The 72089-nt window shown below is 44.0% G+C and overlaps 1 protein-coding gene, 1 long non-coding RNA gene, 1 other non-coding gene and 1 pseudogene across 3 annotated transcripts; 2 read left to right on the top strand and 2 right to left on the bottom strand.

Moving 5' to 3' along the window:
* Nucleotides 1–20580: 20580 nt before the first annotated feature.
* LOC121132827 lies at nucleotides 20581–21425 on the top strand. Its single transcript, XR_005869473.1, has 2 exons — nucleotides 20581–20677; nucleotides 20933–21425. It is a non-coding gene; the product is annotated as an uncharacterized LOC121132827 (long non-coding RNA).
* Nucleotides 21426–31334: 9909 nt separating this feature from the next.
* On the bottom strand, nucleotides 31335–31417 carry Trnal-uaa. Its single transcript has one exon. It is a non-coding gene; the product is annotated as a tRNA-Leu (tRNA).
* A 7632-nt stretch (nucleotides 31418–39049) lies between these two features.
* Nucleotides 39050–69410, bottom strand: Stx11 (syntaxin 11). Its single transcript, XM_005065868.4, has 2 exons — nucleotides 69244–69410; nucleotides 39050–41349 (listed from the first exon to the last, which is right to left on the bottom strand). The coding sequence occupies exon 2, from the start codon at nucleotides 41342–41344 to the stop codon at nucleotides 40481–40483; it is 864 nt and encodes a 287-aa protein (XP_005065925.1). The 5' UTR covers nucleotides 41345–41349; nucleotides 69244–69410; the 3' UTR covers nucleotides 39050–40480.
* Nucleotides 48190–48588, top strand: LOC106023168 (annotated as a pseudogene).
* Nucleotides 69411–72089: the final 2679 nt, after the last annotated feature.

Raw genomic sequence — 72089 nt, 5'->3', positions numbered from 1 at the left:
TAGGTCAGCCTGGCCTTTGTGAGACCGTGTCTAAATAAGTAAATTAACCCCAAAGATGACCTGATCACTCTGGCTCCATTGCCAGGGTGATTTCCACCTTGGTTTGCTTGTGCTTGTCAGTCAAAAAGATTGTAGACTCGATAGAAATGCTGAATTAATTCAGAGTCCCTCCTTAAACACCAGGGATACTAAGTAGCTAGAGATGGGGGTAGATTTGGGTGCCAAAATCCCTGTCCCCTCTTCTGTGAACTAGGGTGACAAGTGCAGGAAAAGCAAGTCACATAAATGAAAGTGGGCTCTGAGCACTAGGTTTCTTTCTGCGGTAATCTGTCTTCTGTTCGTCTCAGCCAACTGAAAGACAAACCTAGCCGATTCCTTTGGAAAGCCCTTATCTCTTTCTCTCTGGTATTTAAAGAAGGTATAATCTTCTTTTTCTGCTGGTTTGATGCTGTCGACACTATTGTTGAGGCTGGCTTTCAGAAGATTCCTAAATTGTTCATTTTCTCATTCTCTGACAAGCTGAGCCTTTCCTGGAGATCTCCCAAAATGGTTTTCCTAACAAAAATGTTTCTGTGCTGTTGATGTTAAACAAAGCTTTGAAGTCACTACTCTTTTCTCTGTCAGTTCCAAACTACTTGAAGAAATGGTAAGACCCACCCCCCCAAATCTTCAAAATATTCACAAAATGAAATTATAGTTCTAATACCTGTCTTGATGATTAAATAAATTGATGGGGGGATTCTTGAATTTTAGTTCTTGTGTTTTCATTACAATTTATTTTTATTTTTTAAGGATAGTTTCTAAGTATTCCTCAAGGCTAGGGTAGCTTAGAAAATACAGAGGACAACTATAGCCATTGAGAGATTGGTTATAAGTACCTGGCCTGACCCAGTCAGTGGCCATTGGAAGCATGCCTATTGCTAAGGAGGGTGTCTGCAAGCCAGCAAGATGGTTCGGCTGGTAAATATTCTTGATGACAAGCTCAGCTTGCCCACCACGCCCAAAGCATTGGATTCTATCCCTAACACCTCCTTGCTATGTTATGAAAGAGGTGTCTCTTTTACCAGATTATCTCCCCCTTCCTTTTTTTTTTTAATGTGTTGTATTTTGTCATTGTTGTTTTGTCTTGTTTTAGACCTGGAACTTGCTTCGTAGACTAGACTGGCTTTGAATTCATAGAGAATACCCTGTCTCTGCTTCCTGAGTCCTAGGATTAAAGACATGTCCTACCATGACTGGCATTTGTTACTATTTTTGCTCTTGTTTTTTTTTTGTTTGTTTGTTTGTTTTTGTTTTTGTTTTGGTTGCGGTTGGTTGTTGTTGTTTTATTTTTTTATTTTTTTTTTTTGGTTTTTCGAGACAGGGTTTCTCTGTATTGTTTTGGAGGCTATTGGTCCAGCCCAGCCTCGAACTCACAGAGATCCGCCTGCCTCTGCCTCCCGAGTGCTGGGATTAAAGGCGTGCGCCACCACCGCCCGGCTTATTTTTTAATTTTTTTGAGACAGTGTTTCTCTGTATATCTTTGCAGCCTGCCCTGCAGCCTGCCCTGTAACTTGCTCTGTAGCCCAGGCTGTCCTTGAACTAACAGAGATCCGCCTGCCTCTGTCTCCAAGTCTTGGGGATTAAAGGCGTGTGCTACCACCACCTGCCTGACTAACACAGGGTCTTGTTCACAGCCCAGAGTGGTAGTTTGAATAAACGTGGCCTCTCAGGGAGCTGAACTATTAGGAGGCGTGGCCTTGTTGGAGTGGGTGTAGCTTTGCTGGAAGAAGTGCATCACTAGGGAGTGGGCTTTGAGGTCTCAAGTGCTCAAGCCGGTTCTGGTGTGATATTCACTTTCTGCTGCCTGAGGATCCAGTTGTAGAACTCTCAGCAACTCTAGCACCGTGTCTGCCTGCATGGTACCAGGCTTCCCACTGTGGTGATAATGGACTAAACCTCAGAAACTGTAAGCCAGCCTCCGCAAAGTGTTTTCCTTTATAAGAGTTGCTGTGGGGGCTGGAGAGATAGCTCAGAGGTTAAGAACACTGACTGCTCTTCCAGAGGTCCTGAGTTCAGTTCCCAGCAACCACATGGTGGCTCACAGCCATCTATAATGAGATCTGGTGTCCTCTTCTGGCTTGCAGACAGACATGGAGGCAGGCCGTTGTATTCATAATAAATCTAAAAAAAAAAAAAAAAAGAGTTTCTTCACAGCAATAGAAATCTTAACCAAGACACCCAGTCAGGCCTGAAATCTATGTAGCCCAGGCTAGCCTCAACCTCATTGCAATCTTCTTGCTTCAATCTCCTGTATCCTGGGATTCCATGAGAGATCCACTATGCCTGAATCTCCTGATAATGTAATTTCATTTCCACTTTGCCATGAAAGTGAAACTTAGTACAATTCATGTTGAACTTTATTGCATTTTAAGTATTATCAAATGTGGCCCCCGTCTTTATAAACAGGGGAAATTTGGAGATGAGCACACAAGCAGCTGTGAAGACAGTATTTGCACTGCCACAAACACCTGGAACTTCCAAAAGCTGGAGAGGGATGCAGCCAGATACTTCTCCAGCACCTTCAGGGAGCCAGGGCAAGCATCTGCTCCTTGAATCAGCTTTGAGAACTGGGAGATGAGGCATTTCCATCACAAAGCCACGCTGAAGTTCATCATAGCAGCAGCAATGGCAATCTCATGCTGGGAGGTGTGGTGGGGGTGGAGAGTGCTTTGCTTTTGATGCTTCGTTACACCAAGGTAATTGAAGTGGTTTTTATTTTTTTAACTTCAGGATACAATGATAAAATAGTCATTTGCCTCACATTAATATCTGCTGTGAGCAATAAAATGGACTCCCTGGAGGTGATATTTTGAACCTCAGCACTACCCTGCTAGACGGGTAACTTTGGGCAGGTTACAGATCTCCCCTCTTAGTTTCTTTATCAATAATGCAGAGATAATAACATCATTTGCCAGTGTTGCCACCAAATTTGAGGTACTATTTACAAGTGAGTCATCTGTGCTCACAAATGTGATCATTACTATCGCACAGCAGGTCAATTTAGGGCAGCATGTTCTAGACAAAGGAAGAGGCATAGCAGGTATTTTGGAGGTGCATAGACAGACAGGAAGTCCCATAATATGGACAGACAGACAGACAGAAAGTCCCATAACATGGACAGACAGACAGACAGGAAGTCCCATAACATGGACAGACAGACAGACAGACAGGTGAAGGCGTGCTTGGTGCTCAGCTCTCTTTCTCCTCTGACACAGCCAGGCCCCGCCTTCGATCAAGATAGGTGTTCCCACATCAACTAACTAATAAGATCCCAACATGTCTCAAAGCTCATCACTCCGGTGATTCTGGATTCTCTCGAGCTCATGATTGAAGTTAACCACCCCCCCCCAAAAAAAACCTCCCTGATCATAGGCAATATTTTCCCCAACCCAGCGCACAATGAAGAATAGTATAGCCTGGGATGGAGGGGTGGGTGTGAATTTCAACCTAGCCTTTTTCCTTAGAAAGCAACCCTGATTACTTTGCCATAAATGATTTCTTATTTACTTCTTCTCCATTCATAACATTGTATCTGTGGGTTTTTTCCTCCTGCCCCCGTATATTGAAAACCTTAATTCTCCTCTCTATTTCCTAATTTTCTTATTTAGAATTGTATCACAGCATTGAACATTGGCTATGCTCACTGAATATTTGTTAGAAGAGAGGAAGATGAATAGATGGAGTAGAGGAATGAGGTTGGATCAGCGGAAGAAGTATCTAGGAACTGGAGCGTGAAGGGGCTCTGGGACTGACAGGCTGTGGTTCTGGGACAGACCTCCAAGTGTGGTTGTTAATGGAAAGACCCACTAGGTATGAATATAGCAAGGAGTCTTGCCTTCTAGGCAGATTTGGAAAATACTGTAGCCCCAGCCTGTCAGTCTCCCCAGTCCCAGAAGAGTGTCAATGATGTCATCAGGGACCTGCTGAGTCTGAAAAGCGTCCATGCCTCTGGCCATGTTTTCAGAGTCTCCCACGACCATGCTTCTAACAGGTTTGTGTAGAAAATTAAGCTTCCTTGTTTTGAAGATTTATTTTATTTTTGGTTTTTCAAGACAGAGTTTCTCTGTATAGCCCTAGCTGTCATGGAACCTGCTTTGTAGACCAGGCTTGCCTTGAACTCATTGAGATCTTCCCCCTGCCTCCCAACTGCTTGGATTAAAGGTGTTTACCACCACCACCACCCAGTGATTTATTTTCATTTCAAATTTTTTGCTTGTATCCTAGTTAACTTTCTATTGCTGTGACTAAACACCATGACCAAGGCATCTTATAAAAGCAAGTGGTTAATTTAGAGCTTGTAGTTCTAGAGGTCTGGAGTCTATAACCATCAACTCAGGGAGCTTGGCCTGAGTAGCTGAGGCTTACTTACATCTGATCCACAAACACAAGCAGAGAGCTAACTGGAGCTGATGTGGGTTTTGATACTTCAAAGCCTGCTCCAGTGACACGCCTTCTCCAACAAGGCTACACCTTCTAATCCTTCTATGGTGGTTTGAATGAAAATGGCCCCATACACTAATAGGGAGTGGCACTATAGAAGGTGTGGCCTTGTTGGAGGAATCATGTCACCGGGGGTGGGCTTTGAGGTTTCAGATGCTAAAGCCAGGCCCAGTGCCTTGCTTTCTCTTCCTGCTGCCTGAAGATCCAGATGTAGAACTCTTAGCTGCCTTTCCAGAACCATGTCTGCATGCTTCCCACCATGAAAATAATGGATAAAACCTCTGAACTATAAGCCAGCCACAATTAAATGTTTTCTTTATAAGAGTTGCTGTGGGTCATGGTTTCTCTTCACAGCAACAAAACCCTAACTTTCCCAAACAGCTCCACCAACTGGGGACTAAGCTTTCAAATATATGAGCCTAGGAGGGTCATTCTTATTCAAGCCACCAAAGTGTGTGTGTGTGTGTGTGTGTGTGTGTGTGTGTGTGTGTGTGCGTGTATGTGTGTGATAGGTTACTGAACTCAGGTCCTCTGGAAGAACAGCAAGCACTCTTACCTGCTAGGCTGTCTGGGCCCATTGCTACTGACTCTGTTCCATTTTGATTTAAGGTCAGAGAGTTCAAACCTATTCTTTTTTTAAAATATTTTTATTTATTTATTGTGTATACAGTCTTCTGCCTGCATGCCAGCAGAGGGCATCAGATCTCATTATGGATGGTTGTGAGCCACCATGTGGTTGCTGGGAATTGAACTCAGGACCTCTAGAAGAAAGAAGAACAGTCAGTGCTCTTAACTGCTGAGCCATCTCTCCAGCCCTCAAACCTATTTTTGTTCCTCAAGATTAAACTGCAGTGTGTTTGACTTAAGCTGTAGTTACCAGGTGTCTTGACCCTCAAGACCAAATTACAGGATGTTTGACTTAGGTCGTGATTACCAAATGTTTTAGGTATTGGGAAGGTAATTACGTTTGTTCCTTGTGTCTTGGTAAGGAAATCTTTTGCCTTCCCCTTTTGCTTGGGGTATAAAAAGGTGGTAAGTAATAAAGTTGGGACATCTGCAGTATTCACTGAGAGCCCTCCTGACTCTATATTTCTATCTCTTGTCTATTTGTTTCCTCAATCCTCACTCCCCTTCTCAGGAACATACAGACAAGTCACTGGACTCACTGGACCGACACTGGGCCATCTCTCCAGGCCAGGATTAACAGTAATTTGCAGTAACTGGAATTCTTGAACAGAACCTGGTCATGCACCCCACTTTTCTGCTTGGTCTCTGTCGTGGGAACACAGCCTCAGTCAAGTGAGACCCTGAAAACGTCAACACAGGGAGGCTTTCTAACGGTGGTTATTCTGGGACATTCTAATATGAAGCCAAAACTTATCTCCCACCAGAGAAAGGAACTCAAAATTCCCACTGCAGGGGTTTAAATTTCTATAATTAGAAAAAAAAAGTTGGTGTTGGAAAAACATACACAAGCTCTGAGGAATAATCTATCCATTCAGAAAAAAACTAAAGTGTGCTTGTGGGAAATTTTTTAGGAAAAAGACAGCAGAAGAAAGAGGAAGTGGGAATAAGCCTAAAGATTTCTAATGTGTCAGGGGCCCATTGGTGTCAGACATTCATTAGCCCTGGAGAGACCCAGCAACATCCAATGTCTTCCAGCTAAGGAGCCCGGCTGTTGCTCTTCAAGACAATTTTGGTTTAGAATGAACCACTTGTTTTCAGAATGAAAGAGTATTCACACCAGTTAGCTTAGAAGGATTATGCCTATGGCTTCAGTATGTGACATGCACACAGGCATACTCAGCACACTTTTTCTGAGTCAGACTTTCCCGTGTATGGATTGAGAAGGGAGTGAGGGACATCTTGGGTTTCACTTGGCAGTCAGGCAGTCCCCTGTCACACAGCAACACCATCTCGGGGCTGTTTGTTTGTTGTATGTCCCAATGCTAAGTACCCCCAAAGAAGATTTTCCAGAAGGTACAGATAGTGAATGTCAGTCTATGAACTCTCAGGACTATTTTTGAAGAGTAACTACCTCAAGATGAATGCTCGGTTTCCAGAAACTTGAAGTAGTTGTAGTTGACTCACAGAGAGGCCTTTAATGGATGTTCACTGTGAGTCTCTAATATTCTGATACATTTACCCCCTTTGCCTCCTTTGCCTGGGCTGGAAACAGCTCCTCTAAGCTAATAGGGCCACTTGGTGAACAAGTACCTTAATTTACCTACCCCCTTGTGAGCCATTCTCCACGGGGGTGATTAATGAAGGGGTTACAAGGCACTGCTGGTGGGCCTCCCCTGTGTGTGAGCAGATGGTTGTAGCTGTGCATAGGCATGGTGTAAAGCTTTAAAAAATTGACTGGGAGGATCAGTGAAATGGATCATCTGGTAAAGGTGCTTGCCACCAAGCACGATGACCAGAGTTCGATCCCCGTGATCCACACAATGAAAAAGAACCCTGCCCTTCAGCAAGTTTTCTTCTGATGTGTACACTTGTGCCATGGCACACTTACCTCCTAAACAAATAAGTAAATGTACCTTTTAAATTAAAGACAGCATCAACTAGGCATGGTGGGGGAGGCCTTTAATTCCAGTGGTCAGGAGGCAGAAGCAGACAGACCTCTGTGAGTTCAAGGTCAGCCTGGTTTACAGAGCAAGTTCCACGACAGCCAGAGCTCATACAGAGACCTTGTCTCCATCAGCAATGTCAGCAACAAAAACAGCAATAATAAAAAAGATACTTTTCCTTTTGATTCAGTTGCAATCCTTCTGAGACTTTTTTATAAAGTCCATTTGATGCTGTTATATCTTTAACTTCTTTTTTCCCTCTGGTGACAGAGTTTCATCTAGCTCAGGCTAGTTTCAAATTTCCCATGTAGCCAAGGACAGCCTTAAACACTCATTCTTCCTGAAGTGCTGGACTGTTGTGGAATATTTAACTATGCAAAGATGTGTTACATTTGTTTATGCTGTGGAATATTACTGTGTAAGGGTGGTGTTATATTTGTTTCTGTTGCATTTGTTTCATTATGTAAAGATGGGTTGCATTTGTTTCACCTTGCATGCCTAAGGCTCCTGATTAGTCTAATGAAGAGCTGAATATCCAATAGCTAGACAGGAGAGAAATGGGTGGGGTTGACAGGCATAGAGAATAAATAGAAGGAGGAATCTAGGCTCATGAGAAAAATAAGGAAAAGAAAGAGAAGAGAACACGGAGAAAGAAGGGACACACCTGGGGTGAAGCCAGGCAGCTACCAGCTAGCCATAGAGAAGCAGTGAAGGTAAGATATATAGAAGTAAAGAGATATTACAGAAGGAAAGAAAAGTAAAAAGTCCTGAGGCAGAAGGTAGATAGAGAGAAACAGGTTAATTTAAGTTAAAAGAGCTAGACAGAAATGAGCCTAGGCGGAGCATTCAAAACTAATAAAGTTCTGTGTCATGACTTGGGAGCTGGTTGGAGGCCCAAAAGAAAAAGCCTGCTACACTGGACTTTCTATGTGCACCATCATATTTAGCTGATGTCAGTTGGGTACCAAACGCAGAGCTTCATACACACTCAGTCAAGCACCCTAGCTACTAAGCTCATCATCAGCTCCCAGGAGGAGTTGGGGAAACTATAAGTTTTGTTTTCTTCAGGCTTAAAAAATACATTTATTAATTTCTGCCTTGCACATGCTAAGCAAGTGTTCTACCACTGAACTTACAGTTTTGTTTTCTGAGAAAGGGTTTGTCTGTGTAGTCCTGGCTGTCCTAGACCTCACTCTGAAGTGCAGGTTGGCTTCGGACTCAGAGATCCCCCTGCCTCTGCCTTCCAATTGCTGGGATTAAAGGCGTGGCACATACTACCACTCCCACCCCAACTATCTTTCTCTCTCTCTCTCTCTCTGTGTGTGTGTGTGTCTAGGTTGTCAAGATGACTTTGAACTCATTCTGTAGCTAATGCAAGTCTTGAATTAACAATTCTTCTGTGTCAGCTCCATCAATGCCTGAGATTACAGATGTATGCCACCAAACCCACTAATTGCTAATTTTAAAGTGTAGGGGATGGGCTGGAAAGATGGCTCAGAGGTTAAGAGCACTGGCTGCTTTTCCAAGGTCCTGAGTTCAATTTCCTACAACCACACAGTGGCTCACAACCATCTGTAATGAGATCTAGTGCCTTCTTCAGGTGGGTGTAGGATACACGCAGGCAGAACACTGTATACACGATAAATAAATAAATAAATCTTTTTTAAAAATGCAGGGGGGAAAGTATAAAAATAGTTGATAATTGTACCATGTATTTTCTTTATTTACAAAGTAAGCCTCTAAGTGTGTCCTTCAGCTCAGGTGGTAGAACCAAGATCTATAAACCAGGCAATGTTTGTCTTGGGAGGGCTGTGGGTGGAATATTCCTTAAGAAGGGGGTGGGAGAATTTACAGACTGTAAGATCCATCCATTTTAAGTAGCTGTTGCTAAATATTCAGAGCTGTGTAAACATGTCCACAATCCAGTACTAGGACATTTCCATCAATACAAATTGATCCTTCATGCTTTCTCTTGCCTGTAGCTCCAGGCAAACACTGATCCACTTTCCACCTACATGGACTAGCCTCTTCCAGGCATCACATTTAAACTTAATCAAATACTATTTGGCTTTTAGTGACTGGCTTCTTTCTCCCAGCGTGTCTCATGGATGAGGCTCACATATTAGGAATTTGTCACTCCCCCCTTTTTGGTAGGATACTCTTCTATTATATGAATGTATCCCATGTTGCCCATACATTTGACATGTACTATAAGACTAGACAGTTACAGCTTCTTGAAGATTGTGGACCACGATGCAAACAGACATTTTTGTGTGAGTCTTTGTTTGTAAGCAAAGGCTGTAATTTCCTCTCTGTAGATATCTGGAAGTGAAGTTGCTTTACTGTAAGGTGGATTTTTGTTTAACTTCTTAAGAAACTATCAGACTCTTTATAGTCAGCTGAATCATTTTACATTCTCACCAGCAATGTCTAAAGATGGCATTATCGTCATACCATGGCTAGTGTTTAGACTTTTAAAAAATTGTTTTCCAAGCCAGGCAGTGGTGGCTTTAATCCCAGCACGAGGGAGGCAGAGGCAGGCGGATCTCTCTGAGTTCGAGGCTAACCTGGTCTTCATAGCGAGTTCCAGAACAGGCTCCAAAGCTACACAGAGAAACCATGTTTCGAAAAAACAAAATTGTTTTTCAAAACAAAAAGTTTTGTTTTATGTGGGGTGTTTTGCCTGCATGTGTTTTTATGCACTACATACATGCAGCGCTCAAAGAGACCAGAGGAGAGCACTGGGTCCTCTGGAACCAGAGTTACAAACTGTTGTGAGCTGCTATGTAGAGTTGGGAACCAAACCCTGGTCCTTAGGAAAAGCAGCCATTGCTTTTAACCATTGAGTCTCCTCTCTCTGGCACCTTTGTCTGACATCATCATCAGTTGTAGTAGCATTATAGTCATTTTAGTAGTTACATAGAAATGTCACGTTATGGTTTTCATTTTCATTTTCCTAATAAGAGGTGGTGTTGCTCATCTTCATAGCCTTTTGTCCGCTTCTAAAATTGACTTGTCTCCTCCTTTGTTTGTAATTCTCTATTCTCCACAAGCTCTAGTTGTTTGTTAGGTACATGCTTCTCAAATATTCTTCCTCCATCCTGTGACTTTAAAAAAAATTATTATATGGTTGTCTTTTTGAAGTTCTAAAGGTAATTTTTTGTCACTGCTGTTGTTTTTTTTTTTTTTAGACAAATCAAATATGTAGCTGATAACCTTGAACTTCTGATCCTCCTGCCTCCACCCCTCCAGTACTGAGATTACAGGCATGTATTACATGCTAACCTGGGGATCAAACCCAGAGATTTTTTTATTTTTATTTTTAGTTTGCATTTGAGGCAAGGACTCTACCCATTGAGCTACATACCCAGCCCATGACAAGTAATTTTGCTGCTGTCTAAATTACCATTTGTTGGGTCATGTTTTATGTCGTTCTTCATTCGTTGTCTTCATTTCTGTATATGGGATGAGGGGAGGATGTAAAGTCATATTTCTCCATGTGGGTATCTAATTGCACCAGCACACCATTTACTACAAAGGCAATTCACATTTAATTACCTTGGCCCCTTTTTCAAAAATCAATTGGCCGTAAATATGCTGTTTATTTCTGGGCTCTCAATGTTTTTCCATTGATTTATATGTCTTCTCATGTCAATTCCACACTGTCTTGATTGCTGTAGTTCTATGTTAGGTCTGAAATTGGGAACTTTGTTCATCTTTTCTGACACCTCTGCGTTGAATTTTGAATTCCAGTTACCATTTTTCTTCTGTCTTGCTGCCTGCCTCCATCCCCTGCCATGTTTTCTGTGACAGTACCTAATATTAGGACAATGACTTCTCCTCCTCTTCCTCCTCTTCCTTCTCCTCACTGTATGCTATAGTCCAGAAGTTGAAGAAAAACGTTTTATGTTGGTGTAAGTCTCTCTACCTTCTACCTTTGCATCAGATACTAGCAGAGGGACGTCTAGGAAGTGACAGCTTCCAGTGCGGTTTCAGAATGGAGAGCCCTCCCTCCCTTTTTCTCTCCCTCCATTCCATATTTGGTTATGAGGATCATAGCAAAGAGGGTGACTGTACAGCTGGCCACAGTTCACCTGAGGTACTAAGATCACGTCTGGACATCACCACATGACATTTTCCAAACCACTTTCCTTCTGAACACCACCTCTTCCCACCCAAGTCTGTGTCCTTCTGGGACTTTCTTTACTCTTGGATCTTAACCAGTGGGCATGTCGCCCTTCTTTGGTGACAGAGACTTTTTCCAGGATTTTGGAAGGATTCTCTCTGTTTTTTACTAGATTAGAGTGTGTGGTGTAAGGCTAGAATTCCCCCATTATCTTGGTGTCCTGTGGAAAAAGCCTGTCTGGAATGCAAACCCGTCTTGCAAGAAAATGGAACTGGGAATGACAGAGACAGGGAACCTTGAAGCCTGGGATCTCTGTGAACCCCCAATGTCAAGCCATGTCTTTACTGGGTCTCCTGCTGAAGTTTTTAACTTGGCAGGCTAAGCTTAGCCTGGATTTCAGCTAATTCACATAGTTTGTGAGGGGCTCTAAGTAAACAGAAAAGTCTGGAGTGACAAGATTGGGCAGGACTGTACTGAAGAGGAGCCTTAAAGGGGCTCAGATTGAGGAAGGGTTCTGGAGAACACTTGTACCTGGAGAGGCTGGGTATAAAAGAGGCAGGGTCCTTACTGAAGGAGAAGTATCTTCAAGAAGCAGAGGAACTTTGTGTTGAGAAAATGATTACATGTGTTTCTTTTGGGTTCCATGGAAATAAACTACAATCCATGGTAGGAAGGTCCTGGAAACAGATTTAAGACAAGATGTTGACATTTTAACAGTTTAGTCTGTCTAAATATGTGATGACCTGCATTGATCCTGCATTTTCTGTGTCTCAGAAGGGTTTTGGGTGACTCATCAGAGGTAGAATGGATCCAAATGACTCAATTAACTCTCTGTGTGTGTGTGTGTGTGTTATTGACTCGTGAAGTTATTTGAATATAACCTTCATTATTTTTGCTATAACATAAAGATACAAGTTGTAATTTTTTTCAATATTTTCTTTGCATCAGCCTTCCTTCCCTTCCTTCCTTCCTTCCTTCCTTTCCTTTCTCTCTTTCTGAGGGGGGTTTCCTCTATATAGTCATGTTTCCATGGTTGTCCTGGAACTCACTTTGTAAACCAGGCTGGACTCAAGAACTCACAGGGATCCATCTGCCTCTACCTCCTGACTGCTGGGATTAAAGTCATACACCACCACAGCCCCACTAATTTTCCTTATTTCTAAGTAAGTTTACTTTCAAGTGAAACCTTAAGTCACTATTATAAGTAAAAACCACAGATTAATAACCAAATAAAAACATAAACAAAACAATAGTATTAGATGGTAACCAGGTGTTATGCAACAACATTTCTGCCCATGATTTGAATCGTCTTCATTAAAACAGATCAATAATTAAAGATACAAGGACTGAGTACAAACTAGAAGTGGTGGTGCACACCAGCACTTAGGATTTAGAGACAGGAACATCAGAAGTTCAATGTCACCCTCAATATGTAGCAAGTTCAAAGGCAGCCCAAGCTACATGAGGCAGTGTCTTCAAGAAAAATATACCTCTGAATGTAAAGCATAGACATATGTAGATGTCTGTATGAGTGTGTGTACATGTGTGTGTGCCTTATAGGTGCATGTATAGGCCAGAAGAAGACACTGGGTGACCTCCATCATTCTCCCCTATTCCTTTGAGGCAGGGTCCCTCCCTCAATCTTGGGCTTATGTTTTCTAGATCCTCCTGACTCTTCCCATCTCAGAGTTGCAGTTAAAGGCCTGTGAAGAATGCCTGGCTTGCTTTGTGGATGCTTGGACCCGAACTCTGGTCCTCATGGTTGAGCAGCAAGCAATTTTAACCAATGAATCATCTCTTCAGCCAACTAGACTGCAATAATTTTGTTTTGTGTTTGCAATTGTTTTTGCCTGCCTGTATGTATATATGACTGGTGTCCACAGAGGTTAGAAGAAGGCACTGGAACCCCAGGAAGTAGAGTTACAGATGATTGTGAGCCACCATGTGAGTGTTGGACATTGAACAAGTGCTATCAATCACTGAGAAATCTCTTCACTCCCAGAATACTACATTTAAATTTACTTAGCCGAATTCTAAAACAGTAGCAAATTCGCCTTTATGTACCTGGAAACTAGGAAAGCCAGTGGACTGAGGGAGTTGTGCTGCATTGACTTGGGAGCCAGCCTGTTGGCTTACTCTTTTGTGGACAACCCAGTGTTGAAAAGCATTTCTCATTCATATTTCACTATCAAGAAATCCAAAGTACCAAAACATATTGCAAATATTGTGAGTCTAGCATATTTTATATAAGAAGTGACCTACGGGGAGAATTTAAGTTCTTTACCTTCTGTACAAATTTTCTAGCCTTAGATCTATCCAGACATAGCAATGATGATTGGAATACCGATTGGCTCCATTCCACTGTGGCTAGTCACCAGAAGACTTCCTTCTAGTGATTTGGTGATGATGTTAGCAGAAGCTGGTGGCTCTGTACTCGAGCCTTGTTTCTGGGTACCGTGGAGCATATTTATTTGATATATATCTACTGCCCCATGATATATATCTACTGATCTTTCGTCTTGTTCTCAGAGAGGATTTGAGCACTAAGCCACAGGCTTCATTTCTTTCTGCTCCTTATCTCCTCTCTTAGTTCCCTTGTTCCAGGTGGATACTGAAAAATCCCTGCCCTGACTTTGATGGAACTATTGTTTCTGGCACTGTCCTAGTAAGGGTTATCATTGTTGTGACCAAATACTAGGACCAAAGCAATGTGGGAAAGGAAGGCTTACTTGGCTTACATGTCCACAACACCGTTCATCATCACAAGAAGTCAAGACAGGAACTCAAGCAGGGTAGGGACCTGGAGGCTGGAGTTGATGAAGAAGACATGGAGGGGCGCTGCTTCTTGGCTTGCTCCCACTGGTTTGCTCAACCTGTTTTCTCATAGAAACCAGGACCACCTACCCAGGGGTGGCACCACCCACAATGGGCTAAGCCCCAGCCCACCCCCATCAATTGCTAATTAAGAAAATGCCCTATGGGCTTGCCTACAGCCTGATCATATGGAGATTTGTTGTTTTATGTTTTTTTTTTCCAAGACAGGGTTTCTCTGGGTAACAATCCTGGCTGTCCCGGAACTCACTTTGTAGACTAGGCTGGCCTTGAACTCACTGAGTTTCACTTACCTCTGCTTCCCAAGTGCTGGGATTAAAGGCGTGTGCCACCACCACCACCACCACCACCACCACCATCACCACACTCAGCTAAGCTTTGGCTTAGACAGAAAGAAGGGCTATGTATAACTGAACAGTCTGACTGAGTGGTTGATTGCCCATCAGTGTCTCAGGTCCAAGTCTCTCCTTCAAGGGCAACTGAAAAGTTGCAACTTTCTCCAGGACACAAGTTCCTCCTCTGGACACCCAGACGCTTCCTTTCACAGCAGGGTTCCAAGAGAAATTTTAGTTTCTTCTGGTCCATTCTTTCAACAGCCTGATAGTCAAACACAGGAGTACAAGTGTCTTTTCGGCCAGATAGGCCAGCTACATATGGGCTGAAAACTCTGGAATCATGGGCTAAAATAAGTTTTCCTCCTCATACTAATTTTCTCAGCTATTTTGTCTCAGCAAAGAGAAGCTAGTGATCTTAACTGTAGAGAAAATTCTCTCTCCTTACAAGTGTCAGTATATTCACCCTCCAGGAAAACCTCCCCAATCCGTGCCTCAAGTGGCAGTGTCCAGAGTTTCCATTGGACTTTCATTACATAGATATGACATTGCCTTATGAGTGAACTCAGTCACTGGCCCCTTCGTCACCCTGGAAGTGGGGTCATTGCATCACCGTCTCCATAGCTCAAAATACCCAACCCTTTAACCACGTGAGCAGCACACCCAGCATGTACTCAGATGAAGTTCAAAGGTCTGTCACGAACAAGAAAGACATCCCTATCTCTGGGGGAAATTGTAAGAATTTAAAGTCATCCTTCCTCAGAACCTGGGCCAAATGCCAGTCATTTTTTTTTCCTTTCAAGATAAGGTTTTCTGTGAAGCCTTGGCTGTCCTTGAACTTTTTCAGTAAACCAGGCTGGCCTCACACTCACAGAGATCCACCTGCCTCTGCTTCGTAAGTACTGGGATTAAAGGCATGCGCCCCCACTGCCTGACATGCATGCATGCATACATACATACATACATACATACATACATTTAAATCATTCAACAGCTGCAAGTCATAAAGTTTCTTTTCTAAATGTTGCAGTGTGAAAACCCAATTTGGTGGTGGTGTGCGTCTGTAATCCCAGCACTCAGGAGAAGGGAAGCAGTTTTTTTATTAACTAATGTATTTGTTTATTGTTTTAAAGATTGATTTTGCCCGGGCGTTGGTGGCGCACGCCTTTAATCCCAGCACTTGGGAGGCAGAGGCAGGCAGATCTCTGTGAGTTCGAGGCCAGCCTGGTCTACAAAGTGAGTTCCAGGACAGCCTCCAAAGCTACAGAGAAACCCTGTCTCGAAAATCAAAAAAAAAAAAAAAAAAAAAGATTGATTTTGACCTGTGCAAGCTCCAGCCAGACAAAATCCCGGCACCGAGGAAGGAAGATGGGCGTGAAATCTCACCACTAGCTGCGGAGCAGTTGGCATTTTTTTAAAATGATGTGACCCCTGGTAGGCTGACCACAAACCAGGGCAGACCCCACCCCCAACACTGGCTGGGCAACCCAAACTGGACTGGATGGTGAAAGAAAGAAAAAGAAGGAATCTCAAGAACAGAAGGGAAGGGATGGGAGGGTGGTTATGGGAGGAGTTGGGGAAGTGTGCATGTTAAAAACTGGAAAACTAAAAAAATTAATGAAAATATTACAAAAACGTTTTGTTATTTATTTTCTGTGTATGAATGTTTTATCTGCATGCATGCATGTACTCTGTATACACCTGGTCAGAAGAGGGCATTGGAGTTATGAATCTTTCTGAGCCACCCTGCGGGTAACGAAAATCAAACATGGAGTCCTCTGTAAAAGCAAGAAGTTCTCCCAACCCCTGAGCCATTCTTCAGACCCAGATTTGTTTTATTTTTTAATTGAGTGTGTGTGTGTGTGTGTGTGTGTGTGTGTGTGTGTACATAAATGCAGGTGCCTAGGGACATCAGATCCCCTGGAACTGGAGTCACATGTGGTTGTAGGCTTTCTGACTGGGTCCTTTGGAAGAGCAATATGTGAGCTTAACCACTGAGCTAACCACTGAGCCATCTGTCCAGTCCAAGTCACATATTTATTAGCTGTTACAGGAATGTTTTCTAGCTCAGTTAACTTTAGATGCTAATTTCCAATTTAAATATCATCTAAACAGGTCGCCATGTGATCCCGGGCAAAGAGAATGCATGAGGCTGGTGTCCTTGACAGTAAAGAGGAGATGATGGAGGAAGTCCTGTGTATATGTTGTCTTATTGGCTGATGAATAAGCACTGTTGGCCAATAGGAAAGCAAGATAGGTGGGACTAGGAGTCGAGAAGGATTCTGGGAAATGTAGTAGAGAGAGTTGCCATGTGATTCTGGGAAGAGAGGACACATGAGGCTGGAGTCATTGGTAAGATAAGACCTTATAGGCCGGGCGTTGGTGGCACACGCCTTTAATCCCAGCACTCGGGAGCAGAGGCAGGTGGATCTCTGTGAGTTCGAGACCAGCCTGGACTACCAAGCGAGTTCCAGGACAGCCTCCAAAGCCACAGAGAAACCCTGTCTCGAAAAAACCAAAAAAAAAAAAAAAAAAAAAAAAAAAGATAAGACCTTATATAAAAATATATACTAGTAGTTTAGTAGTTATGGGTTAATACTTAAGACAGAAGTAGCCAAGGAGAAGCCCTGGACATTGGCTGACAGCATTGTAACAACAACAACAACAACAAAAAATCATCTAAACAAAGGTAGAATTTAGTAAAACAATCTTGAATATTTTCTAAAGCAATGAATGGAGCCAGATTTAGATGTGCAAGCCTATAATCCCAGCTAGCATCTGAGAGGTAGAAGTTGGAAGATCAAAAATTCAAGGCAGGCCTCAGCTACATAAGGAGATGCAGGTTAACCTGGGCTATATGATATCCTGTCTCCAAAAAAAAAAAAAAAAAAAAAGGAAGGACAGAAAAAGAAGACAAAAAAATGGCAAAAAATTTTAAAATTTGAACTTTTTTTACAAAAGCAAATTTAATGTTCTTATTAAATTTAATATTAGAAAAATTCAAAAATTCACACAAATTCGATTAATAGATTTTCTACTCCTGTTTGCCATAATAAATTTATCTGATGATGCAGTAAGCCAAGTCAAACCAACCTGAAAAAGTATAGCAACAGGTATATTGAGCAAAGCAACTCCCATGTGGGTCCAGAGATCAGAACCAGAGAAGTTGCACCCCCAAACTGAAGCAGGGAGACTTTATAGGTTGTAGGCAAGGGGTGATGACCTGTCTGCCACAAGACTTGAGGGGCTGACAACTTTGGGAGAGGAAGTTGTGTGTGTGTGATAGAGAGAGAGAGAGAGAGAGAGGGAGGGAGGGAGAGAGAGAGAGAGAGATGGGGAAAATGGGGCTTTTGGGACCGTGTGCAGGAGAGAATTGGAGGCACCAACTGAACGTGGGTGAAGCGAATCATTCTAGAGATTACCATTGGAAAACTGCCTTTTGGAGGATTGGAATTTTGAAAATTATTTTCTTGTGTTTTGTTTATAATCAGTTTTGGTTGTCTAAAAACTGATTGTGAAAGAATAATTGGGCCGGGGAGATGGCTCCGTGGTTAAGATTCTTTGCTGCTCTTCAAAAGATCTGAGTTCAGTTCCCAGCACCCTATCTGACAGCTCACAAATGCCTGTGAGTACAGTTGCAAGGTATCTGAGGCCCTCTTTAGGCTTTTGCAGGCACCTGCATGCAACACACACACACACACACACACACACACACACACACACACACACACACACACTTTTTCAGTGAAGGGAAGGAAAGGGGGTTGGTGTCTATGGTTATGGTTAAGGAAAATGCTGAACAGGAAAAAAAAAGCCTTCTAAAAAGGAAATCAAAGCAATGTAATAAAAACTTCCCCAGCCTGATCTCAGAAAGGTCTATAGCTTCAAACCCTCCAGTTTTCTGTTCCTTTTACCGAACTTGAAGAATCAAGCAGTCGTTAGAACTCACAGTTGAAACTCAATATGAATCTTTAAAAAAATATATAGCTAGGGGTGGGACTCTCTGAAAAGATAAATAAAATTTTCCCGACGAATTCCAGGGGCCTCAATTATCTCCTACAATCAGGAGAACCTGGAACTGTAGAGCCCAAGTTGAGGGCTCTCAGCGCCCATTCTCCAAAGTGTCATTCGAGTGGGTTAGAGCTGCATATTAATTCACCATGCATACCTCCTGCTCCTTTTCAAGAGAATAAGCAATTACAGTGATTTACCCTTGAAATGTGCAGCTTGGTGCCAGGTTTTCAGCCTGAAGTAAATAAATGGTGAAATATGTTTAGCAAGTGATCACTCAGGCACCAGCGAAGAGATAAAAGAAGAAAAGATCTCTTCGTGATTAAAGAAATATATGAACACCAAGTTCTAGCAAAAGGGAAATAATTATAGACACTATAAGTGGGAATGAGGGATGGGGACAGTAAGTCTTTCAAGTTCTAAATGTCCACCTTGACCCTAACCCCACCCCTGCCCCACCCCGGGACAGATCTGTTGTTTCACCTTCCTTATGGAGGTTGCATTTTAAATTACTAGCAGCTCAGTGGCTTGGGGGAATTCTGTTGCCCCAGAAATGGCTCTGTCGCAGCCACTAAAGGTAAATCTTTATCATTCTACTAAAACTCCAGATTCAAAGGCTAGGGTGAAAACCTGCACGCTCAGAGAGTTAGAATAGCAACTGGCTAACTTTCTTTGCTGGCATCCCAGAAGCTACTCCCTTCCACATAGTCCCAACTAACAAAAACCACGCTAAGCTCCTCTCTGCTACTTCTTGTCAACCAGGTGCTAACCCACTTCTCTGAGCCCAGGTTAATTTTATTGAACGTAATACAACCCATACATCTTTACATAGTTAATAAATGCAGCATGAACAAATATAACACATCTTTGCCTGGTTAAACAAATGTTCCACAACACGGGTCAGTCTCTCAGGTACCTTTGGCTGTCCCATTTTCTAGACTGTCTCCATGTGGTAAGGGTTCAGCTTAGATTGCTGTGGCCTCAAGGCCAACGTGAGTGGTCAAGCCAGTGTTAGCTATTTGTGATATCTTCCTTAGATGGCTGTCAGAACTCTGGTAAGACTGCCACTTTCCAGCAGTTATGGGGTAAATACTGAAGTCGGAGCTAGCCAGTAAGAAACAAGCAAGGCCAACAGCTTCATAATTAATACAGCGTCTTGTGTGTTATTTGGGGACTACAACGCGGCAGAGCCCAGGCGACTGGCAGGGAAAAAACAAAAGCAGCAGACAAGGAAAAGGCTTCTCTTTACACACCACTACTCTTAGTTCAGAACTTCCTGAGTCTTAAAGGGATCTCTCTTCAGAGTGGGATGCTCCAGTTCAGAGGAAGTCGCTACACTACAGAATGTCCGCAAACCTGATTCTATAGGCTACTGTGCATTTATCTGTCTGTCAGTCTAAGAGTATCACACACACACACACACACACACACACACACACACACACACACAATGTATGTACATTTATGTTCATATACTTAAATACAGCCTGTTGCTCCTAGAATCATAAGAAAAAATAAGTTAAATGTATGAGGCCACTGGCAGTGGGTCCAAGATCTAAGTCTAATGTACAAACTGACTTAGTGGAACCCATTCTGTATAGAGATACCTTGCTCAGCCTAGACACAGGGGTGAGGGTGTGTGGGGGAGTGTTTTGGTCCTACCTCAATGAGACAAAGGGGCAGATTTAGGGACTTACTAGGGGAGTTCTTACCCTCTCCAAAGAGCAGATAGGGGGTGGGATGGGGGAAATGGGGGGACACAAACAGCACCCGGAAGCCCCTCCTCTCATGTCCTTTATTTTCATCTTCTGAGATTGGGTCTCGAGTAGTCTGTGTGGACCTCACACGTACTGTGTAGCTGAAGATAATCTTGAACTTCTGATCCTCCTGTTTCCACGTCCTGTGTGCGCGGATGGTAGACATGCATTTAAAACAAGATACATCCGTGTGTGTGCACACACTAGTGACCAAACCCAGGACTTGGTGCATGCTGGGAAAGTACCGTGCCCACTGAGCTACATATCCAGCACTTTACCTTTTTTTAAAATTTCATTGCCACGTGTGAGTTCTTGTCTCTTACCCTGTCTCTCTAGCCTCTCTCTTGTATACTCAATTTTTGAGGAAGGCGGAGAATGGGAAAACCCAGGACCCGGCTGCACTACTGAGACCAGATCCTACAGTTTCACAAGCTTTTGTCCCTGAGGTGTCCTAAGAAACAGAAATAAACACACACCCAGGCTCTTTTCTGTTTGCCTGATGCCTTCATGCTGGTGCTATTTGCTGTATTTTCAGACTGATACAATTTCTTCAAGGCCGATATTCAGGTAGTTGGGTTGAAGATCTGTTCATTCCCTTAAATGTCAGTATTTCAGAGCAGAATTGAGAGGACCTGTGCTAAAAAGAAAAGGCTAAGTAAGGGTTGATGTATCTCGGTGGTAGTGTTTAGCATGTACAAGGTTGGGATCAAACCCTGGGGTGGGGGTAGGGGCAGGGAAGAGCTTACAGGTTGGGGGGGGCAGGTAGTAAGGTTTTTGGATTGCTTATAGTAATTCTAAAATTCACATTTTCATTCCCATCAGGTAGAGTTAGCAAAAGCTGCCAGTGAAGGATCTCTGAAGCCATTTTTTGGTGTGTGTCTGTTTTCCTGGGTGCATGGAGGCTGCATGGCATTGTGTGCTGGAAAAGGCTCAGGAAGGCGCTTTTCCTGGCTCACTTTCCCTGTGCCTTCCGTCTTCCTGGTGTGGTGTGATGTGATGTCAACGCACCCGCCATCACATCTATGTTTGTGGGAACAGGCAAAGAACACTCTCGAAGGGTCTTTTAAGGACGTTTCCCTGGAAGCTGTCCAGCAACACTTCTCCTTGGTCACTGACCAGGGCCTATTTTCATGGCCTCTGGGAACTAAAAGGAAACTCGGAGTAATGTGGTCTTCTTCCTCGACCTTGTGTCCAAACATGGTGCTTAGATTTCTATGGAAGAAACGGACGGCGGAGTCCGCCAACAGTCTGGGCACTGCTATTTTCTAAACAATTGGGGGCTAAATAAACAAATAAATAAAAGTCCAGATCAAAATGTCTGTATTTATTTGACGATGACAGGATAAAGCTGCTGCTTTGGTGCGGGAGGTTTTGTGTGGGACTGATGTGCTTGTCTGAACTCCCTGGAAGCGCGGTCCTAAGCCACATTTCCCCAGAGACGGCAGGTCAGGCACCCCTACTCCCGGAGCCCAGAGAACAGTCAGCAGAGGCAGTCGCGGTAGGCAGACTCTTCGGAGCAGCTGCCAGCTTGCCATTGTCCCCTAACAGACATGTCTCTGTTACTTTGTGCTGTTGGACTCCAAGTACCCTCCCGAGGACTGCCTCCCCGTCTCAAGTTCAGATGCCTCTGTGGGGAGGTTCTCCCTGCTTGTCGGCTCAAATCTCCCTTTGTTTAGAAAGAATCTTCTCTCTTCCTCTGTCCTTGCCCTTTCCTTGCAACCACGGCCTCAAGAATGTGATCTTTGCACACAGAGTGCTTCAAGGGGCGGCTCCTACACTTGCTCAAGGAGAGATTTTGTTTGCCGCTGTTTCCTCTGCTCCTCCTCCTCCCTCTGCTCCTCCTCTAACTCCTAGCAAAAATACTTGATCCGGTGGACAGGTTTTTCTCAAGTGACTTTCATCAGGTCTCTAAATGTCAAGGAGAGGCTAGATTAAAGGTCTTAAGGCTGGGTGTGATACACATATTTCTTTTTTTTATCATTTTTTATTTTAATTTTAAATAGCTTGTTTTACATGTCAATCCCAGTTCCCTCTCCCTCCCCTCCTCCCGCACTCCCCTTCCCCCCCTCCCTCCCACCCTATTGCCAAATCCTTCCACATAGGGGATATCTAGAGTCTGTCATTTTACTCTTGGTAGGGTCAAGGCACTCCCCTAAGAGTCCAGGCTGAGAGAGCATCTCTCTTTGTGCTATAGGCACATGAAGACAGTTTGTATACCAGGGATAGACACTGATCCACAGCTCAGGGCCCCATAGGTTGCCCAGGCCTTCTCACTGACACTCACATTTGGGGGGTCCAGATCAGTCCCATGCTGGCCTCCCCACTGTCGGTCTGGGGTCCAAGAGCACTCCCCTGTTCAGATCAGCTACCCCCACCCCCTCAACTTCCTGTTCCCCCATGACCAACTCCCTTCCTCTTTACCCCCTCTATTCTTCCCAGGTCCCACTCCCCCCCCACCCCTCGCCGTGTTCCCCATCAGAGGATCTTGTCTCCATCCTCTTCTCTTGGGTACTATGCATATATGCATATCTTTTGGGTTCTTTCCTGTTTCCCAGACTCTCTATCTGTGGAAGTGCAGACTGGCACTATCCTGATCCATATCTAGAATCCATATATGAGTGAGTACATACCATGTTTGTCTTTTTGCGACTGGGTTACCTCACTCAGGATGGTTTCTTCCAGTGCTATCCATCTCCACTGCTGGTGGGAATGCCGACTCATACAGCCTCTTTGGAAATCAGTATGGAGATTCCTCAGGAAAATGGGAATTAATCTACCACTAGACCCAGCAATTCCACTCTTAGGCATTTATCCAAATGAGGCAGGTTCATACAACAAGGGCATCTGCTCCACTATGTTCATAGCAGTATTGTTTGTAATAGCCAGAACCTGGAAGCAACCTAGATGCCCCTCAACTGAAGAGTGGATAGAGAAAATGTGGTACATTTACACAATGGAGTATTACTCAGCAGAAAAAAACAATGGAATCTTGAAATTCGCAGGGAGATACACATATTTCTAATCCCAGCACTCAGGAGGCTGGAGCAGGAGGACCATGATTTGGAAGTCAGCCTGAGTGCAGGGCAAGATCTTGTCTCAGAAGGAAACAACTGCCCCCACCCCCCGCAATCATACAAAGGTATTAAAAAAGGAAAACAACAAAAAAATTCTAGGGCTTGAGAGATGGCTCAGTGGTTAAGAGCACTGGCTGCTCTTCCAGAGGACCTGAGTTCAATTCCCAGCAACCACATGGTGGCTCACAACCATCTGTAATGAGATCTGGTGCCCTCTTCTGACCTGCAGGCAGCCATGCAAGCAGAACACTGTATACATAATAAACAAACAAATAATTAAATCTTTAAAAAATTCTAAACTTCCATTGAACTGATAAGGTGCCCTGAGATCTGTATTTGGGGTGTCAATATTCTATTTACAAGTACTTTAATTTCATAATTGTGCATTAGATACAACTTGCTCTGAAAGAGGAGCACACTCGCCTCCTGAATTAGGTTTTAATCTCTACAGCAAGTGACAATTCAGTAGGACATCTAGATTGGGGCTCAAGACACTTTGAATGCTTAGCTGACTGTTGGGAACCTGTGCCCCATGCTGGATTACCCCACCCAGCCTTTGGGGGAGGGGCTCCGTCCAGCTTCAGCTTGATGTACCCTGCTATTTTCAAGCCCTTGGGAAGCCTGTGCCTTTCTGAACGGAGCTGGAGGAGGAGTGAGCAGAAAGGAGTACTCATATTCACAAACAGTATGAATCAGTGTGTCAACTCAACATGGAGAGAATATCTTTAATCGAAGCAGTGTTGCATTTAAGATGATATCAGCAGAGCTGGCCGAGGCGGCAATGCTGGAAATCCTAGCACCTGCGAGGCTGAATCGGGAGGATCATGAGTTTAAGGCCAGCCTGGGCAATGTGGCAAGATCCTGTATCAAAACAAAAACAAACAAGATCACAGACATAAAACTAAAAGGACGGGGCAGCTGTGTGCTGCAGGGGCAGTCGAAGGCTGGACAGACGAGCAGAGAGAGGAAGAGAAGCCCGAGGGAGGACCTCCGTGTCCAGACCTAACCCTTCATTCCTCTCCAGCCAGAACAGGGAAAGTCGGTTCTCAACTTTGGCCTGAGGATTACTCACAGGAGACTACAAAGAAACTGACAATTTATTCAATCCCACGGAATAGGGGGTCATTTGAGATCATTAGACCTCTTCAACATTTACATGTTATTTCAGGCTAAGAGGGGACAATTTCGCATGCTGGCCTTTGTCCTGCACCAAGAGGACTAACTGACTATGTCACCTAGTCACAGTAAAAGAGACAGCCTGTATAGTAACAGACTTCAGGGGCAGTCACACATAAATTACCTTGCCACACCTGGAAGCAGAATGTTACTGATAATTTTTACGATTATGATATGGTAATTTTTACATTTAATGTAAAAATAATATGATCATCGTTTTACATCTTCTCAGTGATAGAGATTTCTTATTTTTTTTTCTGTGTAGAATAAAAAAATAAGTCAGGTTACATTTTAAATAGCTAACCTGGGTGGGTCAGAATTGCTAGTGCTTAAAAAATGTGAACAACATTCTTAATATAGCTGTTTGTGACTGACCAGTGGCTGTGGCACCCAGGGGAAAACAATAGACGCACCCACTGTGTATCTGGAAACATAGAGTTTATTTTTCTTTCCTTTTCAAGTTAGATTTCAGAACATTACTGTTTTTTTTAAATAAGACATAATTTAAGGAGTTACTCAAAATTCTTCCTTTGAACAAGCTGCTGCTGCTGGGAAAACTAGGCATTTAAAGGCTGTTAAATAACACAAGAAATTCAACAAGCAAATCAGAGAAATGCAATTTATGCCTTCCTCCAAAATCCCTGTCTCTGAAATCAAATCTTAGTTTTCTGCCCGGCAAATGTTATGGGAATGCTAGATAAAAGTAATGGATTTCACGAGCAACCTTGGCATCCTATAAAAACTGATCTGTCAATCCCATCAGAGCAATGATATCTTAATATGATGCACATTCTACGTGTCAAGCCCTTGCTAAACGTTACAGCAGTGTCAGATTGACCCTTCAGAACAAATTGATATAAAGATCTTATAGGTGAGGCTACAAAGAGTTGGCGACCTAAAAAGTCTGGCTAATAAGCAAGGCGTAGATCTAAGGTTAAAACTGGCGCTGAGCCGGGCTTGAACCAGCAGGGCTGGATTCTCAGTGAAGGGCTCTAACAGGCCCAAGCGTTGGAAAGCATGGTGCCGGCAGGATTTGTCTTTTATCCTTCCCCGCTTTGTTAAAAACTGTGACTTTATGTCCTAAAGCTAGCCCCCAAAGTCCACTGCCTAAACATTTGGCCTCTTTCTCCTTCTGAGGCTGATTACCAGGGTCCAACTATCAAAGTATTGAAGTCCAGCAATCAAAAGCCCCCTTTTGGCTCACCTAATTAACATGCTCAAGCAAAACAAACCAACTCATCCTCTTTTCCCCCTTTTCCCTTTATAAACTACAATTTGCCTAAGGCCCATGTCTGTCTCCTCTCTATCCAGTGTCAGTCCTTTGTTCCCTCTCTGGGGCAAATGTCCCTCCCCCCCCCCTGTCTCCCCTCTCTCTTGTTCCTTTGTCCCTCTCCCTCATCTTCTGTCTCTTGTCTTTGTCTCTGATTCTCTGTCCTCTGTCCCTCTGGGGAAAATAAATCTCCTTTGAGCTGAGAAGTTGGTCTTGGTGTGTCTAGTGCTGACTCTGAACCTTTCTGACTCTCAGTACTGGAGAAGAGGAACAGGAACACCTTGAGTTCAAGACCAGCATGAGTTACATAGTGAGTTTGAGGCTATCCTTGGCTATATAGTGAGATCTTATCTAAGACCAACCAACTGAGCAACCAAAAAACACCAAACCAAAAATACCCACTTCTTCAGAAAACTTTTTTAAAGGAATTTCTTTTTTCTTTTCCATTTATTAATTTTTATTTTATATGCATTGGTGCTTTAGCCATGGGTGTCAGGCCCCCCTGGAACTGGAATCACAGATAGTTGTGAGTTGCCCATGTGGGTTGCTGGGAATTGAACCCAGATCCTCTGAAAGAGCAGTCAGTGTTCTTAGCCATTGAGTCATCTCTTCAGGCCCCGTTGCCCACCCCCTCTGAAAAGCTCTTGTACTATGTGATTACTAATGCCAATTCTGTGTTGCCCCATGGGGCATGTACTATACAGTGGATTTTACATGAGTGATTACTTCTGTGTAGGGGGATATTCCCTCACACTGTGATCCCTACACTTGTATTTGCATTAATTAAGTAAAATTAACCTTGGGTCAGGAGGCCGTATTAGCAACTAGTTGACAGAAAGTAATCAGAGTCTCAAAGGGCATCTGGGAGAGATAGAGAGAACAGGAAGTGGCAGGTTGGGAGTTGGAGAGGCACAGGTTTTTCTGGTTTGGCAGATTGGAAGCACCTGTCTTTATGGACACCAGCAAGGAGAGAGAGGATTAGTTAGTTGGTACTCAGTCTCTCTCTGAGCTTGCAGGTTTTCACCACAACCTTTGAATGTACAGTCTTAGTCATAATTAGAATGATAGTTTTAGGTAAAGCTACCGTTAGCAGCAGCTACTACTATGGAAGCAGGCCAGTAACTGCGGAGTTGCAATTGCTGGCTGAGAAAGTAGATTAAGGTACAGTCACTGTACTGAAGTTAAAAGCAAGCCTTCTGTGTGTACTTCTGGGGTGTGTGCGGGGGGACTGGAGAGCTTGAGACAAATTTTACTATTTTTTATTTGTCTTAAATTATGGATGGGTGTGTTTATCTGCATGAGGTATGTGCACATGAGGGTAGGTACAGAGGTGTCAGGAGCCCTGGAGCTGGAGTTGTGGGCAGTTGTGAGCAACTATGTAAGTGGCTGTGAGCCCCCAAGTGAGTGCAAGGAATCGAACCTATGCCCTCTGGAAGAAGAACCCAGTGCTCTTAAACGCTGAGCCATTTCTTCAGCCACAAGAGGCAAATAATCTTTTCATTGTTGTTGTTACTGCTTTTTTCCTTTGCCACGGGTGTGATTCTCTATAGCCTGGCTGGCCGGGAATTCACTGTGTAACTCAGACCTCTGAGTGATGAGATTCACACACTTACACCAGGCCCTGTTTATCCTTTTCCTTTTTAAAATTTTATCTTATGTGCAGTGATGTTTTGCCTGCTTGTATGTCTGTGTGGGGATGCCAGATCCCCTGGAACTGGAGTTACAGACAATTGTGAGCTGCCGTGTGAGTGTTAAGAATCGAACCCGGGTCATCTGGAAGATCAGCCAGTGCTCTTCACCATTGAGGCATCTCTCAACCCCTCATCATTTTTCTAAATAATCCATTTTTAAATATAACTTTAAAAATTACCTTTTTCCAGGTGGTGGAGGCACACAGCTTTTATCCTAGAACTCAGGAGGCAGAGGCAGGCAAGATCTCTGTGAGTTTGAGGGCAGCCTAGTCTACCGAGCGAGTTCCAGGACAGCTAGGGCTGTTACACAGAGAAGCCCTTTCTCAAAAGACAAAACCGAAGTTACCTTTTGTCAGGTGGGGTGGAGCACACCTTTGGCTCCAGCACTGGAGAGGCAGACACAAAGGAATTATCTCCATTGAGTTCCAGGCCAGCCTGGTCTACAAAGTTAGTTCCAAGTTATCCAGGGCTAAGTAGTGAGACCTTGTCTGGGGGTAATAGTACCTTTCCAGATAACTGCCAATCTCACTACACTATAGATAGCAATGAATGAAATGGCCAAAAGCACAGCCTAACCCCAAAGATAAATTTGAGACTGGAATTGCTCATGCACATGGTAAAACATTCCAAGACCGAAATGACTCATAAGTGACTTGAGGTTTGCTCCTTTGGACTTCTGAATTTTGGCACTAGCTAGTCTAGAAGGAAGAAAGGGGGAAGACAAAAGCAGCAGCAAAAGCCTGACCCGTATTGTGTGAAGTCTTATTTTATTCCTCCTTGTATTGCTGAAGCTCTGGGGCCTCCCACGTAGAGCCCCATGTCCCTTTCAGAGTCTGATAATTCCTTTGTTGTTGTTGTTTATCAAGACAACAGGGTTTCTTTGTGTAACTTTGGCGCCTGCTCTGTAGATCAGGCTGGCCTCGAGCTTATAGAGATCAGCTTGCCTGTGCTGGGATTAAAGACGTGCTCTACCACCGCCTGACCGGTTTGCTAGTTTTTAGGGGTTCCACACTGCTGGCTTTACCTAAACCAGTCAATCCTCAGCCTGATTCCTCTCTTTCTGCAAACCACACCATCCCTGTACTTTCTCTGCCTGCTGACTGACCTTGAGACTTCTGCAATGGCCTCCCAGGACCAGACAGGACTCCTGTCCCAGGGATCTGTAGTATGCAATCTTCTTTCACTGCTGTGTGTGTGTGTTTGTGTGTGTGTACTAAACCTTCTTAAAATGTATCCATGGCACTTTTTTTTTTTACCACATACCCTAAAAGAGGATGCTGGAGGATACAGTGTACAGAATCGGGTGTGAAATATTTCCAGTGGATTTTGAGGTCACTCGCTTATTCAGTGGATAGTGAGTGCACATAAAATTCTAGAGATGCTGTGTTACTCATGATTCCCATTTCACACTGTGAGTACCCAGTGCTGACCCTGGACAGAGATGGCTGATAGGGGACAGTGCTGACCCCAACTGATTCATTTCCTGTCCCAGTCACAGACCCTCACTGCCCAGGGCAGTCAGCCTAGTCACACTGGGATGTCACTCCGCACATCTCTGTGCTGACTTTACTTTGTGAGCAATACTGGTGTCTATCACCTAGTATTCTCATTGTCTAGTCTTGGCTGGCCTAAACTTCGCTTTGTAGATGAGGCCAGACTCAAGCTCACAGAGGTCTTGAGATTAAACTTGTGTGCGCCACTACGCCCATTCACTTGTATCATTTTTAGAAATTGTGTAAACAACACTCATTCCCTTCCAGGTACTCTGATAAAAAGTCTAGGAATACTGAAATTTATGTTAATGGAAATTCAATTTGGGCCAGACTGGTTCACAATGGTCTTGTGTCCAGTTATAGAAAATTAATAGATGTATGCTCTCTGCCTTTATAACTAACCTGTCTTGAGATTCCATTTCACCCCAGTCAGAAAGGCTGCCATTAAGAAATCACAAACAAACAAACAAAACAAAACAAAAGCTGGACATAGTGGTCCATGCCTTTGCTCCCAGGCATCAGGAGGCAAAGACAGATCACAGAGTTCAAGGCTAGCCTGGTCTACATAATAAGTTCCACAATAGCCAGGGCTACATAGAAAGACCCTGTCTCAAACACACACACACACACACACACACACACACACACACACACACACACACACACACACAGGAAGTCTAAGTCAGCAACTATAAGATACATTCCAGACATGTTTACTGCTGTATTTTTCCCCCAACAGCTAAGGAAAGGGGCCAGCCTAGGCATTTAACAGCAGATGAGTTGATATTGAAAACTTAGTATACATGCAAAATGGAGTTCTAGTCAACCATATCTAAATGAAATTACGCCATGTGCAGGAAAAAGATGAAGCTGGAGATCATGTTAACTGAAATAAGACAGCTCAGAGAGACAGATATCACAGGTTCTCTTGTGTGGAATTACATTGGAAATTACACACACACACACACACACACACACACACACACACACACGATCTAAAAGTGGAAGGCAGTGTAAGGGAAGAGGAAGGGAATGGGGTAGGATGGGGCAAGGCACAGTAACAAGACTGAATACAAACACACCGGATGATACACAACTTTTGAAAATGTCATTATGAAATGCATCATTTTGTGCTATAAATATGCTACTAAAATTTTTAGAGCTTGGAGCATTAAAATTTACGATATTTGAATAATTAGCACATGTATGAGGTGCACAGCCTGCACCTGATTTGTTCATTGACTAATTGAAACTGTACCTAAAAATGAAAACCAGGCTGTATAGAGCTGAGGAGATGGTTCAGCAATTACGATCACGTGTTGCTCTTACAGAGTTCTTACATGTATATATATGTGCCCTTTATCTTCATAATCATCTTCAAAGTGCGAAAAGAAAATTTCTTTTCTTCTTTTTTCAAATCAGGATTTCCCTGTGACTTTGGAGGTGGTCCTGGACCTGTAGACCAGGCTGGTTTACGAACTCACAGAGTTCCACCTGTCTCTGCCTCGCGAGTGCTGGGATTAAATGAGTGTACCACCACCACCCAGTCAAAATAGAACGTTTAATTGAAATAAAGATCATTGAAGCCAGAGAAAGCTTTTATTACAGAATTAAAACAACGCTCATGAAGAGTTACCTTAGTGATGAATGATTCTGTTTAATGGAAGATTATTAAAGGTTCAAAGGGAAAAGGGTTAACTTTCTGTTTGTGGTTGACATTGCCTTAATCTCCTAAACACAGTTATTCGAAAATACCAGGATTATCTAAACAAATAAATTTACCTTACGTTTACCAGTAGGTGGCACTGTTTAAATATACTGATAACATTCCCACAGAGTTCTGAGCCAGGACTGGAAAACGAGATACATCATTTTGAACCGAAGCTTTCGATGTGAAGAATATTTCTACGACTCCAGACAATTGAATGGGGCCCGAGGATCAAATGGAAATTAATGACCAATGCTAATGATCGAGTTTTATGATTGTACTGAGGGATTTAACCACTGTCTTATTCTCAATTTATTCAAAAGGCCGGGGAGTTCCTTGACCCGCGCCTACAAATTCTGTTTAAGATCTGAGATTGTTTCGATTAAAATACATTTGAAGAAAATAGGAAAAAAAAAACCGAAAATATTTCCAATTCTGGGTCTTCGGAACAATGGTGCCTCCTCGGAGTTAACGGAAGGGCTGCATGTGGACAAGCTAAACTTTGGAGACAAAAAAAAAAAAAAAAAAAAAAAAAAAAAAGGAAGGAAGGAAAGAGAAAAAAGAAAAGAAGAAGGAAGTGGAGGGTGGAGACAGAGGCAGAGAAAGTCAGAGGCGAACTTGTTTTTTCCTTCTGTGAGCCTCCGCCGGGAGACTCGGTCGCCTCACTGAGGGAAGCCAGGCTCGCAGCAGAGCCCCACCAAGGCTTTAACTGAGTTTTTTTTCCCGATCGGAAATCAGAATACTAAGTTTTCAAGGGATCTGAACCTAAAAAAACTGATACCTTGAGAGAGAGGAGCAAAAATTAACACTGATACCAGGAGTGGGGTTCGAACCCACGCAGACATACGTCCATTGGATCTTAAGTCCAACGCCTTAACCACTCGGCCATCCTGGTGCCGGCGTGCACAGTGGCTTCTGCTCTTCCTACAAAGCTTACACTCCCGTTCTCTTTCCGCTTTTTTTAAAGGATATTCCAGCGCGGGTCGCCCGGCGCTCTCGGCGCTCCCGGCCCAGCTACCGAAGCTCCAAGGCTGCCGCCCGGATTTCGCGTCCCCTCAGCCGCTCGCTGTCTCCCCGAGCTCCTGGCGGCGACGAGGGAACTGCAACTGCAGGAGCGGCGCGCGCGCGGGGCCGCGCTTGGAGCGGGCGGGCGGGCGGGCGGCCCCGCTGCCTTTGCTTGCACTTTGGAGGTGCGCGGGCGCGGCACACAAACCCCACAGCTAACTTCTGGGCTCCGTAGCAGACGTGTGACCGAGTCCCTCGGGTCCGCAGGGCAAACTTCGGCGTGTTTCTTCCAAATCGAATGAGGGGCTGGGGTCCTGCACCTGTGCGCCGCTTGCCTTTCCCGCCCGTGGGGCAAGACACCCCGGAAGGAGCCTCTGGAGAAAGCTGTGTGTGCCAGGCAGTGTGGCCCAGGCCCCGGTTTTCCTCCTTGGTGGCTGCAGGCACTGACCCCGTTGCACCGCCCCAAATGCGGGGCCATGACCTCCCCGGGTTCCCGTCACCCTACCGATCACCTAGAGGGCCCCGTTCCCTTGTTTTTAACTTGTTCCGTGATCTACTTTCGTTTTTGTTGCCGTGATAAACACCCTCAGCAAAAGGCAATTTAGGGGACAGGGGCTTATTTACATTACACTGACCGTCAGCCAATACCCCAGGGCCCAGGCGAGCTGGTAGCTGAGCCTGGCACTGTCCGCCCCACATTGTCCTCCCCCACCCCCACCCCGAGGCCCTGTTCATACAGGGACGGTGGCTTCTGTCTTTGACTATGAATTTACATAGATCTGTCTGCTTCTGCCTCCTGAGACACCTGAATGTGACTTCTGCTAACACTCTCTGCATCCTTCGAAGTTTGGGTCCTGGGACTCTGCCTAGGAGAGGAGATGGAATAAATAAAGGACAGACCCACGGGCACACACACCATGAAGCTGGGATCCTGGTGGGGTTCTCTAACTGAACCGAGGTGTGTTTATTAGGTACAGCAGACAAGAAGGAGTTAACTGATCTTGGTAGGTGATGCCTGTAGGTGAGCAGTCCCCTAGTGTTTGCACACACTGGTCAACTGCCCATTAACACAGTCACACCTTGGAGAAAAACTTTACACACCCATGTGCCTGGGCCATATGGGTAGGACTTTGCCAGATTGTTCCCTGGGTCAGAGACCTTGAAGTCCTTGACATGGCCACATCCATGTCAAAATGCACATCCACTCTGGACATGAGTCAGACCTTCCTCTGTCGCCTATAACTGAGTGTATGTGAAGTCAACCAATTCTGTCTGTGTCCTGTCCTGGGTCCCGACTGATAGATGCCATGAAGAGATATGTGGACTGAAGTTCCCAGAGACAATAAGAAAAGCTACACCTGTGTTACAGATTCTATATGGCTAATTGAGTGATGATCCTGAGCTATTTAGCCCCCTTACTAGCGGCTCATTGCCCACCTCTGTTTTGGACCTAATATTTTTGTGACCTTGAGGAAATCCTTGAAAGGCACTGAGACCACTAGACCCCACCAACCCAAGAGCTAAGGATATCATCTGAAACAAACAGCAAAGATGGTGGGCTACGGAGCAGCAGTCACCTGCCTTTCCCATCAGTGTTGTTGAAAAGTGTCTGATTCATGGCTTTCTTTTGTTCTCTAGTTAAAAACAAAACACAAACTCTTACCACATTGGAGCCACGACATTCAAAGTAATGCAAATCTGTGTCTCCAGGCTATGGCCGTTCAGATTTGACTCCAGAACAAACGCTCCTATGCCCTTTGATGTGAGTGTTGTGTTTTTGCATCAGTACTTATAAGGTTCCTGGGGACAAGGGACAAGAAGCAGGGAGCATTCAGGCTTTGTGGCGCGTATCTGTGATCTCAGTGTAGTCATGGTCTATACAACAGCGTTTCCACCAGGGTAGCGTAAGACACATTGATCTTGAGAGGTAGACCGGAGCTGATAACATTTCTGATGACCAAGTGCAGGGCGGCTGCTGCAGTGCATTGTGGGATTCCTGCATTTGTGTGACGCTGGTGTGAACAGACCCTCTCTGGCTTGGCCAGTGGTACAACTGACTCCTCTAATTACTGCAGTATTAATAAAACGATAAACGGCTGTGTTGCAACTTTGTGTTTTTATTACTTTTTTGTGTGTGTGTATACTCAGGGTCTCAGTGCATTGCTTTGAATTTCTTTTCTTTTTTTTAGTTGATGTTAAAATTAACATACAAAGCAATGAATTTCATTGTGTCATTCTTATACAGCTCATCCCTCTTCTCAATGGTCCCTCCCTGGTGACCCATGAACCTCCACTTTGGGTTCTCATTCTTACCTCAGGTAGTTCCTCTCCTGTTTCATGTCAGATGTATTTTATTGTCCTTTCTTTTTCCCTCTCCCTCCCCTAAAACCTCTTCATCTCTCATGGTTCCCTTTCTCCCTCCCTCCCCCTGCCTCCCTCTCTCTCTCTCTCTCTCTCTCTCTCTCTCTCTCTCTCTCTCTCTCTCTCTCTCTCTCTCTCACACACACACACACACACACACACACCACAGACACAGGGTGGGGAGAAAGGAGATTTAAATCTGCACAAGAGAGAAAGAATGTGTGTTTGTCTCTGTAAGTCTGGCTTATTTCACTTAACATAATGTTCTCCAGTATGCTGGTTGTTGTTGTTTTTTGTTTGTTTGTTTGTTTTTGTCATCTTGGATACCAGCTGAATCATCTGGGGGAGAGAATGTCATTTGAGGGAAACTCCTCCATCGGATTGGCCTGTAGACAAGTGCGTGGGGAGTTGTCTGGATCAATGAGGGCTGTGTAACACCTGGGTCAAGTGGTCCTGGGCTGTATGAGCCGTGAGAACAAGTCAGCAAGCAGTTTTCCTCCATGGCTCCTTTTCAGTTTTTTCTCCAGGTCCCTGCCCTGATTTAGAGATGAACTGTGACGTCTAAGCCACACAAACCATTTCTTCTCCAAGTTGCTTCTGGCAGGGGTTTGATCACAGCAACGTGTTAGTTCCACAGCGGTCCCCCAAAATGGCCTATATGATGTCTGGGCTCAGCTCAGGATAGACTCTGACTGGGTAAACAGAAGGACCGGTAGCCAATAAATAAAAATCTAAACTCAGCATTCCCCAGAAATCTTGGGATCCGGGTTTGTTTGCCAGTTGCTTCCAGCCAGCAAGATGTTAGGTGCAAAGTGGGCCCCCAAAATGGCAGTGCAAGTGGGCCCCCAAAATGGCAGTGCAAGTGGGCCCCCAAAATGGCAGTGCTGCTTTGTTTTGTTTCTTTGCTGTTGTTTTTGAGAAAGGGCCTCATGTGGCCCAAGCTGACTTTAAATTCGCTAATGTAGCCAAGGATGACCTTGAACTGCGGATGTACCTCTCATGTGCAGGTATTACAGGCCTGTACCACCATGTGCAATTTTATGGGGTGCTGGGGATCAGTTCCAGCCTTTGTGTATACTAGGAAGCACTCTATCATGTGAGTTACATCCCTGGTTCTTAAAGTCACCCCCGCCCTCCCCCAACACACAAAGACTAAAACGAGAGCAGTTTGCAATCAGAGGAAAATGGGTGTGGCTTGGGAGTCAGCTGCCTACTTGCACTGACAACACAGAAGGTATCTTGTGTGATGCTGAGACGCTCTGCTAGTTTCCTGTTATCCATACTAAGGAGGTGTGAGGTCATCCGTGGTCAGTCTTCTCTCTACCAGGGCTGGGAAACAGTCAGGACAAAGCAGCAAAGCACGAAATGAACAAAATCAGCTACAAAGAGGAACGGGTAAAGGGCAGTATCCGGGGCCACCATGTCCACAGGGAGGCAAACACATTATAAGGAGGCAAATTCACTCCAGTGTTGTGAAACACAAGTGAGGTAAGTGTTTTACCAAGAACTGGGGAGCAATAGATGCCCCTTAGCTGTTTCCTCAGTTACTGCTGACTTACTGTAAAAGGTGTGTAAGTGTGCCGCTTAGTCCACGACAAATCCTGCCAGCCAAGCCCACACACACACACTCTGAGGCCTCTTTCCTTTGGCAGATAAATCAATAAGTTGGAATGTGTTCCTACTTACTGTTGCTATTTAATTTGCAAATCTGAAGGAGGAAGTTCAGTTACTCCATCACTACACGGCAGACCTCTGATCCACAAGTTTTCTTTTGAGGTATAAAGCACAGTATACCTTACTTTGTGTCTAAGGCTTTTTGACTTAAAGCTTTGAGAACAATGCATGTCTTTAACTTTCTTTTCTTCCAAATTGAAAAGTAGGGTAAATGCAGAAACAGTAGACCAAATAGGATTAATGCCGCTGTCAACTCCCTGTTTCATCCCTGGTAGAGTAGTGTAGTGAGGAGATGATCCTCACGGTGACTTTGACACTTTTGTGGCTTGCAAAACTGTGGACCTTACACTTTCTATTGGTTTAATTAATTTTTTTAAATGGAGTATTTCACTCCCCCCCAGGAATGTCTGTCTGTTTTATTCTTCAGCTCCCCTCCTCTAGGTTTTGGCTCATCTTCTTGGGGTAAATCTAGGAGGATCTACGGTTTTCTTGCCTTTATAGAAAACCTATTTTCTTTCATTCTTTTGTCTAAGCACTCTGCCTCTGAGCTTTATCTCCCATATGTACATATATTTGTGTGTATTCTATCTCTCTCTACTATATATATGTATATATATTCTATTTTCTGCTACCTTTTTTTTCTTCCTTCCATCCTCTTGTAAAAATTTATTTTGAGACTCATTTCTCCCCAGATCCCAGGCTGACCTGGAACTCACTACATTGCTCAGGTTGGCTTTAAACTCATGGTAATCCTCCTGCCTGAGTCTCTCAAGTGTTGGGTTTACAGGCATTGGCCATGACATTCATCCTTTTATTTTTATCTTATTTTAGACATTCATTCATTAATAGCACTGGATCATCTTAAAAGTATTTACTCCAAGTTGTTTCATCTGGTAGCCACAAGAAACGGAGGGGTCTGTATGGGTTATAAGCCCTGCACGGTGTGCTGTGGATCCATTTTTAATGCCACACCAAGAGAGGAACCTGTGAATACAGACCATGATTTCCCACTGGAAAGGAGATCTTTTATTGAATAATTACCTCAAACGCTGACAATGGCTGGTGCAGGGAATCATTTCCATGAGGTGTAAAAAGGGGGCTTCTTAAATTTCGTTGGTTGTTGGCTTTCTTCTCCCAAATGCATGTCCTAACGCCTTACCACGAAGCGACATTTCTTGTTTGACAGGCGTTCCCCACCACCATCAACCAAATTGAAAAGCGTGGCTGAAGGTTATGAAGGGACCGTGTCACTCTGCCCATTTAAGGGTGCATCGCACCAGGGCAAACCACAGGGCAAGGCAAAGAATGAGCTAGTCAAACATTCCTGTGTGCAAGAGGGAGCAAGAAAAAATTCCTGGGCTTGTCACGTGGAGGCTAAATAACTCCCTTTCATCGGGGGTGACATTCCTTGTACTGCCCTCTCCCTTATGGGGATTCTCTGATGACTGCTTGAGACACACCTGCCTCCCAGAGAAAACATCTGTCTGTGCCTCAAAGCCCAGAGAGCTCCTGATTAGTAAAGATTACATCCACTCCATGCTCCTGAAGTCCTGTGGACTAGGAGCGGCCTTGCAGCTATTCAACTCACAGGCAGTATGAATTGTAAATGAAAAAAAAATACAATTGTAAATGAAAATTACCTCTGTGTGTGTGTGTGTGTGTGTGTGTGAGTGAGTGAGTGAGAGAGAGAGAGAGAGAGAGAGAGAGAGAGAGAGAGAGAGAGAGAGAATATGTTGACACCCTATAGGTGTCAGTTCTCTCCTTTTGATATGGGCTGTAGCGATAGAACTCCTGTCACCAAACTCGAAGGTTAGAACGTTGGCCTGCTGAGCAATCTCACTGGGCCCATTTTCTGCTCTTAAAAGTTTTCATTGTGACCATTTTCTTCTAGTCACACACAAAATGGCATTAGTGTTTAAAGTTTGCAGCATCACCACAAGGTCTTGTCCAACGTCATCTTTCAGTCTACCAGGTAAATACGGGGGGCGCGACGACGACGATGACTCCTCCTCCTCCTCCTATCCCTGTGTCATCTCTCTGGGACAAAGGACATGACTGGCATTTCACTGTCAGCTCCTGGAGGACCGGGAGTGTTATGGAGGATATGGGAGAGGTAACTGATGCCTTCCCCTGAGGTCTGTGTTCCAACCTTGATCACTTTCCAGAGCTCCTCATGGAGACTATGACTTGTGTGCTGGGAAGAATCTTAGGAACAAGCCCTGGCCAAACTGTGTTTGATTTTTTTATGTTAAAATGATAGAATAAATAGAATAGAATAGGAGTGGAGTAGTATAGAACGGAACAGAACCAACCAGAAAAAAATAGAATGGAATGGAATGAATAGACTAGACTAGACTAGAATAGGAGTAGAACAGAACAGAACAGGATCCATCAGAATAGGATAGAGTAGAATAGAATAAGATAGGAGTAGAGTAGAATAGAACGGAACAGAACCTATCAGAATAGGACAGGACAGGACAGGACAGGACAGGACAGGACAGGACAGGACAGGACAGGATAGAACAACAGAACAGAAAAGCAGAGTTGACTAGAAGCAAACAGGATTACAATAGTTGCCACTGTGAAAACAGCTTTATCATTAGGATTAATTAGGGAAAAAAGTGTTTTACCCAAGTGCGGTGGCAAATGACTTTAATCTCAGCACTCAAGAGGCAGAGGAAGGAGAATAGCTCTTCGAGTTTAAGACCAGCCTGGCCTACATAGTGAGTACCAAGCCTGCTGGAGCTATATAGTAAGACTCTGTCTCAGAAAAAAATTATGCAGACATAGAAAATTGTTTACTTTCACAATGATTCTAAAAAGAAAAAAGAAAGGAAGAAAAAAAATTCTTCCAGAGCTCAAGTAAGTTGATTTATGGACTATTCCTTCTTGCAGAAAATAGCAAGTCTCCATAGAGAGACTCTTTTCTCTACAATACAAACTTGGGCACTGGGGCTGTGTGGAAACCTCCCCCTCTCCTTTAGTGAAAGGGGAACATCCCAGTAGTCAGCTGATTAAGAAACTGGGCAAGTCTAAGGAGAGCTGGGTGGGGCTCAGTTTGTACAATTTTCCCTTTGAACTATGAAAGCAAAACTATCCACAGGACTAGTTTTTCTTGCTCATGAATAATCAGTGAGTCCCAAAGAGTTCCTATTTGTATTCTCTTTTAAAACTCTACCTTTGATGGGTGGTGGTGGTGTATGCCTTTAATTGCAGCACTGAGGAGGCAAAGGCAGGTGATGTCTGTGAGTTCAAGGCCAGCCAGATCCACAAAGCAAGTTCTAGGACAGCCAGCACTGTTACACAGAGAAACCCTGCCTTGAAAATAAATAAATAATAAACAAGCAAACAAACAAATAGATCTTGAACTTCTTAAGAACTCAAGATAAGCAAACTATTTTCTAATTTATATTAAATAAGAGGAATAAAAACAAAACAAAACAAAACACAAAAACAAAAAAAGAACTCAAGATAGATGACTCCCGACTAAAATCACTCACATATTTAATAATGTATAGAAGGAATTTAGAATTGATAACACACAGGAGGTATGACCATGGTCTTGAACATAACCTTAAAGTTTTCAAGTGAAAACAAATCTCTAAAACCTGAAAATGGTAACTTGGGGCATACTGACGAAAATTCCTTTGTTGAGAGCTTCATGCACACATATTGTATTTAGAGGGAGGGAAAGTTTAACCATAGTTGAAAAAAACCCAACTATCTTCAATGGGTCAAGATACAAATATACAAAAAGATATAGTGTCATGTTTATTAAACTTATTTGAAAAAAAAGATTTCACTTTAAGGCTCTCTGCTTTTACGTCTTTAAGGAATGGTTCACAGTAAGATAAATTATGATTTCCAAGAACATCATTTTAGTGGCTCTGATTGTGTCATGTGTTTTCCCCACTCATCTTCACCAATGACAGCACACAGTGGTTCAAAATAAAGTTTGACCCGAAGTGGACCATGCAGACAGAAATGAAATCCACTCAGAACAATCAAGGCAACACTGACACTCACAAAAAAGTTCTTATTATTTAAATACAGAATTTACAAAAGCAGTGCTAACCCAATTGGCCATTATGTACACAAATGAGTGAATATTAGTTTACATTTACACATATATTCATATGAAATTAAGTACAAGGACAAACTTTAAATAAATGTTTTCTGTGAAAAATACATAAAATGAGTGATTTAAAAAAGTTCAACTTGAGTGCTTGCTCAGTATTCGCTGCTTAAAATATCTGGAAAAATTACTCATATATATGAGTATATATATATATAAAACCAGTGGAAGTTATAAAAGGTGAGAGATCAGGAAGTCGTGTGTGTTCAGTGCAGTTTAATAAGTGGGGGAAGAGAGCCGAGGTAAAGTTTCCACGTAGGCAGGGCTCACACAACATAAATAATCAGAAGTGAATGAAATCCAGTTTACCCAATGTCAAAGCTACTCGAAGTTGAACCGAACTAAGAAATACCCAAGTGAATGTCACTCAAAATCGAACAGCACCAAGGAACTTCCCAGAGAAGGTAAAGGAAGAGAATTTTTGATAATGTGCTCATATTATTAGCATATGCTCATTTCACTTCCTCCTTTAGTCTTCAAGACACACCTTAGCAATGACATTAGTTCTTCCCTGAGATGCTGAGTGCTCGGTATCTTATAATGACGTCACACAACTGCAGTGGTAATCTGTCTGCATTAACGAACCATAGGATGCTAAAACATCCATCCTTGTAGGCAAGTGCCGGGTTCTGAATCTTGCACACCAACTCCATCTTTCTTTCTTTAGCCTCTGAATTCTGCAGGCATCGGGACCCTCTCTCTTGGGCCAGTGCAGGGTGCCTTTGATTGGCATCTTGAACACACTGCCTTCGTGGCACAGGTGGTGAAGGCCCAAGCCAGCTGCTAGTTGACGCAGGGGCAGCAGAAGCAGCAGATGGTCCTGCAGGGGTTCTTCTTCTTGTACTGCACTGCCTTGCGCACCTGTGCCTTGGCCTCGCCGGTGTAGTCGAGGGTCTTCTGCACGTTGAGCTCGATGACGTTCAGCGTGTCTGCCTGCTTCTCCACCAGCACAGCCATCTGCAAGAAGAGCTCGTGCACATCGCGGATGCGACCCTCCAGCCGCAGCAGCTCTCGGTGGCGGCTCTCGATCTCGTTGAGCGCAGCCCGTGCGCCCTTCACGTCGGCCAGCAGGTTCTCGGAGAACACGTCCCACTTACCCTGCTCGAACATGTCCTCGATCTGCTCGCCCGACACGTCCTTGCCCATGATCTCCAGCTGCCGTTGGATGCGGATCTTGCAGTTGTCGCGCTGTTTCATCTCGGCTTGGTTGTACTCATACATGGCCTGCTGGAAGGCACGGGTCAACGCGCTGTATTGTGCATGCGAGATGCGTGCCACCGCGGAGTGCGAGCCGTGCCGGACCTCTGCCTGATCGCTCAGCTCCTTCATGGAGCGCAGCTTCTGGTGGATGCCCTCGCCGCGGGTCTTGATGGCTTTGGCGATGGAGTTGGTATCGCGTTTGATGCTGCTGAGGCGCCGCATGGACGTGAGGAAGCGGACGTTCTGCCTCCCCAGGCGCTTCACGTCGATCATCAGCAACTGATTTTCATCCTGGATGTCCTGGATGACCCGGTACAAGGACTCCAGGATATGGTCGGTCTCGAACACGATATCCTCGTGGGGAGTGTCAAAGTCATCGTCCCCGTCTGGGAATTGCTGGTCATAGCTCCTGGATAACTCCAAAAGTTCTGCAAGCCGGTCCTTCATTTTGCCTACAAGTAGAGACAGCAGTTAGGATCCTCTAGTGACAGTTAGATCTTTGTATTCAGAGGAACTGAAGCTCAGAGTCAAGAATCGGCTCTGCTCGGCGCTCCAAATTTCCCTGGGTGCATTAAAGGGGCTAAATGTCCCCTTACATTTTACTTTTAAGAAATGCAGTGACTCGGACTCAGGCTCTTGGTTGGATTCCACAGCTTCTACACATCTGCAGTTCACAGGTGCCCTCAACTCAATCAGTAATTTAAAATTTTAGATTGCTTAGGGAATCAATTTCTTTTTCTTGTTTTTAAAATTTTTTTTTGTTTGTTTCCCCGTCAATTAGACACACTAGCCTTGGTGGTGGTGGGCCACGCCTTTATTCCCAGCACTTGAGAGGCAGAAGCAGACCAAATCTCTGTGAATTCAAGGCCAGCCTGGTCTACAAAGCAGAGTCTGAGAACAGCCGAACTGTCACACAGAGAAACTCTGGAAGGAAAAAAAATATTAAAAGATACAAGATACACTGATACAAGAGAGAGAGAAAAAAACACAAAAGTTTGCAAACTTTTGAATAAAGACAATGTTCAAGGTTTTGCAACAGACACTAAATGTTCTTTATTCTGTGGCTATTTGTCACTAGTAAACATCCCTCCCTTGTAGTTAGAACAATCCTTAAAAGTTAAGTTGGCTTACTTAGCCTGTGTGGTGGCCATGCCTTTAATCTTAGCACTCTGTAGGCAGAGGCAGTTGGATCTCTGTGAGTTTTGAGGCCAGCCTGGTCTACATATTGAGTTCCAGGACAGTCAGAGTTACATAGAGAGACCCTGTTTCAAAGAAAAACAAAACAAAAAAAGCTAAGTTGGCTTAACATATTTGTTTCTTAAAAATGGTGTCATGGGGCTGCAGGGGGGTGACTCTGTGTTTAAGAATGAGGGTCTGCTCTGACAGAGGACGTGAGTTCAGTTCCGAGCACTCATGTCTGCAGGTTCACAAGTGTCTATAACTCCAGGTGATCCAATACCCTCTTCTGACCTTTTTGGTCAACTGGACTCATGCGCACATACCTAAACACAGACAGATAGACAGACAGACAGACAGACAGACAGACACACACACACACACGAATACACAGGCACACAAGCAAAATTTGGACATCAGCCAGGTGCAGAGGTGTGCACCTGTGATTCCAGCTAGCAGGGAGGCTGGGGTAGGATGAACACTTGACCCTGTGAGTTCTAGTAACAGCCTGGGCAATACAGCCAGACCCCACTGGGAAAAAAAAGTTGAGATTTTTTTTTGCTCTTTTACCCATTATAATGTTCTAGTGAAAAGCATTGTTGACATTGTTCCCAGTTAAAAACCTTTTATAAAGAAAATGAGAATCATACAGTCTTACAGCAATAATATAGCATAGTCTCATTTATCCATCATGCAACAGAAACTTTTGCCCCCTTTGCAAGGTTTGTACAAATCATTGCTAAGACAAAACAATGTTTTCTTTTTTTTTAAGACAAAACAATGTTTTCTATGTACACACATTTTCAGTGGAGTGGAAACACGAGTTGGGGCTAGTTTGCCCTTATACACGTACTTTCTGCCTAGAAAGAGCCTGTTCCTACTTCATAGTCCATGGCAAAGCACTGCTCCCAAGAGCTGCCCAATCACCCAGAGAACTTGGTCTGAAAGGCTGCTTTCAGGTTTGACATAACTGACGTCCTACAGCAGTGCTGATGGAGGGTGGACATCTGGACTGGTGATGCCAGAGAACCGTGAGCACTGACTAAGCTGCCAAAATCATTATTCATGTATGCTAAGCAGATATTTTATTCCGTAATGGAAGTTTTTAATATAGCACATTTTCCTGCTTAAAATGTCATTTCTTTCTTTTGTTGAGTAAAGTCAATACCAGCCTTTCTCAGTGACAGTGAATGTTATTCTCCTAACAGAATAATTGACTGGACAGTAAAAAGACCCAGCCTGGGGAGAGACTTGAGAAATTATGAGGTAGATAATGGACTAAGATGCTTATACTTCGATTATTTTTAATTAATTTTAACTGACATATAAACCTAAAACTGTTCGCATTAATGGAGTACTGTGTAACGTTTCAATACATACTGCATTAAGTTCAAATCAAGTTAGGTATATATTCATCTTCTTAAATATTTACTTACTGCAGATCAAGATACCAGTTCCCAGGACAGGACCCAGGATAGCAAAAAGAACACCTTCAGAGTAGTTGGGACTTAGAAAAAGTTCTTCTCTATCTGGTGGCTAGACTTTTTGATGGTAACTTAAGGAAAAAGGAACAAACACACGCTTCCTTGATAGCAACCTTCTCTCTTACTTCAAATTAGAAAATCCCCTTTTGAAAATCTCTCCATCTCCACACAGCTGCATCTCCTTACTCCATACAGCTATATGACACTTCTTTTTCCATCTCTCATACTTTTACTTATGCAGCAAAGCCCCTTAGACAGATATGAATCACATTTTCAGGCTCACACAGCACTTCTTGAGTAAACAATAAGAAAGAGAGCCATACTGATCACACAGTGTCTCTCAGGTTAGGGATGTCACCATGACTGGCCAGTGAGTAACACTTAGTCGTGCACGTAGCTCCAAGTGGTCACGGTTCCCAGACAGAAAGCGATATTGAAATTCAGGACTTAAACAATGAACAGTTAGTTGGCTGAACCGTGAGGTTAGGAGTCTGTGAGGAAAGTCCATTACTCTACTAAAGCTGCTTCACGCCTGACCTTGAGTCAGCAATAAACACCTGGAAATTATCCTGTGTATTCATCTCCAGGGGCAACCAGTTTGCTTTGAATTTGTTCTGAAATCAAAAATTAGCTCTCTTTGTGACTGAGAATACTATTCCCATGTCAGTCTGAGTGATGAAAAATATCCTAGTATTATTTTTATTGATCAGAATTACATAGTACTGATTAAGCAGAAATCATCTTCCTAACCATTCACAACTATATGTATTCCCAGTAGATGGAATATTCACAATATAATCAAGGAAATATAAAATATACCAGTGAGGTTTTTCCTTTTTCTTCTTAAATTCTTTTTTGTTTTGTTTTTGTTTTTTTGTTTTTTTTTTTTTTACGAGGCAGGGTTTCTCTGTATTGTTTTGGAGGCTGTCAGTCCAGCCTGGCCTTGAACTCACAGAGATCCTCCTGCCTCTGCCTCCCGAGTGCTGGGATTAAAGGCGTGCGCCACCACCACCCGGCTCTTAAATTCTTTATTAGTTTTAATTGTGTGTGTGTGTGAGAGAGTGAGACAGCGAGAGAGAGAGAGAGAGAGAGAGAGAGAGAGAGAGAGAGAGAGACAGAGAGAGAGAGAGAGACAGAGACAGAGACAGAGACAGAGACAGAGACAGAGACAGAGAATCCACTGGTGTCAGACACACTGGAACTAGAGTTACAGGCAGTTGTGAGCCAACCAGTGTGGGTATTGGGCACCGAAATTCAGTCCTCTGCAGGAGTTGTGCATGGTCTTAACTACTGAGCCAGTTTTCCAGTGTTTTTTACTTTTCCTTTTTCTGCCATCAAGTTATCAGGAAACATTTAAAAGTAACACAGGATTCTGAGACTTCTAAAGAAAATGCTGGAAAGAGGAAATAACTGACAGAACATGGGAGGAAGCTTTTACGTATATATTTAATCTCAGGACACATAGGAGGATGTGCAGAGCCTGGGAGGTAGACATATTTTCATCACACATTATCTTCGTAGACATTCAGCAATGACTTCAGTAAGCCAGCTACTTACTGGCTCCTTCATAAGTCACAAAGTTTAGAGGTCCATCTTATGAGATGAAAAGCACACATGTTCTCTCAGGTAGAAAAGGTAGCTAGGGAGAAAAGAATTGCAGCAGTCCCACACGACTGTCTGAACTACACTTGAGTAAGATGTATCAAAATGTCAACAGTGATTTTCCCTGAGCTGTGGGATAACATGACTGTCATTATTACTTCCTTTTGCTATTCTAGATTTTCCATAATTTTATAAGATCATGTAGATGTATAATTAATTCTATAATATCTGCATAACGATTAGACTGGCATTCTGTGTTTCCTGAGGAAGCACACTAGCTGACAAGCGTTGAATGGGAGCCACGTCCATGTGCTTAAGTTCGTGGTCAGTGCAGTCTGCTCTCCAAGACGCGGGTGGACAAAATGGACACATGCTGATGGACACTGTAAGAATAGATGTTTTCCTTGAATCTTGGCCAAGCCTTGCAAAGCATTACAACGGAAGGCAAATGGAAAGAATGACACATACCAGGTTTCTAGAACTCTGTTCATAGATGAGTTCTATTCTCTCTACTCCTCCCCTAAAAGTTATGAAAGAACTATAGGAGAAGACCACCTCATTCTCAGCATGAAAAGCAGAATCCATAGCACCTAGAAGATGGTATCAGAAAATATTCAAAGAGTGACTGTTCTTAGACTCTAACCACCTGACACCATAGGTCCCCAATCAGTAAAGATCCAAAATCATTCGAAGGTACAAGTCCCTAACCTGTAAGGAAACAGGAATGTTCACACCCTTTGGCAGGTGTTAAACAGGCACCTTCCTGCCCACCCTTCCTGCCCAGCACAAACCTAGATGGGTAAGTTCTACCCAGCAAGCAAGCGTCAGGAAAACTACAATGGGTGCGTGTGTATGTGTCAACCGAGAGGTTTCCATTCTGAGAATGCCTTTAAAACATTAGAAATATGCATCTTTGCTGAAGGCGCATTGAAACATAGAGGAGGGCACCAAAGAGCGTTAAGATAAGCTTTGCAGTCAGTATGTTGATTTGTACCTTGGAGTCCTAAAACGGGAAACTGCAGTAACTGAAAAAGAAAAACAAATCAGACAATTCAACTGACCCAGAGTTTCACAGTGGCAAACAAAAGTATAATACATATTGGGAAACTGTTCATAACGTTCACAAAGTAACTTCTATTTTAATTCACACTCAAGTGGAGAGTACCAAAGATGGTTTACTGTAACTATGGGAAATCTGCTTTTGTCTTCTACTTTCCTTTTATGAACACATGTAATGCGGTCTGAGAGATCTCACTGCAGTATGGAGGAAGGGTAGGTGGGAGGGAAGGTGGATTGCTTAGCCCTTCTTCTGTTGAGCAATAAAATTGCATGTGAAGCACACGGGGAAGTAAAGAGATGTTGGTGCCTAACTGCCTAAGTGAATTTCTGCCTTAAGCAGACAGTGAAGTCACCTGGAGGGTTTCCAGTACCGCAGCTGCCTGAGCTGGGCCTAAAAGAATGAGCTCCTCGTGATTTTAGGATATGGTCAAGTTTGTAGCCCATTCCACATGTTCTTACTGTAGAAGCTGAGTGATCATGAAAGCTGAGCAGTTTTGGAGCACCTTAATGGACGGGCCCCAGGTTGAAATAGACTGAGAGGATCAAGAAAAAGATAGTTGTTGGCCTCTCCCCCTACCAGAAAGATGGAGTATTTCATAATCACTGCCTTCTGGCTTCTGAGGATGGAGAAGGGCTGCATAAGAAATGAAGGTCCACTAAGAACTCACCTTCAGTCTACTAAATCATGAAAACAATCCAGGCAGCCCTAACAGTGGAGAAAGCAAGAATGACAGGGTTTTATTAGAATCTCTTCACTCTCACATGAGCAGATAAGGCAGACACTAACGAAAGGGCAATGACAATGGAGATTGGGCTTCGCCTTGAAGTGAATTAATAGGTTGTCTAACAGAGTTCAAGATGAAGGGTGCCTTGACTCTATTACCTAAACACATTGGGACCAGGATCCTACTATTAGATTTGGCCCATAGCATCTTGGTTTTTCTATCTGTGGCTCTGTTGGTAGAATGTTTGCCACCCAAACATGAGGACCTGAGTTGAAATTCCTTAGGATCCATGTAAAAATCTGGGTTTGGTGATGCAAATTTTTAATCATGGCCCTGGGACAGCAGAGAAAGGTGGAGCTCTAAATCCAGTGAGACGTTCACTCAAAAAACAAGGCAGAGAGAGATTTTAGAAGACATCTAATGTTAACTTCTGACTTACACATGCACACATACACAAATGTGTCAACATCAGCACGCCCAGATGAGTGCACACACATGAGCACATGAGAATACACCACATACCCTACCACACGCGTACTCCCCCACACATATTTTCTGTCCTATCAGGATGACTCAAGAAGAACAATGAATGGGGACAGTAACTACATAACTAACACTGGATGCTACAGAGTACAGCCACGAGAGTCACTGTCCCTGCTTGTCCCTGTCATAAACACTCTGCTCATAAAGGACACTTACTCTGCAACAACAAAAAAGAAAAAAATATTGTTGTAGTCTAAATTATGTCCCTTTGAAATGACAAAGGTAATGCCATCTTGTACCAACTCCATTTTGTATTTGCTTAGACAGTTCTTAGCCCTCTCCCCGATCTCACCAATAGCCAAGTCTGCATTGGCAACACATTTGAGATTTCCATGACTTTGACCATGGTCCAGATGTATTAACCAAAATAATTAAACTAAAATAACTAGAAAAGATATAAGTAAAAAATGATTGGCATGTTGTGTCTAAAATAATTACTATGCTCTGCCAGAAATGAATATTTCAAGGCTACATTGACCCTCACCTAACTTTAATATAAATTCTGGTCTTCGTGGTCTTTACCTCTAAAAACTCTGTGTGCCTGAGCTCAGATGCCAAGAGGCTTTTCAGAGTCACAAGCCCATTTTGGGTCTGACCATCAATAAAAAGAACTTAAACCTTCTAATTGTTTTGCTTTTCCCCTGGAGCTGCTGAGGTAGGCAGAGACTCAGGTGTGTTCAGGATTCACCCATAATCCACCATCATGGCTGAGTAAGGCATTGCTGCTGGAGGTGCAATGGAGGTCAATACTGCTCTATAAGAGGCGCTGAAGACAGCCCTCATCCACAATGGCCTAGCAGGTGGCACACATGATGCTGCTAAAACCTTAGACAAGCACCGAGCCCATCTATGTGTGCTTGCATCCAATTGGGAGGAGCCTACGTATGTGAAGTTGGTGGAGACACTTGGTGCTGAGCACCAAATCCGCCTGACTAAGGTTGATGACAATAAGGCACTAGGGGAATGGGCAGGCCTCTGTAAAACTGATCACACGGGGAAGCCACGGAAAGTGGTTGACTGCAGTTGTGAGGTGTTTAAGGACTCTGGAAAAGAATCTCAGGCCAAGGACGTCATTGAGGAATACTTCAGGTGCAATAAGTGAATAAATAAAAATATTGGCTCATTTGAAACAAAACAACAAAAAAAAACCTTTTAATTGTCTTAATCAGAGGGGTTTGCCAGTAATTATCTCATGTGGATCATTTCACCTTTGCTACTCCTCATCCCAAATACAAACGTGAAAATCCTGACCCCAGCGGTCAGACCGCCTCTGTAGTTGGAGCTGGTAATGAAGAAATTAAGTTAAAACAAAGCCTTTGGGGATGGATCCTAATCACGTCTGATAAGGAATCCATTGGAGAAAAGTTTACATACGCAGAGAAAGGCTGGGAGCAGACAGTGTTAATCTGTAAGCAAAGGGAACAAACTTCAGCAGAAATAAACCTTGCTGAATTAGTCACTTTTCTATTGCTGTGGCGAAACACCCAGACCGAGACAACTTGTAGAAGAAAGCGTTTATATAGGCTTATGGTTCCGGAGGGATGAGAGTCCATCATGGCAGGGAAGCAGCAGGTTCGGTGGCAGGAGCAGAAAGCTGAGGGCTCAGATCTTGAACAGCAAGTACAAAGCAGAGAAAGAAAACTCAAAATAGTGAGTCTTTAAACTCTCAAAGCCCATCTCTGTGACATACTTCCTCCAGCACGGTCATACTTCCTAAACCTCCCAAACAGTGCCATCAACTGGAGACACTGTTTGTGCAAATGCCCCAGACATTGGGGGACATCTTGTTCACACCACAAGACTTGCTACCACCCTCACACTGAGTTTATAGCATCCCAGAGCTATGAGAAACAGGTGCCAGTGGGATCCGGCCTTTGGACGCTGTGATATGAACTCTACAGAGTTCACACAGGGGAGCCACATACTGGACTGAAAACAAACAAACAAACAAAACAAAATGAAACAAAAAACTCCAAACAAACCAAGCAACTCAAAATGTTTTAAATAACTTTGTGGTTTTCGAAATGAGTTCCAGTCATAGCTGCCCTTAGTTGAATGTGGTCAGCAAACTTGAGAGACCCAGCAGCCATCAGACTGTCATATTTCACTATGACAAACCAATTTATACATCAAGGAAATGTTGCCTAATACCGATAAATACAATCCTTCCTGGGTTCACAGCAATATGTTATAAGTATTTTGACTTGTAGTGAGGAAAATCAGATGGATGTGCAGAACAGAGGGAGGTCCAGGTTGGACCATGGGGAGTTTGCTACAGAGGTGAACTGGAGAAGATGGGGGGGGGAGCTAGCATTACAACATGTAGGGGCCTTCCTTCCTACACTTAGGATACACACGGGTTTCCATTTTCACATGTCTTAGTGTTTGTATTGCTGTGAAGAGACACCATGACCACGGCAACTCTCATAAAGGAAACATTGAGTTGGAGCTGGCTTGCAGTTTAGAGGTTCAGTCCATTACCGTCCTGGTGGACATGGGAGCTGCAGGCCGACATTGTGCTGGCTGTATCTTATCAGAAGGCAACAAGAAGCAGGCTCAGCCCATTCCTGATAATGAACTTGATGTTTACTTTATATGCCATCCTAGAGCCTTCATCCAGTGACTGATGGAAGCAGAGGCAAACACCCACAGCTAAACACTGAACTGAACCCATGGAACCCAGTGACAGAGAGAGAGGAGCGATGAGCAAATGGGCAAAGAATGGGCTGGCAAAACCAGCAGAGACAGCTGATCTGAACAAGGGGGAGCTCTTGGGCCCCAGACGGACAGCTGGGAGGCCAGCATGGGACTGATCCAGACTACCTGAGTGTGAGAGTCAGTGAGGAGGTCTGGGCAACCTATGGGACTCTGGGCAGTAGATCAGTGTTTATCCCTGGCATGCAAATGGACTTCGTGTGTCCATAACACAAAGAGGGATGATCTCTCAGCCTGGACTCTTTTTTTTTTTTTTTTTTTTTTTTTTTTAATGAGACAGGGTTTCTCTGTATTGTTTTGGAGGCTGACGGTCCAGTCCGGCCTCGAACTCACAGAGATCCGTCTGCCTCTGCCTCCCGAGTGCTGGGATTAAAGGCGTGCGCCACCAACGCTCTCAGCCTGGACTCTTAAGGGAGTGCCTGGACCCTGCCCTGAGCAAAATGACAGACTCTAGATATCCCCTATGTGAAAGGAAGTGGGGATAGGGTGGAAGGCTGGTGGGGGGATGGTGGAGGGATGGTGGGGGGTGCGGGAGGAGGGGAGGGAGAGGGAACTGGGATTGACATGTGAATCAAACTATTTAAAATTAAAGTAATAAAAAAAAGGAAAAAAAGAAGTGGGCTCAGACACCAGGCAGTATTTTGAGGATAGAAACCACAAAGCCTACTCCTACAGTGACACACTTCCTCCAACAAAACCACACTTCCCAATAGTACCACTCCCTATGAGCTTCTGGGGGCCATTCAAACTACCACAATGTAAGTTCAGAAAGTTTAGCGTTTTCCTTTCAATGTGAACTCAAGTACACATTTAGACATAGGCTCTCTGTAGTAGGTGTCATATCCAGTTATGGATGACGCAGAGGGGATCTTGTCCCCAAGAGAGCATAAATGGTCACTTTTGTATAGTACCCAAGCTTTTATTTCAGGTTTCATAATATCCAGCTCTTAGACCTGGGTTTTGTAGCAAATTTTAAATTGTTAAAGAAGATGATGGCTACAGATCACAAGGTGCTTTGCTGGACCATGTGAGACCCTGGAAGAAGTTCCTGTAACACCCCTTCTCTGGTGGGTGCATCCCACACCAAGGCACATTGCCTGGCAGGCTGAAGCCGCAGCCCTGCCCACGCTTGATGAGGTCATGGCCTGCTCTGCTGTGATCGCCCTGTACAGAGCTTGCTCAACCACTCTCTCCAGGCCCTCCTGCCCAGCCACCCCCACACCACAGTCATCTGGTTGGGAACAGGACATTCCACAATGTCACAGTAGCTTTGCAGTTGATTTCTAGCTCACCCATCAGAACACACCCTTAAAAAGACAACAAAGACTCTTTCCCCAATAGGTTGACTCAAATCCATGAATAATCATTTCACTCAACCGAGTCATCATTGGTGCTCTGGTCTGTCTCTTGATTTAAAAAAAAAGTGGCACATCGAAAGGGAAGAAAGCATTCTTTTTGTTTTTGAGACAGGGTTTCTCTGTGTAGCCCTGGCTGTTCTGGAACTGGATCTGTAGGAAACTCAGAGATCGGCCCACCTCTGCCTCTTGGGTGCTGGGATTAAAGGCAAGTGCCACCACCACCCAGCAAGAAAGTATTCTTTTTATCTCTTAGAGATTATAAGCTTAAAATACTTTCTCGTTGTTCTCAAGGCAATTTAAAAAAGGCGGACCAAATGGGGTTGGTTTTTTAAAGTACATTTGCTAAAAACATTTAACCTTTTCATAGGGTCCATTCAAAAGCACCATAGGAGAGTCTGAAGACTCTTCATTGAGATGGACTACAATTATAAAAGCTAGGTGTAGAATAAATGATAAAAATATTGGCTGTGAAACTCACTCCTAGGCATGGCTGCATAAACAGGACCAGAAAAATGGCAATATCAAAGGACATGCTAACATGGAAAGGGGACAGTTTCATGGGGTACCATCCCCAAACGAGGAACTATAGGCAACTAACGACCATCGAGAGACAGAGAATTAGCCCCTTCCAGGGATGACCCTCCCTAACTGGTTATCCAACACAAAGTGGTCATCCTTGAAACCATACACAGGAACAGCAAAAAAGGGCTTCAGCGGGTTGTATTTACATACTGTGCATGTATAGACATACTCATATACATATACACCCATATATACATATATATGCAACAATAATAAAGAAAAAGAGGCTATAAATTTTGGAGTGGAGGGGACATAGGTGGGAGTTGAAGGAAGGTACTCGGGGGACTAAAGGGAGGGAAGTGATGTAATTTTATTATGGCTTAAGATGGGTAAAAATTAAAAATAAATTAAAAAACTTTAAGTAAGTGTCCCTTTTAATTTTTAGACAAGTGAGATAGCTCATTGGGTAAAATGTTTGCCGTGTAAGCCTGATAACCTCCATATATAAGATCTCTGGCTGGCTCTTTTTTAACATGAAATGAAGGAACATCTGAGTTCTCCAATGACATTGATGCATGAGGTTTGCCAGGTAAGCAAGTGGTTTTCTTAAGTCTCTCTCTCCAAAGGTGTGCGTTTGTTTTTGCTGGAGACTATCCTCTGAAATGTACTGGTGTACTGCATTCCTTCTATGTGTTGGCTGCAATTCTGAAATGCACTGGTATACTGCGTTGCTTCCTTGTATTGGCTGCAATTCTGAAATGCACTGGTATACTGCATTGCTTCCTTGTTTTGGCTGCAATTCTGAAATGCACTGGTGTACTACGTTGCTTCCTTGTGTTGGCTGCAATTCTGAAATGCACTGGTATATTGCATTGCTTCCTTGTTTTGGCTGCAATTCTGAAATGCACTGGTATACTGCGTTGCTTCCTTGTTTTGGCTGCAATTCTGAAATGCACTGGTGTACTACGTTGCTTCCTTGTGTTGGCTGCACGTTGCTGGCCACTCTGCTGGTCACCTTCCACACCTTTGAACTGTGTGTGACACACTGTCTGATCTGAGAAGCTTCTCATCCTACACAGTCACTCCTTCCAGGCAATGACTGTGAAGGCTGAGCTTTCTCTTCAGTTCCACTGACAACAGGAATTAGACATGACTAGCTGCTAAACACATTTAAATCCTCTTCTAGGGGATCCAAGGCCCTCTTCTGGCCTCCATGTGCACCCAGCATGTGACGGATGCACAGACATACATGCTTAAACACATAAAAAAATAATAGCACAGTAAAGGTTACTTAAAGCTTATATATGTATATATTTTCTGGAATATTCTACTGCATTTTTTACTGTAATAGATGATTGCAAGTGACTAAAGCCACGGAAAGCAAAACTGTGATTAAGTGGCTACTTGGTCTCATCAAGAAATACTGTTGGCTGGGCTGGAGAGATGGCTCAGCTGTTAAAGGCTAGGCTCACAACCAAAAATATAAAAGAAATACTTCTCTGGCCTTTGAATATGGACTTGCTAATGAATCTTGCTTCGATGAGAGGACAGTAGACCATGTGACAGAAGCAGAGATGCCTGGATAGCAGAAGTCACTGAACCTTGCCCCCTGTTCCTACTGGGGACATTGTGACGAAGCTGGAGCTAGCCCCCTGTTCCTACTGGGGACATTGTGACGAAGCTGGAGCTAGCCCTCTGGAGAATGGGGGCCACATGCAGAGAGGAGGTGAATGACTGAGCCTGGACATGCCCAAGGGAAGACCCATCCAGAGCTTGCTTATTGTGGCAGGCTTATATAGACCAACTCATGCTGTCCTCGCAAATATAAGGAATCACTAGTAGCAATCTGGAGGAACTTTATTGTCATGATACTCACTGATAACACTGTCGCTCTGTGTCTCCCAAATGTACTTTTCTTTAATCCCAGTTTAGGAAGCAACAGGAATCACAGAAAAATCATAGTTTATGGAAAATAAATTCTCATGCATTTAAAGTGGATATTTTTGTTATAATTTAAAATGAAAATATGAGTAATTTTCCTGGCTAGCTCTGCATTCTGATCTTCAGGCAAGCTTTATTAGATTACCACATATCCTGATGATCATGACCTATTATTATAACTACACATTACATTTATATTATATTCATATGTTACCCCAAATTTCATATAAAGCATACACATTCATTTGTCAAAACTCACACATTTCTTGACAAATTGGAGGACGGTTCTGTCTTTCCTGTTGAAAACTGTAGTCTCAGTGAGGAGACAATAAGGCTCTGTGGAGCTGCTTCACACGGCCCATGCCGCACAGGAGAGAGTCAGGGAGCAGTGAGGTTAGGACGCCACAGTGATACCTGGCATTTTAAACCTTGGTCAGGGCTTAGTCTGATAAGGGATCTGGAGAACTTGAAGAGCCAGATTTGGAATGGAAGTGAATAGTCTGAGTATACCTCAATTCCACTGTTCAGTTCACCCACATAAACAGCAGCTGGCAGGTACAGTGCAACCTTCCAAATGGCTTGCATCTGCAATACAGTGTCAGCAAAGCCCGCACCAGAGGAGTTTCTTGCCATCAAACTAAAAAGAACCGAAATTGATGGGAGTTGAACTAAGTCTCTAAAAACTGTCAGGAATTGATGTGGCCAGACTCATCCTTCAAAACATTAAGGTGACAGGAAAACTATCCTTAGAGCCAGGGGTCTAGTTAGAATCCCACATCTACACATCGAAGTATGAGGCCTTGACTGTTATGTGAAGTCATGTTCTGATTCCACCTGTGCCACTGTCAGCTCTTGCCTGGATTTCGAAGGCCTCCAGGGTCCTAGTAGGGAGACAGGGTGAGTCCCAAGAAAGGGATGCAATTCCTGAGAGACTGGTGCTCTCCAAGCCTGCCTCTGTCTCCTTCCCTTACTGCCTTCTCCCATGCATGAATGTGACTTCATTGATTGTGAGAGGACTCAGTGGGATGGTCCATGAGGAGTTTTTACACAAGGAAGAGTGAACACTCTGTCTTTTTTATCTGTTTTTTTTAAACCAGGTTATGAGATTCATGGGACCTTAATCCGCTCAAATAAATAATGCAGATCTGGTAACCACATGTGCAAACAGTGCTATTCACAGCTAGCGTGCTATTAACAGCTCACTTCCCATTTCATCTATGGCCATAAAGTGACCGTCACACCTGCGGGCTACTATGTTATTAGAGCTTAAACATTCTTTAACAGAAGGGGGTGGAGGAGATATGTGGGGGGCATGTGTGTGCTATGGGGTACATGGTTGTATCTGGAGGTCAGAGGACAATCTTGCAACAGTTCTTTCCTTCCACATTTAACTCAGTTCCAGGGGTTACCCTTTAAACGGGTCGCCAGACTTTCACAGCAAGTCCTTTTCTGACGGAGCCATCCTGCCAGCCCTATTTGAGGTTTTAAATGACTTCTTTCCCATATATTCTAAAATCTCTCTCTTTTTCCCTGCTTAACTCTTTGTAAGAATACAAAAACTCACAGAATTATTTGATATAAAAATATTTTCACTGGGCAGTGGAGGCACACACCTTTAATCCCAGCACTCGGGAGGCAGAGGCAGATGGATCTCTGTGAGTTCAAGGCCAGCCGCCTGGTCTACAAAGCAAGTTCCACAAACACAGAGAAACCCTGTCTCAAAAAACCAAAAACCAAACAAACCAACAAATATTTTTGGGGCTGGAGAGATGGCCCAGCATTTGAGAGCACTGGCTACTCTTCCAGAGGACCTGGGTTCAATTCCCAGCACCCCCATGGCAACTCACAACTGTACCTCCTGTTCCAGGGGATCCAACATCCTCACGCATACATACATGCAGGCAAAACACCAAGGTATATAAAACGAAAATAGATTTATTTTTAAAAATAAAGATTTTTCATCATTAAATACATGTCATGACTATAAGATAACCCACGATAAAAATAAAAAACAACTGCTCCCAGATTCCTTTTATCCCAGCAAGTCACGAACATTCAGAAAGCACATTCAGAAGCGCTAACCCTGGAGCTATGAAGTGGGGCACATTTCTCTGGCGAAGCAGAAGATTCTATGAGATTTCTTCTGGACAGGGACATCCCACAGGGTCACCGAGAAAACCATGTTGCTACACTCCACCAACAAAAAGTTTGCATAGGTGAAACTAAATAAAATGAAGAATGACGGCAGCCTGGACAAGGTAAGGAAATTCTAGAAAGGGAGAGAATGTTCGCATGTGCGTTTATGATCAGGAATCTCAAGGTGGTTACTCCAGTTCCACACATTTCAGAGCCTATGAAGGAATCATGAGGTGTATAAGCCAGTCTGAGGCCTGACTGCCTCATGTTTATAAAGCCCTTGTCTTGTCTTTCATTTTTATTATTTATTGCAATTTTGTGTATGTGTGGGGTACATACACATCTGTGTGCATGTTTGCATACAAATGCATGTGCCCATGTGTGCATGTGGAGACCAATCGTTTTCCATCTTATTTTTTGAGAAGGGTCTCTTACCCCACCTGGAGTGATTCAGCTAGACTGCCTGACCAGCAAACCCCCAGGATTTTCCTGTCTCTGCCTGTCCAGTGTAGGGATTACAGACCCCAGCTGCCATACCTGGATCTCCATGTAGGTACTGTGGATCTGAAGTCAGGCCCTCATGCCTGTACATAAGAACTCTACTGAGTGGGATGACAGAAGAGAGGTCTAAAATGGCAGCTGGGCACTTGAATGAAAAACTATCTGCCTTTTAGATGAGGAAGAGGGCTGCGGGCTCGTGCAGGAAGATGAAGATAACAGAATTCTGGGTGGATCATAATTTGAGAGGAGATTTAGACAATCTGGAGTTGCATAAATGGGAAGAAAGCCACCCTAATGAGAACAGAACAAGAAAGGAAAACAGTTACTCACTATCAGAAAGCAGACCATACAGGGAGTTACAGAACATAATCACGATGCAATACAAGGTCCTGCGTCAATAACTGCTTTCATAATATTAATCACCGAGTATTGAGCTGGTTTAATTATGATAGAATTGTACTGGAGAAGTGGCTGCATGGGTTGTGGGAATGAGCTACAGCACTATCAATGCCTAAGACTGAAAAATCAGACTGTTATGAGAGAAGCACGCTATTCGGAGACTGAAGACACACATCAAGGGGTTGGATGTGGTCCACTTTGGTGGAACTGAGAAAGAAGACGGGGTTTTTCCATTGTAGGTTTCATGGAAGTAACTGGCTTTTCTCAAATATGTAAGTTTAATAAAAATTAAAAAGTAGAATCAAAAAAGAAAGAGACAGGAAGGAAGGAAGCAGGGAGGGAGGGATAGAAAAGGAAGGAAGGAAAAAAGAAAGAACAAAAGAGAGAGAGAGAGAGAGAGAGAGAGAGAGAGAGCTGGTGGGAAAGGCACAGACCGATAATCTCACCCATGTGTCAGGGAGGGAGCGGCTCAGGCAATAGAATCACAAGTTCAAGGCCTGCCTAAGCTAAAGACTGAGCTCAAGGCCAGACTGGCAAGTTAATGAGACTCTATCTCAAAATAGAATGTAAAAAGGCAGCAGAGGTATTCCTTAGTGGTAGAGTGATTTTCTAGCCTGTGAAGGGTCCTGGGTTCCTAGCACTGAAAAAAAAAGAAAGAAAAGAAAAAGAAAACCAAAAAGACAAAAACCAAACAGGTTGTAGGTGGGATTCTAGCTCTTCGCCAGCTCATTGTCCCCTTGAAGTGTCCTCAATAAACTTCCTTCTTGAAGGACAGAGTGGGAGGGGGCGTGAAGGGGAAGGAGAAGAAAGGGAAAGAGGCTGGAGGGGTGAAGGAATGAGGACTTGTCTCTGAAGTTAAAATTACTAACCAGAAGGATAATGCTATGAATTTGGGCTAATGTAGCGTGACCAAGACTTCAGAAGCGCCAGGTATGGTGGTACACACCTTTATTCCCAGCACTCAGGCAGCTGAGACAGGAGGATCTCTGTGAGTTCAAGACCAGCTTGGTCAGATACACATAGAGCATTCCAGGACATTCAGAGCAGCATAATAGAGAGACCCTGTCTCAAAAAGACAGAAAAAAGAGACAGAAAGAAAAAAGAAAAAGAAAGGAAAATAATGGAGGGAGTTCAGAAACTCTCTAACATGTCTCAGAGAAATGACAGATTTAAAAATGCAAAATCAATAAGAGAAACAATAGTAGAAATTCATAAATCTTTGTCTGGCCTTTAGAATAATGTGGTGATATATTATGTATGATTTATTAAAGTTTGACTGAGGATTCAGAAAGCAAAGACAGCCTCGAGCTATAGAGATCAGGTAGTGGTGGCACACACCTTGAATCCCAGGACTCTGGAGACAGAGGCAGATGGATCTCTGTGAGTTCAAGGCCACCCAGGGCTACACAAGATTGAGTCAGTCTAAAAGTGTAACAGAGCTCACGCCTTTAACCCCAGCACTAGAGAGGTATAAAAGATAGGAGTACAGTCTTCAGTAGTCAGTCTCAGGGGTCTCCAGCACATATTGAGAGGAGCATAGCAGTCTGAGTGAATCTGAGGAGCAGTGAAGTCAGGAGCAGTCTGAGCATAGCAGTCTGAGTGAATCTGAGGAGCAGTGAAGTCAAGCAGTCTGAGGATTGCCCCTTTGGTCTGAGCTGAGGTAGAGGTAAGAGGTAGTGGCCAACTGCTTTGCTTTTTTGATCTTCAACTTGAAGCTTGAACTCCAATATCTGTCTCTGGGTCTTTTAAAAATCATGCTACAAAATAATATAACAAGGTGAAGAAATCCCAGAGGAAAAGAAAACCAAGTATAAGGACATGAACCCGGAAATCTCCACACGGCAGAAAAAGTATAACAAAATTCTAGTTGGACTTAGCAACTTAGCCCAAGATGAGAGCAATAAAAAGGAATACAAGCTTCATCTGTGCTTTCATCTCTAAAGCTAAACTGAAGTGTTGAGAATGGGAAATATTCATTGCGTTTATGATGAGGATAACGGTGGTGGACTATAGATAGGTAATTGTTAGTGAGCCAGATTCACAAATGCCCATAGCACTCAAAGTTCAGTTAAGAATAATTAATAACTTGAGAAATTGTCCAATTCGATATCAACAGAGATGTGCTGACAAAATAGGACATTCTCACTGTCAGCTGTTAACCTCTGAAGATAAGCTGATGTGCCTATATAATTTGATTCCTTAAGGAAAAAAATTTATCACCTAAAAAGAATTTCATGTTTTGAGGAAAAAATAAATGTATTATATTTACGTATGAAACTGTCCAACAATAAAAAATTTAAAAATTAAGGTAGAGAATAAGCAGTAGAAGACATATGATGTCTGTCTCTGGTCTCCACACACTTTGTGTGTGTGTGTGTGTGTGTGTGTGTGTATGTATGCACAAATGGGTGCATATAGCATATGCAAATAAATGAATAAGGTAAATAAAAAAGAAGGAATTAAGTTTAAAACTTATGTCTACACTTTATGTCATATAGGCAAGCAAACAAAATGCTGGACATATTAGCTTGATTTAATCACACACATTGCACATGTATATCAAATGTCACAAGGTACCACACAAATACAACTTATCAATCAAAACAATACTAATGAAGTGTGGTGGTCTGAGTGAGGAATGACCCCCCCATAGTCTTGGGTGTGTGAACGCTTGATCACCAGATGGTGGCACTGTTCAGGGAGGCTTAGTTGGTGTAGCCTTGCTGGAGGAAGTACGTCACTGCAGGTGGCCTTTGAGAGTAAAAAGCCCCGCCTCCTACTAATTTACACTCCGTTATGTGCTCAAGATTCAAGATGTGAACTCTCAGCCTCCTGTTCCAGACACCATACCTGACGCTTGCTGCCAAGCTTCCCTACCATCCTGGGTTCTAACCCTCTGGAACTCTAAGCCAAAATAAATTGTCTCTTACTCAAGTTCCCATCGACGTCGTTGTTTTATTACAGCCACGGAAAAGCAAGTAATACACAACGATTAGCAATTTAAACATGACATCTTCAGAGTTAAAAAAAACATCAAGGATTCGTCATTCTTGGCCTCAGATAAGCTTGTAACAGATGAGGAAAAACAAACCAGCAGGATTATGAGAAAAGATCAAGAACCGGTCAGAAGAGAAGAAAAGGGAAGGACCCAGCATGAGCTGCAAAAGCTGGGAGGAGGTTATCAGTTGCCAACACAGGTATTGCAGCCTCTCTCCCCTGCGTGGAAGCCAAGTTCACAGATGAGAAACCAGAACAGACACAGCTCTGAGCACTTGTGCTCCACCCTTGGGCCATTTAGGACAAAAACTTGAGGGTGACACTCGTAGCACAACAATCTCTTAGCTGATAACAGTGACCCCCAAAAATTATTTTAAAAGCTATTTCTACGACATGTCTTTATTTAAAGATTTGTTTATTTTTATTTTATGCGCATCAGTGTTTGCCTGCATGTGTGTATGTGCATGCCTGGTGCCCGAGGAGTACAGAAGTGGGTGTCAGGTCCCCTAGAACTGGAATTACAAATGGCTGTGCTGTGAGTAGCCATGTGGATGCTGGGAATCAGATCTAGGTTCTCTGAAAGAGCAGCAAGTGCTTTTAGCTGTGGAGCTGCCCCTTCGGGCCCCATTTATGTATTTACCTTGTGTGTAATACATAAATGCACACTGTGGGTATCAGTTTTCATCATCATGTGTGTCCTGGGTTTCAAACTCACGTCATTAGGTTTGGTGACAAATGCCCTTACTCACTGAGCCATCTTGCCAGCCCTATATTCTTAAAAGTAGTTTTTATAAGTCTACCTTACACATTCATGAATTTCTAAGCTTTAAATTTGTTTGTCTGACTTTGATATTTGCCACTATATATTACACCTAGGGATATTAAGATCAACTTCCAGCCACAGCAGATTGTATGAAACACCCAAAAACGTCCTTCTCTGTCCCTTCTGTCTTTTCCACTCTTCAAATGAAGGTGTCACTTTCTTCTCTCTTTAGTAGCATCACCCTCCCAACATGTGCACACTCGTGCACACACACTCCTGCGCACATACATATGTACACATCTACATACATATAGTCAGGAACACATGCACACATCTGCGTGCGAGTGCATGCACAGGTACAAATGTGTGTGCCCCTGCATGCCCACATACGCATCTGAAGGAATCTCAATTTTGATCTAGGTACAGCAGAAGGTGTCCCTTTGTTGGAAGTGGGCCGGCCCCTTGTAGTGAAAGCCATCCTCCTAGCTTTGATTATTTTGGTGTGAACTGGGCTTCTTGAGAATGTGTCCTTTTCTGTGACCTCAGACTGGGTCTATGAACTAACACTCCCCATGCTTCCTCTTTCCTAACACCATGTTCCCCTACTGGCCAGTTTACAACACAGTCGCTTGCTGTCCGGGTTCTGCTTGCCCACAACCTCCGTGGGATCCAGGGCTGTGCCCGAGTCTGTGCCTGCTGTGTTTGTAATGTTCTCTGGAGCATCTAATGGGAGCATCTAATGAATGGAGACCTTTGATAAGTAGTCCTTAAACAAACATGGTCCCTAGAATGTTTCTTTTCAGTCACTTTCGGAGTCACAGGTGGAAGAGACAGTACTTGCTCTCATGGTGGTAATAAACTCCACAATAGAGAGATGCTCACCAGGCAGAGCCCAGAGGAGAATGTCAGACTGAGTACAGGAAGTCTTCTTAGAGAACAGGGGCCTGGGGTAACTGCCAGTGTCTCACTAGGAGTTATTGGATAGGGGAAGGGAGAGGAAACTGAGGCAGAGATAACTTGTGCAGGGGTCTGAAGCACGCAAGGAGAGCACAGGAATGCCAACGGCCAGACTTCCCAGGAATGAAGAAAACAATAAGTGGCCCTCATTTACCAGGTTATTCTGCATGTAACTAACGCTTCCTGCAAAGATCTGATTCAAAATCAATACGCTCTCAAGTGCTTTCCCCTTCCAAGAAGAATCAGTACCCATTTCTGTGAGACAAATGATGTGTTTTCCTGCCTCTGTGAATGTTTAATTCTCCTTCCCACGCTCTCTTTCATGCTATTAGACGGTCATTAAGGTTTAAAGGCAGCACCGCAGCACTTGCTCTGAATAGGACTTCCTGGAACTTCCTGTCCTGGAAGAGTTACTGATTCCTGTAAGGGGGTCAAGCTTGTCAAGGGATTTGACATCTCTCCATCTGAGATGGGAGAGGCCAGGGCAGAGCTTCCCTCTCTCCCTCCTTCCCTTTCTCTCTTTCTCCTTCCCTCTCTCCCTCCCTTTCTCTCTCTCCCTCCTTCCTCTCCTTCATGTATTCCTCCTCATTTTCCCATGCCTCCTCCTTTTCGCTCCACTCCCTTGCTTTTATTTTGAAATATCCTAGGCAATTCTGATATTTATAACCTACAGGATACACACTGAGGTTCCTTGAACTGTTTGAGGACTTTCAGTGGTTTCAGATAGGTGTTGGGGAGAGGGAGGCAATACCACAGCTTATCATCATTTCTGTCCTTCCAGGCTGCTGTGCCATGTGAAAGGACTCTATAAATAATGAAGAGCCATGAAATATAGACAAGACATTGTTTCATGTAGTTTGTGTAGTAAATAAAGGGGACACGGGGTGGGCAGTATAGTGATATTATGGAATTCACCTCATGGACTGTCCTACTTCATCCAAAATCAGGCTGTGGGCCACTAGCTCCATGCGTGTGAGCAGAAAGGGCATAAAGCTTGCTGCCTGTCAGGTGACGAAGAAGCCAGAACAAGTCCCATCTCCTCCACTATTCCTAAAAGCTGGACCCCACGTCATTAACCAACATGTTCTGCAAATAGTTTTGCTTTGCATCTTTAAACAGAGGGAGGCATGGAACAGTCCAGTACACAAAAAGAAATACTGCATTGGGAGACATGGATCCAGAGTATCTTAGTACCCACCGAAAAGGAAAACACCCTTAGTGAATGCTAAAGACATTTCATTTTCTCAACAAGAGTTCCAACCCCCCCCAACCAATTCACACGAAAAGTTACCAGTTATAAGCCTTACAAAGAACTTGAATGACACACACTGGTGTCCAAGACCCATAGGCTCAGAGAGTGGACCACAAATGCTTACTCTAGACAGATGGCTTTGTTATCGGCAAAAGTCACAGAATGGATAGAATGGGGGCAGGGGCCGGGACCAGAGTGGGGTGGGTTTGGAGATGGGGGAGGCTCAGAGGGAACATGCCAAAGCCAACCATAGCAGTCCCCCTCTCTCAAGGAACTCCCAGCAGAATTGAAGAAGCAAGGCAAAGCCACATGAAATAGTAATGCAAATCTTTCACTTTCTATTGAGAGGACTTAATGAACCGCAGGCAGCTATAGGAATTCAACCAAGAGACAGGTGGGTTGTATTGCCTGAGAAGGCTCCATATTGCCCTCCACGCAACAAATGACTATCAATTTCCTGATAAATCTGAAGAAGTGTCAAAACATTTGATTCCCACGGGAAGAAACATAAAAAGGTACCAAGTTTCATGTGTTTGGACATTTTAGAGCTTTAAACTTGGTGGTTTGGTTAAGTTTGCACACAACTAATTCAATGTTTTTATCTTTAAAGGGTCCAAAGTCAAAATGTTCCATAGAGTGTTGAACAAAAACCAAAGTCTTTACCCAAGTCAGAAGAGATCAGATCATCAAACTATTAGAGTGGTGTAGAGCTGGGGCTGGACTTGGTCAGAGATAGCTTGTTGGTGAGAATACCTTTGTTAGGACCAATGGAATCTACTCAAATGCACCAAATACAAAACAGGATCTCAGCAGAAAATAACTGAATCATTTACCAAGAGGATAAGGGAACAGCAGTTAGAGGTAGGAGAGTACCTGTTTCGGAGTCTGTCTAAGATGAAATAGGCATCAGCAGACAGATGATAAGCCAGGAATGTAGGATTTGGACTTTTTATGTCCCTGACTGCATTTGTTAGTGATTCCTTCATCATGTCACCCACAACCTGTTGATTAGTACCCAGGGCCCTGGCCTGTCCTTCTAGTGACCAAACACATCAGAGAAACAGGAAATGCAGAAAGCTGAACATTCAGTACTTCAGAAGCCACTCTGTGAGACAGAGCTCCAAGAATCTTCAGGTGCCCCGAGTCTCCATAAAGGTAGTTAGTCCATCATCACCATGGTGAGGGACACCACAGCGGGCATACAGGCATGCATGGTGCTGGAACAGTAGCTGACATTTGATCTATGGCCGTGAAAGGCAGAGAGAGGCAGAGAGAGGCAGAGAGGCAGAGAGGCAGAGAGGCAGAGAGAGAGAGAGAGAGAGCGTGCTAACTAGGAATGGCATGGGCCTTTGAAATCTTAAATCCCACCCACAGTGACACGCCTCCTCCAATAAAGCCATACGTTCTAACCTTTCCCAAAGAGATCCACCAACAGGGGAGCAAGTATTCAAATTCATGAGCCTATGGGAGCCATTCTCATTCAGACCGCCACACTGGAGCAATTGATGGTAACCCCAGAGGTATTCCTAGATGGAGATGGATCACTTATTTCTTGGGAGGAAAGCGGGAGAAAGATGCTACCCAGCAAACCAGGGGTCATGAAGTGTCCATATTATGACTGGAGCTATTCTTGCTCAGGGAAGAATTGTTGTGATAAAAAAGATAAAAACCAAAAACAATGGCAACTTGAGTTTAGCACAAAGTCTAAAACATTATTTATTCATTTATTTCTTCAGAAAGAGCAAAAGCGTGTAGAAAAGTTCAATAATGTCAACCACGGAGCCAGGTGCTTGGGATAAATTTCCAATGCTGTCAATAATTAACCCTCCTTAAAGTAGTAAGGGAATTCATCACAGGATTCCAGTGAGGAATAAAAGACTTAATCTATTTATTGAGCCTGGGATAATTCCTGGTCCACATAAGCACTCAGTACATTGTCCTTGGTTTGGTTTCTGTTGCTATGCTGAAGCACTGACCAAGAACAATCTAAGGAAGAAAGGCTTTGTTTGGCTTACATGTCCTAGGCTGTAACCTGTTACTGATGGATGGGGCAAAAGCTTGAGTCAGGAACCCGGAAGCGTGAACTGAAGCACAGACCATGAAGGATTCTTCCTTACTAGCTGGCTCCCCATTCCTTGCTCAGCTTGCTTTTAAAATACAACCCAAGGGTACCTACTTGGTGCTGCCCATAGTGGACTAGGCCCTTCCTTATCAATTGTTAATCAATAAGATGTCCCATAAATATGCTCACTGGTCAACCTGATGGAGGCAAGTCTTTAACTGTGGCTCCCTCTTCCCGGTGACTCTAGATTGTGCCAAGTTCACAAAAACTAACTGGTCAAAAATCTTACCAAGGCATGTAAAACTTTACATGCCAAGTAGTGTGTGAGCTCTTCATCAACCTTTACCTTACACCAACTCTTCCATTGGGTGGGATGCGCCTCTTGCGGTCATTAACCAGAATTACGGGCGTCATCTTAACTCTTCTCCCCTGTCCTCATAGCCCACTTGTCAAGAGGCAGCTGGGTTCTGCGTGTTATACAATGTGAGTTCTATCAGCGCCTTCCTCCATCTCTGTGCCTCCCCACCACTGATTGCAAACCTTGTTCATGTTCTCTTCTCCATATTACAGTGTCCTCCCTAGGACCATGCAGCTCTGAGCCACTCTGTCCTCAGGGTGTGTGCGTGTCTATGTTTATTTATGTGTGTGTGCACATCTTCATGTGTGTGTGGGCACATCTTCATGTGTGTGTGTATGCATCTTCGTGTGTGTGTGTGTGTGTGTGTGCACACATGTGTTGGCGTGTCTGTGGAGGTCAGAGGTTGACATGGGTGCCTAAGCTCTCTCACTGGACGTGAAACGTATCGGTTCAGGTAGACCAGAGTATCAGCAAGTCTCAGGACCTTCTGTCTCCATTTATCCAATGCTTAGGTCACAGGTTGACGGTCACCTTTTACATGTGTGCTGGAGATCAAACTCAAATTTTCACGCTTGTGTGGCAAGTACTTTGCTGACAGCCATTTTCTTAGTTCTTGCTGTTTTAAACAGGTCTCTGATGCTGCCTGTTTTCTCAGAGGCCCCACAGAACAATGTCCTGGAGCCTGTGTGGCACATGGGTCTTTGTGGTCCTGTTCTGTCTTTCCACGCTCATTTTTCTGCCCTCCCCGAAGCTCTCCCCCAACCCCAGGGAACAAGCTGGAGTTTCCCGACCACAGAATACGGTTCAGTCCTCAGTACTGCTGTTCCTTCTGCTGGGTCACCTACCCCTCCAGTTCCTGGGCAACCCTCATCTACAGTCAGGGTCATTGTTTTAAAGAAACCGTCTTTAGAACATCATGAGTCGAACCCATGCCAAAGCTCAGGAACACAATGCCTAAGACACTTCATCTTTTCTCTCTCATAGAAGACGTGAGAGGGAGAGATGGAACGTAGAGCTGAGCAGTTGTCCTTTACTACTTAGCTACCTCAGAGGACAGGAATGTTTGCTCCTCCTTAATCCTCAGGTACAAGAGGAAGATTACCATACACAGGATAGGGCTGTCGTATGTTATTTTATTAGGGAGAAATCACTGGAGAAGCCAAGAACTGAGGTCAGTGCTCTGCTGGTCTCTGCACCTCGACTGGAACCCAAGAGAGAGTGATCCCTTCCTCCTTGCCCTTTATCTCTGCCTTCCCCCAGGTACCTGTGGCCACGCCCAAATGGGCGTGGTCAGTGCTGTGGGTCTGTGAGATTCCCCCCCCACACTCAGGGATCCTGCACAAGTGACTCATGAATGCCTGACTCCTATTTATGCTGCCCCCTGTTCGCACATATTTAAGATAAGGTTTAAATTCATAAATTACTCACAGTAAGAGATAAATGGGGATTAACAGGAAAACAACTAACAATATAGCATCATTAATTCGGTATGCACGAACTCCCTTTCTTTTTTTTAATATTTATTTATTTATTATGTATACAGTATTCTGTCTGCATGTATCCCTGCAGGCCAGAAGAAGGTACCAGATCTAATTACCGATGGTTGTGAGCCACCATGTGGTTGCTGGGAATTGAACTCAGGACCTCTGGAAGAGCAGTCAGTGCTCTTAACCTCTGAGCCATCTCTCCAGTCCCCGAACTCCCTTTCTTGAAGTATCTTATTGGCAGGTGCGGTGACACTCACTTTTACAATGAACAATCAGGTAGAAGCAGGCAGGTATTTGTGAATTCTAGGTCAGCCTGGTCTACACAGTGAATTCCAGGCCAGCCAGGGGACACAGTAAGGTCATGTCTTAAATAAAATAAACCAAAAGTGTATTACTATTTAGGTCAGCCTGGTCTACACAGTGAATTCCAGGCCAGCCAGGGTACACAGTAAGGTCATGTCTTAAATAAAATAAACCAAAAGTGTATTACTATTCCTGGAAATTTTCTACTTTACATATCAGAACTCAGGTAACTAGAAGTCATAGAAGTCAAGTCAACCCCTCAGATGACGAGCAACAATTGTATAAACCCATGAGCAGAAGTCACTTCGATCTAGTGGTCTGCAGTTATGAACCACTCATTAGTTACTGTGTTTTTAAGAGGACACATAACTAAGAGTGGCCACAACCGCCCAGGAGTGATAACAGACTGCGTTTGCCATTACACAGCTACTAAGTAATATGAAACATGGTGAGTTCAAACACTTAAAAGCCATGCTCACTGATGTGCCTTTAAACCACATATTGAATGAAAAACAGGCTGCCTACAAAGACAAGTAGGTGGTCAGAACGCAAGCCTTCCCTTGCTGTCCCAGCAATGATCTAGGACACCCTGACTCTCAAGGCTTCAACTCACCCCCACACCGGGACACCTCCTTTATGTATCAATTTCTCATAGCACCCATCTCATGATGTTGGATTTTCCCAAGAACCTGCTCAGCGATGGCCCTGGCTGCCAGGATAGCATTGTGTCCATGGTCGTATACATGGAACTTGGTGAAGAGGCTGGAACAGACCAGAGCCTTGTAACTGCTGTCTATGACTGACATCAGCTCAGCGAGGGTACAGTTATTTCTCTCTCTACTGAGCTTCTAGATAGGGAAGTCCACTTCTAAGAGCCACTATCTGGACGCATGAGACTTAACATCTTAATGTCTGGGTCCAGCAACCATTGAACTACTTCAAAAGCTTTTAAATGTTTCTTAAAGCACTAATTTGGTAAAAGTAAACTGTCTGAAATATCTTTAGTTTCAGAATGACACTTACAATCACTCCATAAAATGTCCTATTCCTACCAAGCAGTCAAAATAACAAGCAAATGGTTATTGGATAATGAAATTAATTTTCTATTGAACTTCTGTGGCAAAGCACATGATTCTAAGGGTTATCTCAGATCAGCCTAGTGACCCTGGCTGGCATGTTGTCCCATCAGACGCTTTAGGAAACTGAAAACTTGAATAGTTACTTCCTAGGCCGCTTGCCCCAGTTTGACAGCACCGGTGTCATCTGTTGATCTTATTCTAAGTACAGGGATACAACCTCACTTTTCAAAGGCTTATTAACAAAGTCTCGCAATTAGAGCAGACTTGTGACTCATTTTTGGATACTCGTGTAGAAACAACAGCTCCTCCCTCTGCTGAGAAATGGCTCGAACAAGTAAGTGTGAGAGGGCCACAGGAAGTAAAACGCAGGTCTCAGCTGGTGTTCGTGGAGGCCAGAAGCTGACAGAATTCCGTGGCGTGGTTCTCTAAGCAAAGCCAATCAGGTCTCTCTCTCACCTGAAAACACCTCCCCAGGGTCTTCTGTGGGAGCTGTTTCAAGGCGGTGTCAATGTTCCTGTATTTCCTGGCTCCTGATTCATACTGTCAAGTTCAAGTCAAGAAGTGCCCGTTCTGATGTGCTTGAGAAAGTGGCGACCAAACCATTCAATAAGACAGAATAAGACAAAACTCAACCTCTCAACCGAAAACAAAAGTTGCCTCGGGTAGCTTTATAAAGTCAGTCTACAGTCGTCATTTCTGAAGCACTTCTGATGAAGCATTATACTCTCAAACTTTAGGTGAGAAACCCAAATCCTCGTCTTGAAGACACCTAGAGGCGCAGAGAGAACCACACCCCAAACCCACCTGCTGCTGTTCAGCATCCCTGAGCTGGGTCAACGCGATCCCTCCACCCCAGCCAGCCCCGCTCCCGCATCCTCGACGCTGAAAAAGTTAGAGTGCCAAGCGGACTCCCGCGACAAAACGAACCGTGATTCGGCGGGGCGCTGATCCAGCGACGGGACTCCCGGAGGAAACCGGGCGCGTGTGTCCCGCCGGCCCTGCTGCCTGCGCTTCTCACCGGCTCCGGCTGCACTTCTCAGGCGCGGTGCGAGCCGTGCGCCACCCCGACCGCATCTGGACGCCACTGTCCCCGCCCCCGGAGCTCGGAGGTCGCACAGCTGGGGACCAGGCCCCGCCCCGGAGACGTCCTCGTGTAGGCGCGCCGCTTCCTTACCCAACAGCAGTCGTCACGCTGCGGGATGCACGAGCCACCTTCCCCCGCCTAAGCTCCGCCAGATGTTGCCGGTGGGGGGGAGGAGCCTGGACCACCCGGGAACTTCCTCCGTCTTCCTTCGCGCTCTGGGATGGAGAGATGCGCAGGGCGGGATCCGTCGGACTTCCCCAGGGGAAACCCCAACAGCGCAGGTGACTTTTGCAGTCCAGAACATTTCCGAGGCTAGGATGCTAGAAACCGTTTCTGGGTGTGGGTGTGGCTGCGGCAGCGAGGACCCCAGCGACTGCTGAACCGGAGGCCGACCAAGGAGACACTGAGCCCCGCCTTCCACCAGCCCCTTCCAACAGAGGCTAACAGTTGATGCGCTTGTATCAAGATGGTAGCTCCCAACCATCCATAACTCCAGTTCCAGGGGATCCGATGCCTCTCCTTGTCTCTGTTCCAGACACACAGTACATGAGGACAAAACATTTGTACACATAAAATAAAGAGAAGTAAATCTTTGCAAACAAAAACAAAACCCTGGGGTAATGTGACTAGAGTGTGATCTTTAGTTATCGATGAAGTAGGGAAGGCTGGCTTATCAGCCAGGATCAATCTGTTAATGGAAAGACTGCGACAGAAGGGGATCCCAGAGAAGAATATGTGGGGGCAACATCAGTTGTGTGTATGTAGATCTAAAACCGTTCTAAAACAGTCCTTGAGCTTGTGCTGGTATGCAAACTGCGGGCCTTAAGTATGGTAGGCAAGTGTCTTACCGCTGACCCACAACCCCCTAGCGCTGATTATTTGATAAAAGAACTAGAATAAGGATAATGGGTGCCGTATGTTCTGAGGGACGAAGCAGTATCTGTGTGTACTTTGATGAGGACCTTTGGGATCTAGGGAGGTGCAGACTTAAAAACCCTAAAGCTGGGCCGTGCTTGCCTTTCGGAGAAGCATCAATGCACGTGGGATGTGAAAGACAGAGTAACGGGGTGGGCTGAGGGTCGAGAGAGGGCGTGTGGGTCTCAATTTGGCTGCCACTGAGATGAGATATGCATGCTGAAGAATTTCTAGCAGAAGAGTGGCATGCCATGGCTTTTCCACCTGCCATGGCTCTGCTGAGGATAGATTAAAAGACAAAGAGAAGTGCATGGATATGTTAGGAAACAGTGGCAGTTAATTTTAAGTCTCAACTTGACTGAGTACCCAGACATTATTCTAGGTATGACGATAAAGGTGATTATTGAATGGGATTAGATCTGAATTGGTAACTTCAGCAACGCAAATTGCCCTCCCCAATGCAACTGAACCTTATATCAGCTCCTGAAGGCCTGAATTAAACAAAAAAGACAAAGGGTCAATTCCTTTGTCTGCCTGTCTTTGAAATGAGACTTTGGAATCTTCTTGTCTTTGGGCCTAGGCACAGATTGGAACTCTCCTATTGGCTCCCCTTGCTCTTCTGGTCTTCAAGAATCAGCTTGGAACTGCATGATTACATCTTCTGGGTCTCCTGTCTCTTGAGTGAAGCTCTTGAGACTTACATAAATGCATGGGACAATTCCTTACCATGCACAAGGCATATGTATAGGACAGCTCTCTGTATCTGCTACTGGTTCAGCTTCTCTGGAAAATGCCGACTTACAGGAAACCATGGTGGTAGAGCAAGTAAGAAGCCATCAAGTTCTGGCCATGTTCACAAGAAGTGGACTCACTAGTAAAAGGATGTAGGGCATGAGCAGGGGGAACAAAAATGAGTCAAAATTTTGCTCAGGGCAACTAGTAGAAAAAGGTCTCATATGCAGAGTTGGAAAGACAACCCCAAAAGTCTCTCTCTCTCTCTCTCTCTCTCTCTCTCTCTCTCTCTCTCTCTCTCTCTCTCTCTCTCTCTGCGTATAGATAGAATCAACTGTCAAAATGAAAACAAAAACCTAATCCATCAAAGTTCATAGTTCTGGGAAAGTTCCTAAATATACTAACCTTGGCTTTTGGCTTCTGTAGCTCTGTTTCTGGCTAACTATTCTTGTTACCTGGAATATGCCAACCCAGAACATGGTTCTTGTGTTGAAAAGCTCATCCTGAGAAATGCTCTGTGCTACACTGGGATCCCAAACACCCAATGTAGTCACCAGATGTCTGATAAAGACTTTCTATTTGCTTAACCCCATAACTGAAGCATCTTTAGTAAATACCCCCCAGCAGTGCATGCTAGGCAACCCCTGTACCAACTGAGTCACATCCTCAGCCTAAGAATTTCATTTATGACACCTTCAGGTTGTCAAGTTGTCAAGTACGAAGTTGGTCAGATGAATCTAAGACACTGGTGGTGCGTCTGATGGGCTCATAGACCCATTGGTGCATAAGGATGGAAGATCCAACCATCTAAACTGCACAGGGCACCTCTATAGCCTTCAGCTAAGTGACAACTCTATCTCTATACCATGTAGTTACCATGAACTTTCATTCTCTTCCAAGTTTTAGAACTCCTTGAAGACAATCTGTGTTTTTTTTAAACTGTGATAAAATATGTACAACATAAACTTTATACTGCAACCATTTGAAGATGGACAGTTGAGTGACATCAAGTACATTCATGCTGTCGTGTAAACCCCAATGA

This window comes from Mesocricetus auratus, unplaced genomic scaffold (genome assembly GCF_017639785.1).
Source record: "Mesocricetus auratus isolate SY011 unplaced genomic scaffold, BCM_Maur_2.0 Super-Scaffold_100018, whole genome shotgun sequence".
In the NCBI taxonomy this organism is placed as follows: domain Eukaryota; kingdom Metazoa; phylum Chordata; class Mammalia; order Rodentia; family Cricetidae; genus Mesocricetus; species Mesocricetus auratus.
This window is presented reverse-complemented; position numbering and strand designations above follow the sequence as displayed.

Coding starts and splice junctions, on each gene's coding strand:
- Stx11 (XM_005065868.4), bottom strand. CDS start 41,344: ATGAAGGACCGGCTTGCAGAACTTTTGGAGTTATCCAGGAGCTATGAC.